Genomic DNA, 72,089 nt, shown 5'->3' with positions numbered 1-72,089 from the left:
GTTATCATATATTGTACTTCGAGCAAATCCTTCTTTTTCAAAATGATTTACAAATTTTTTTTTTTTTTTTTAATATTAGGTTTATTAACAAAAAACATTTTTAGTCGCTTTCGAAAAGATTCTCGTTCAGCTGCATTTAACCTCATTTTAAATAATTGCGTTTCAAATAATAAAGTTTATACTTTATAGAATGTTTATGCCTTCGCATAAAACTGCAAAAACTAATTATTATGCTCAAATAATGAAATTAGGATTTGTCCGATAACTTCCGCATCACCCATTAGTTGCTGGCAGCCTTGTTAAAAGTGAATTTGTTTTTAACAGAAAATTGTTTTATTTTTAAATTATTTTTATTAAAAAAAAAACAATTGCTGAGAAATGGCAACAATCCAGTTTTAGGCTTTAACTAAAAATAACTACTTTAATTGCCAAATAAATCAAAAGGTTAAGATAAAAGCAGGACATATACATTTTTTCTGATTTTATTTTTTAGAATTTACAAAGTGTTCAGTAAATTGGTTTTAATGATTAATATCAAGTACTAAATTTTGTGAAAACTGCACCCCTGAGAAGAAGAGATTCTAGTCTTCTACACCCTTTAGAAAGAATACTAAGTAATTAAAATTTGTGTATCTTCAAGACAGTTAATGTGTGACTGCTTGATTTATTGCAATAGAATAAAAAAATTTAATAGCCGTTTATCAAAAAAAAACTAGCAGAATTTTTATGTTTTCACAAAAGTCATCAAAAGACCAAGTTTGATTCTCATAGCAAACAACTTTTTGATTTGTTTGTTAACTCAAACATTTGTGATATAACCAAAACTAATTTGGAAAAAACTTTTATTATGTTGCAAAGTACTTGAATGTAGAAGTAACTAAGAAGAATTATAATTGAGATGAGTATCAGAGGATTGTCGAATCTGAGAATCAGCCTATTTTCCTAATGTTAGAATAAAGCATTTTGAAAGAATTTCTTGGAATTTATTTTGAAAGAATTTCCTGGAATTTATACTTAAAGACACAGAATCTGAAGTTTTTTGTCTCTTCTGCAAAAGACTCTTTAGTTAAAAGACAAATAGCAATTGATCATTGCAGAAAATTTTTCTGAAATTTATCAAAATTTCAAGTGGATACAGGACAAGTTAAGACTTGAAAGAATGACCATTGTTTTATCACGCAACATAAAACTATATATGTCAATATATAGTTTTAAGTTCAATCTCCTTCATGTTCTCTTCTTTAAATAGATGTAATTTTTGTATATTTTTTTAATGCTCACTTCATAGTTAAATTTTATTTCAGGATTTATAAACTAATTTTTTCATATTTAATACACTTTAAACAGCTAGAACATTAACAGCAAAAAATCTTGAAAATTTGAGCAAATGCAAAATCCTAAGCATACCAAAAACAAAACTTATGTAATTCTATCATCAATTGTTAGCATACATTTAAAATCATGTGTAGCCATGTAAGTATAACATTACACTAACAAATACCAAAGATAAGGTCTTAAAACTTTAACCAACTAAGGTTCTTTTTTAATACTTTATATAGCATTATTTTTAACAAACAACAAAAAAGTAGCCTTCTCTACTGTAGTTGCTCCTTCAGCCTTGTGAAGGTAAATAGCAAAAAAAAAATCCAAGATTAGCATTTCTTTTAATAAAAATTTCTTTAATGAAGTTTTGCGAGCATTTGAAATTACCATACATTATAACAAGTCAAATTAAAGTAAAAATTGTTAAATATTCAGTCATATGCAAATGCTTATTTAGTTCATTATAGTGTTTTCAAAATTTTAATTGCTTATAATGTCTAAAAGAAACAAATGAACTGTAAAATAGGTCAAAGAAAAGTAATAATAAATAAATTTTAAAAAACACTTAACTCTTAATACACTCAATTAATTTTAAACACTTTTTTACTTTTAAACTACAGCTTCACTCTTAAAAAGATATTTTTTATTTCTTAATATTTTTTATATGATTTATATTTTGTAGGTACAAAGTCAATATTCAAAGTTTGATAAAGATGCTAAAGATAAAACAAAAAATATCAAGATCCCCAAAATAACATCTCCAAAGAAACCATATACTATCTCTAATGAAAAAGTTCGTCAAAAAATAAACTTGAGAAACGATGAAGCAGATAGTACTATGAAGCATACAGTCCCTTGGGAAAATATTGATACTAAAGAAATTAGTCCAATGATTTTTCAAAGCAATGCATCTGTTCGTCACTTAATTCCTGATGAAGGTGAAAATTAAATAAAAACTAATTTTTATTTTTTTAACTTATTTAATTAGTAAAAAATTCTTGACAAATATTTTGGGTGTTTGGGTGTGACATGTTAAAACTTTAAAAAAAAAACTGATATTTGAGGAAATGTGGGTCTCAAAAATGATCTTTAATATTAGGGTAAAGCTAGTCTTCTGATTTTCAAGATCATTTGATATTCAATATATATAATATGTGGGTAAATCACACTTTTTTCTCTAACTTTAATATAAAATTGGACATTAATCTATCATACTTTCTCTGAATCCTTTTTCTGCTTTAAAAACACGTTTCCATCTTTTGAAATAAACTAAATCCCTAAAAATGGGAGTATCATCTATCAAAGACAACTTTTTTAACAGTGAAATATGTTAAGATTTTCAAAACATATTAGTACAAATAAAAAATCATAGATCCTGTTAAGACAATAGATTGAAAAGCAAAAAAATCAGATATTAGATATAAAACAAGAAATAAGAAATGAAAAACCCAATATGATATTGATGATAATGATGATAACGATGATGATGATGACGATGACGATGATGATGATGATGATGATGATGATGATGATGATGATGATGATGATGATGATGATGATGATGATGATGATGATGATGATGATGATGATGATGATGATGATGATGATGATGATGATGATGATGAGAAAGAGGAGGGATAGGATCATTATCATCATCATTAACATGACCATAATGGTTATGATTTCTCTTGATTATTTTAGAGTCTCAAGATTTTTGTCATCAACACCAAAATGTTCTTTCAAGGTATAGCACTATTGCAGACAGTTTCTCATCAGCATTCAGTAACATAAACAAAGCTAAAGAGAGCTATATGAATAATAAAAAGTCATATTTAAATGAAATAGAACATTTGAATGATTTGGTTCATTCTGGGCGTAAGTATTTAAAAATTGACGTACTTGAATTGTTATCAATATTTCATTAAGTAACTTCTTTGCTTAATTTTATATTAAAATTGTTTTTTGTTAAAGTCGTTATTACTATTTTGTTCAAACATTTCACTTATCATTAGGGGTGTATCGGAATAGAAATTATGAATTCCAGCCGGAGCTGGATTTCATAATTTAATAAGCCGGATTATAAATATAGCTGGATTGTAAATAAAATAAAAAGCCATAAGCCGGATTGTAAATAAAATTTTATTTATGTAATTTTTTACCTTCAAGATAGTAACTGACAATCTGCACCTCAGCATCGTAGCTATATAATATATACTTATAACCTATATTATATATATACAACTTATTTCATTAATTTGATTATTTTTAACCTATTTAATTAATTTTATTTTTGTTTCATCTTAATCTAATATGTTGTTTTAATTTGTTTCTTTTAATTTTATTTATTGAAAGTTTTAACTTGCATAATATTTATATTTAAAATTATTTCTTTGTTTTTTATTTTTCCATTTAGGTTAAAATTGAAATATTTACTGTATTAAGCATTCTATATTTTTTAATTATTTAAAATATAACATTTAAAATGAGACTATTCTCAGAAACATGTAACATTTTTGATAAAAAAAAATAGCTAATTTGTTGCCTAAAACTGGATAGCAACTCTTTTTGCACCACAATATTCCTAAATTTCCAGAAATCCTTACATAATTTCCTTAACAAATCCTTGAATAATTTGACTATTGCAAATAAAATTACGTTGTGTTTGTTTAGAAATTAGTATTTTTTACCTATGTTTACCTGTAGTTCTTCATTGCCCTGTAGGACAATAGTATTTTGATTTAACTTAAACAGTCTGTGTCACATGTCTTAAAAAAAAGTAAATTCTGGCATTCCGGCCTGAAATGTTTTGTTTCCCGCCGGAAATTTTTTAGCCAGAACGGAATTCCGGTACATCCCTACGTATCATTTTTCTCTTTGCAAATTTATAGTAAACTTTTTTTGATCTTTTGACGATAATAGTTTTCTTTTTCATACAACAATTATTTTTTAAAATACCAATGCTGCTATAAAAACAATTATTTAGCATTAACCAACATGACTTTGGATGAGCAACAGGATATATTGCACTGGAGGGATTACACAGAAGCTCGTAAGTTTCTTAATAAATAAAATAATTTTTTTCAAACAATTAATGACCGTAGATTTAAAATCTTTTTAAATAATACAAACTTTTATTTAATATAGCATATAAAATATCTTTGCATACTTAACCTTGCATGAGTATATATACATTATATTGAATAGCCATCTGTGGGAGAAATACTTTACCTTGAATATATATGGTTAATATGTATCTAAAAATGTAATTTTTTAATTTATTTTGTTTGCTTTTATTCTTAAATTATACATTTTAATTTTTCAGAAAAAGAAGAAAAATGAAGAATAATAAAAAATATATTTGCTACCCCAACCCAAACCTTAGTCAACACGGATGTATGTACTGAATCCCCTGTAGTTACCTTTATCAGTATGATATCATCTCTGTGTATCTAATGCTGCATTCATATATGTGTTTGTATTTATGTATATATATATATATATTTATGTGTATGTATATATATATATATAGAAAATATATATATATATATATATATATTTATTTATATAAAAATATATATATAAAATATATATATAAAAATATATATATATAAATATATATATAAATATATATATATATATATATATATATATATATATATATGTATATATATTTGTACATATACATACATACATACATACATACATATATATATATATATATATATATATATATATATATATATATACATGCATACATACATATATTTATATATATATATATATATATATATATATATATATATATATATATTTATGTGGTGATTTTTTTCACACTTTTGTCATTTAAAAATAAATAACAAAAATGCATGTGTATTTTAAGTGTAATTTTTATAACTTTTTTTTATCAATAATATTTGTTATCCCTTCGTGCATAAGAATCATAAAAAAATTATGTTTATTTGAAATCAGCTGAAATAATACGTTTGCAAACCAAGAGTTTTGGAATTATATTTGTTGAAATCTAAAGTAAACATAGTTATGAATAAAATCATCAAATTTAGTACTAATATTATCAAGAGTCACCAAGTTAAAAATATTTGAAAATTTTTTTTTTTGATTTTTAAGTTTCAATTATTTCAAAATCAGTGAAATTTTAAAATACTATTTCATCAGTCACGTTGGTTGTGAAAAATGTATGCAAACCAATTACAAAAAAACTAATTTAATTGCGCCATACTGAAATAAGTCTGCATATTAAAATTTCAAAATCATGCATATAATTAAAACTTTGAATAAGCGAACTCTGGAAATAATTTAGTTAATTAAGCTAAAGTGTAACATTAGTATATTTAAGAGTCAACTAAATAAATTTTTTTGCTAAAAATAAATTTTGCTTTTTAGTAAATTTTTTTTATCTAAGTTGTCAATTAAAAAAAATTTTAATTTAATTAGGCAATTTTGTTTTATAATTTTTTATGAAATAACATTAGAAAACTAGTTTTCATAATATTTGATGTTAAATTTATGATATTGCGATATGTTATTGCAATGTGCTATTTAAATATTAAATTTGTGATATTGTGATGTGTAATTATAATATGTTACTGCAATGTATTACTTGGATGTTAAATTTATGATATTGTGATGTGTTATTGGTAAATTAAACTTATAATATTGCAATGTTTTGATTAAAATGTATACACCCAGCAAACATTGTTTTAGTGGTTTTTTAGCGGTTCATTGGAGTTCTGCTCATCGGTTACTTAGTGGACCGTTGGTAGCGGTCGTGATTAATGGCAAGCCGATAACTTTCCGACACGTTAATAGTGGCTAGTAATTGGCTAGCTACTTCTGGCAGCTGTCACTAATGGTCCACTAAGTAACCGATTAGCAAAACTGCAGTGGTCGGCTCAAAATGCCTATATATGTACTCTAAAATTCCGCTACAGAATGTTTACTTGTAGACACCTAGTATATGTAGTAGTTTACTTGTAGACATCTAGTATATGTACTCTTTTATTGACTTATAGATAATCTAGCATCAAGAGATTATTATTATTATTAGTTATTGCATGCTTTCTTGCACTCAATTTTTACCTTTAAATATAATTATTTGTCTTTACATATAATTTTTTCTCTTTATATATAATTGTTTGTCTTTTTATATAACCGTTTGTCTTCATATAAAATTGTTTGTCTTTATATATAATTTTATATAATCGTTTGTTTTTATATTTAATCATTTGTATCTTTTGTTTTCTGTTTTATTAATTTTATTTTCTGGATCTTCTTTTAGACATTAAAAGTTACATAGATAAAGCAGCAATTGTTTTCCAGGCAAGAAAACGTGATAGCATAAATCATGTTCGTCATACTATTAATGATGCTGTTGAAAGTGATCGTGGCTTGAAACTGCCTGAGTATATTAAGTATTTGCATTCTCTTGCAGTTAAAGCTGATAAAAAATCACAAATTAACAGAAAAGTATTTAAAGACAGCTCCATTTCTTTTCATCACATTAAAGAGGTTGTTTGTTTTTTGGCTTCTAAATAAATTAAATTATATTAAAAAAGTAAAACATTCATTTTCATGTCATTTTGTTTAACAATATATTGTTGAACAAAATCTATAGATTGTTGATGGAAATAACAATAATAATTAACAAGTTTTGACTTCATGATTACTATTGTAAGGCAGCAAAACTTTTTTAGTGTTGCGAGGTAAATTATAATTTTTGAAAACATTTAAAAAAAAAAAAAGTGAACTTGGGTTTCTTGAATATAAAATTCAAGTTGCTATTTATTATAATTTTCATCAATACTCGTACGCTAACTGAATTCAAGTATGTACTTCATTAAATAAAAGTGTTTTATGAAATTTATTATTACTTTAGATTCTTCTTAACGTTGCTTCTGACGAACATATACCAACATTAGAGCTTGCAAAGAGCATTGATAAAGTTCAAAAGATGCTGTCTGATGTAAAGCGATCAAGTATTCCATGCGCGGCATAATTTTTTAAATATCAAATCGACATTATTTATTACATAGAATATTTGTTACATAGTATATATATTATTTATTTTCATAAATATTTTACTTACAATACAAAAGAGTATTAAATATCTGTTTTAAATGAATGTTGTTGTTTTTTTTGTTGTTTTTATTGTTTTAATATCACTTGTCATTACAATTTTAAGCATACTTATAGTATTCAAAATGGTTTATTTATCTATATTAAATATGAAAATTTAACTCTATATTACAAAATTTTAATTCTATAACAGTACAATTAAAAAGCTTAGTGCTAAAAGCATTTAAGTCACAAATAAATGTTTTGAGAAAATCTATTTGATCAGCCGTTTTAAATCCTCATTTTAAAGTTATTTATCTGATCTAAGTAAATTTTCTTAAAACATTTATTTTTGCGTTTTTGCACATTGAAAGAGAAAGGGCATCATTCGAAGATCCTCTCCAGAATGGCAACAGGATTCCATACAAAGGCGGATTTAAGATTTGTAGAGATAAAGAATAGAATCCGGAGTAAGAAAGTGGCAACCATGATAAAGAGATGCAACAATAGCTTTAGGTTTAACCTTAACCTTAGACTTAAGTACTTTAAGCACTAAGTTCTTCAATTTAAATTTATTTTCATTATAGAACATTTCAAATTTACAATATGCAACGCATTTTCGTTGCCAATAGTTTAATGACTTTGCGATATAACTTAGCAAAAAGCTTTCTATTTATTTAATTTTTTCTTTATCAAGTTAAGCAAGAAAGTTTTCTAGTTTTCTTAGGCTTTTGAGAAAGTAAAGATTGTACTTTTTTTTATTTGATAAAAAAGTCGGGGGGGGGGGGAGATTAAGCTTAATTGTATTTACACTCGATACTAAGTTTTTCAAAAAAAGAAATTTATCAAAAAGGTCTTTTAAGGTGCCGAAGGCGAATCCAATCACCCCCTCCCCCTCCTCCTCATAGAAATTTTGAAAAAAGAAATGTTTTTGTAAATTTTTATATTTAACTCAACATGTTGTTTAAAAGCTCAAGTAAAATAGGTAGGCTTTTAAAATTGATAGGAAATTGGGATATCTATATGACTTAATTTTACATATTTACATAAATTAAAACAGTAATATTCTAAACATTATTATTCTAAAAAAATTACCTAAAATTGTTTTATGAATTGTGGGCTAGCCTGCTCACAAATCATTAAACCTAAAAACTGTTCCCTATTTTATAAATGGTTTAGATTCACCAAATCAAATAACCAAAATATTGCCGCTAAATATATACCTGTTGTAACAATAAAGTGATTAATTTGTTTGCTTCATTTAAGTGTACATTTTTTCATGGTTTGTAAAACATGAGTACTCGAAATGATTTTGCTAATGTACCGTTTGTGAGTGTAAAACATTTGTACCCGCTGATAATTTTTTTTAATACACACATGAAAAATTGATTGATTAAAAGTGTATGCAGCCGAGGTGAGGAGATTAAGTTTTTTTTATTTATGTGACAAGTTTTAGCAATTTATTTTAGATATTTCAAAAAACATTTATTTTAAAGAAATAAAACTCAGGGGTGTCCATTCCTATGACCACTAATGTGTATGTAAATATATATATATACATACACACTAGTGGTCATAGGAATGGACACCCCTGTAATTTTTACCATTTTTCTTAGAAAAGTTGACATATCATGCATTTGGTGGATTTAATTATTTATTTTTATATTTAAACCACGCCATCTATTATTTGGCTAATAGGAAATCGTAAATTTTATTCGTTTATATCAATTTTAAACATAATATTGGATTATTATTGTTAATTGGTGTCAAAAATGAGTCATTGCTCTGCTAATGGGTTTCTCTAGTAAAAGGTGAATGTCTCATTATTTTCGTGTTTTTGTGAAAATTAGTCTATTTATTGTGATGACTAATAGTTAATTACATTATTAATTAACATTTTTATCCATAAATCTTTTAAGCTATATATACAAGATCATTGTTTTCTAGTGATTTAGTTGAGTTTCAACAATTACTGGTAAAAAGTCGATAGTGTTCTTGAAGATTTAGTGTGTTTTTTAAAATTGTCCTTTTGTTTACAATGGCAAAAGGATATTGGTCACCTGCAAAACGATGCAAAGCTGTTACATTACGTGGAGAAGGTTATTCGTTCATGGAAATCGCCAAAAAGTTGGGAAATGGAGCAACAAAATCTGGTGTGAGGAAGGTGTGCAAAAGGTTTAAGGCAACCAACACCTTCAAAAATATGCCAAAAAATAAAAATATTAAGAAGACAACTACCAACGATGACAGGATGATAATAAGGCTTGCACTTAAGAACCGAAGAACAACTTCAGCTGAAATTAAAAATGATTTAGAGGCAGCCGGAATTTCGGTTAGTTCAAGAACAATTCGCCGAACTATATATATATATATATATATGTATATATATATATATATATATATATATATATATATATATATATATATATATATATATATATATATATATATATATATATATATATATATATATATATATATATATATATATATATATATATATATATATATATATATATATATATATATATGTATATGAGGTAGGACTAAATCAGGAATAACCCCTGAGTCCCTTCCTGTTCGCAATTATCATGGACAGACTGGCGGACAAAGTTCAACAGGAGTCCCCTTAGACTATGACGTTTGCTGATGACATTGTGATCTGTAGTGAGAGTAGAGAGCAAGTGGAGGCAAACTTGGAAAGATGGAGGTATGCTTTGGAAAGCAGGGGAATGAAAGTGAGCAGGAGTAAAACAGAGTACATGTGTGTGAATGAGAGGGCAGATGGTCGACAGGTCCAGTTACAAGGAGTTGATTTGGTGAAGGTTGACGAGTTTACCTACTTAGGGTCAAGGGTATTGAGTAATGGAGGAAGTGACCCCTAAACGGGAAATGCCGAAAGAAAAGAAGAAGAAGAAGATATACATATATATATATGTATATATATGTGTGTATATATATATATATATATATATATATATATATATATATATATATATATATATATATACACATATATATGTATACACACAGATATATTTGTACAAATATATCAGCCCCTGGAGTTAGGAAAAAGAGTTTAGCAATAAAATGCCGACCTCAAACTGTTAAAGGTTGGCACTTTATTTTAGGTATTCAATTAGGTCAATATATAAAAATATTTATGATCAATATATATAAATATTTATGATCGATGCATATATATATAAATATATATATACAGTATCGGACAAAACGAGATATATATATATATATTTATATATACACACACACGCACGCACACACATATATGTATTATTATTATTAGTCAATAATGATTTTATATTTAAATTTTATACATATGGGGTGTCTGTACGTGCTGCAGCTGTAATTGCTACAGCAACACTTATTGATGCAGGAATAACATCTGATGATAAAAAGTTAGTCATTGACCATAGAAAAATTTCGAGAGTGCAAGAAAAGTTATCTCTTTTCTAAGTAAGGATTTTGACAAAATAGAAAAAAGTGGAGAAGTGAAGTGTATATTTTTTGATAGGAGAATTGACTATGTATATGTATATATATATATATATATATATATATATATATATATATATATATATATATATATATATATATATATATATATATATATACATATATATATATATATATATATATATATATATATATATATATATATATATATATATAAATATATATATATATACATACATACATATATATATATATATATATATATATATATATATATATATATATATATATATATATATATATATATATATATATATATATATATATATATATATATATATATATACATATATACAGTATCGGACAAAACGAGTGCAACCAAATAATGATAATTTAGTTTCTTTATATAAAAGTGCTTCATTTTTACAACTTTAGAAATAACTATGTAACTGTTTAGAGACAAAGTTATTCAAGTTTTATTCATCACAAAGTTCATTATTTGTACACGAAAATTAATAAATTAATCAAAAGTATTAAAAAAAGTTGATTTTTCTTCCGGACAAAACACGTGCAACTCGACAAAATGTTGACCAAGCTGTATTTCGCTATCAATATTTCCTCGCGAATCCTTTGTTGTCCATCACAGCCTTGCATCTTCGAGGCATAGATTCGATCAGGGGATCAATGAAACTTTGTGGAATCGCTGCCCAGGCCTTTTGGATTTGTTCAAACAGTTGATCCTTATTACAAACACCTTCATGATTAATTCTGCGGTTGACGATCTCCCACAGGTTCTCGATAGGGTTGAGATCCGGAGATTGAGGCGGCCAATCCATCACCGATAGGTGGTTATCTTGAAACCACTGCTTGACTACTTTGCAGTGTGTTTCGGATCGTTGCTGAAAAACCCATTTTATTGGCATATTCCATTCAGCATGAGGTAACATAACATCTTTCAGGATCTCTTTATACATGAAACAATCCATTATTCCATCGTTTCGATGTATTGGACCTAGACCGTTAGCAGAAAAACACCCCCAGACCATTACATTGCCTTCACCATGCTTCACGGTCTTATGGCAGTTACGTAAATCGAGGCGTTTTCCGGCCGGTCGACGTACATGGTAAATGCCATCGCTCCCAATGATGTTGAACTTCGATTCATCACTGAACAGGACAGTTTGCCATTTCTGCACATTCCAGTCAATATGAGATGTAGCAAACAGGAGTCTTTTCTTCTGGTTTTTTAGTGAAATCAGCGGTTTCTTTGCAGGGCGTCGAGAAAACAATCCGGCTTCAACAGCACGTTGTCTGATTGTTCGGTCCGATACAGGCAGCTCTAAATGCTTTTTGTATCTCGACAGATGATATCCAGGGGTCCTTCTTGACGGATCTGATGATTATAGAATCCTCTGTAGAAGTGGTGGAACGCGGTCTTCCACCTTTGTTGCTCTGCTGCCAACTTCCCCGTAGAACGATATTCGGAACATAGTCTTGATACAGTCCATTTTTTCACGCGATATTTATCACAAGTACTTTTTTGTGACGTTCCACAAACGTAATCGCCAATAATTTTGTTTCTTAGTTCCAATCCAAGACTGTCGGGAGCCATTTTTGCACTTGAAGTCATAAAAATAATAAAAATAAATAATCACGCTTCTCAAGGCTTACCGTGTTACATTTACCTTGTGATGATACAATAATGCTCTGTGGAACACAACGTCTTGGTTGGATGTGGACTGTATTGATGTAATGAAACACATGTTGTATTTCACTTCTTGTATTGATGTTTTTCAATAAAACACTTTGATAAAACTCACTTCGATAAACTGTCTTGATAATACTGACTGATTGACTTCCATACACTGACTGAATTACGTGTCGATTTACATGTCTCTTATATAGTAAAATGAACCTGTGTGAACCTGTTCTGGAAGATTCTAGATGCTTCATTTCGATGCGTCTGGATGCTTCTGAATATTTCGGGATATTTCTGGATGCTACTGGATGCTTTCAGATGCTTCTTCTGGAAACTTCTGCAAGCTTCTGCATGCTTCTGGAAACTTCTGGATACTTCCTTTAATTATTAAAAAACTTCCGTGACGTTGACACGTACCAGACTTAAGAAAATAAAACAAACCAAAAAAGTTGCACTTGTTTTGTCCGCTGCAAAATGGCACTTGTCAATGAAATTTTGCCTGTGTGCTGTCACCTGTCAGCTGATTGCTCATGTCATGGCATGCTATGACTCCAGACTCCTGAACTGTTTGCTGTGGTAGTATAGTTCGTTTCGTTTTTAAGACATGTAAAATTAGGAACACTTTTTAGCATTATTCGATGTTGGTTGCAAATGTTTTGTCCAATACTGTATATATATATATATATATATACATACATACACACATACATACATACATAAATACATACATACATACATACATACATACATACATACATACATACATACATACATACATACATACATACATACATACATACATACATACATACATACATACATACATACATACATACTACATACATACATACATACATACATACATACATACATACATACATACATACATACATACATACATACATACATACATACATACATACATACATACATACATACATACATACATACATACATACATACATACATACATACATACATACATACATACATACATACATACATACATACATACATACATACATACATACATACATACATACATACATACATACATACATACATACATACATACATACATACATACATACATACATACATACATAAACAATATGGTTTCAGCGTTTCACAACATGACTTTAGAAGAGCGCCAAGATATTTTATATTGGAGAGATGATGCTGAAAAGTGTAAGTTTTATCATTTTTATTATTATTTTTAATTTAAAAATATATTTCCTTTAAAGTATTTTGTCCTTTTTTTAGATATAAATGGTTATGTAGAAAAAGTTGAGTCTGTTTTTCAAAATCAAAAGCGTAGAATTATTAATATTTTTGGTCAGTAATTTAATGACAAAGTTGAAAAAGAACACGGTATCAAGCTACCTCAATATATCAAATATTTACACTCTTTAGCTGTAGTGTGTACTTAGCTCTTACAGCTAGTTCAGTAAAATGAACAGAAAAAACTCTTTGTTCTATTTTTTCTGCAGATTTCAAGTACTATAGTGCTATCAAGTATTGTGAAGATGTTTTCTCAACTTTCAAGTTGAGAATGATCTAGCTACTCTAGAGTTTCTGAAAAAGTTTTCTGAATTGAGGCAGAGATTATCAAAATAAAAACAAAATGAAATCCAAAATCAACTAAATCAACAAAGCAAAGCTTTTTCCACCAATGGAAAATTTGTGGCTTAAGGTTTCATTAGGAAATAAAAATTTTCAACATAGAATTGTAGTTTAATATTTTTCTGTTATGCCATCAGCGTATTTTGTTTATGATGGTTTTTAACATCAACTGATATCTAAACCCTGTTGTAGTTACCTTTTCTTTTGCTTGTTAATGTTCTAGATTCTGTCATGGTGGAGGAAATAATCCAAGATAAGACAATGTTTTTAAATAATTTTTAGTTAAGTGTATACATAAACATTGTCTCACAGTATAATTATAGCATATTAATATTAATATGTGGCACATAAATAGGATGTCAATTAAGTCAGCATCTAATGAAAATGGTGTCAATAAACTTAACATTGCTGATGGACAATACCCTGGATTTAGAGAAGGACAAAATGGCTGAAAGTGATTATTTATTAACTCATGTTTGAGAACTTTTATTTTACAACAAACAATAAAGATGTTATAAAAATATTGATTTTTGTAGGGGAAAACCCTAACTTCTTATGTCTGGTTTCAGAATTTGGGTTTCTGTTCAAGATGTTAAACCATAGAAAAGCACAGTAAGATAAAAACCTGATGCTAAAAAATGAAATATTTTCAATACTTAAAATAGTAGAATGAAAGGGTAGATAAAACTTTTTAAATACTGGAGCTTAAACGCCTCTTTTTTGAGTTTACAGGTTTCTCTGTTTTGCTGGTTTCATCGTAAAAATTGAGTTGCTAGGCAACAACATGAAGTAAATTGTTTTAATAAAAAGAAAAATAAAGAAATAAACAATAACTATGGGAGCATGTTTATAAACAAAAATATTTATAAAAAAAACTACTTCTTTTGACCTAATATAAATACATAAACCATCAGCTAATGTATGTACTGAAGCTCCGCAGTTAGCGGGGCTTCGGTACAGGATTTAGCATAATTATTTAGTTTGTAATGTTTTTAATTTTACATTTTATACAAGTTGAATTACAAGTATAGATAAATAAAGTGTTGACATATTGTTAAGATATTTTGTAGATATTTTGCTTTTAATGATTCCAAAAGTAAGTTTTGTTTAAAAAAGTAATTTATAGTGGTTTATGTATGTGTATTTCAGAACGCATATATTTGTATCAATGTTAAAATACTGACAAGTGTTAAAAATTGAAAAAATTTTATCTTGTCTGTTTTCCACACTGGAGCTCACGCTGGTTTTCTCACAGCTTTGATAAACATTTACAGGATACATAGAACATGAAGAATATAAAATTACAGATTGAATCATTTCACTCATAAAGATAAATTGAATACAAAAATCACACTACAAAATAAATATTTGTAATTTATTAGTTTTAACAGCTCGCGATTTGCTAGCTTTTTAAACAGGATGATTTGTAATGTTTTTAATTTATTCAATTTAAAGTATTTTGTACTTAATGCATGTAAGATTATTTGACAGATGATTAAAAATAATAGTAATATCAATAAATGAAAAAAATAATACTAATGTATTCTAAGGTGATAAAGTTTTTATCACATTTACATTGTTTTAAATATAAAAACATTTTTTTGTGGAATTGCTGTGAAGCAACAATTTTGCAGTCATTCATTATCATTGTTTTAGTTCTCTTGTTTTTGCAATAAGTTTTGATTTTTGGTTTTTTTATAATTCTTCAATATTTTTTACCTTTTTCTTAGGAGTGAACTGCATTGCGGTTTCTTATAATCTGTTTCTAAATGACGAGTGACACGCATTGCACTTTAACAACTATTTCAAATATTCCAAAACTTCTATTGCAATTGGGGAAAGTTAAAATATATCTCTGAATTGGAATTAATATCTTATTATATAATAAGTTGATGATTCAAACTGTTTGTTTATTGTATTTATAGATCATTCAAAAATCAATTTTAAAAAATGGCTCAAAATAGAATACTAATATAAATGAGATAATACTTTTTCATAATAATAATGGAGATAACAATATTGATCTTAGTGCCTTTTCTTAAAGTATTTTAAAATGCATAACCAAAGCTAAATATTTTTTGACTAGATTATCAATTTTGTTTAATCTTTCTTTTTTTTAATCGTCACTATAAATCTTAATTAATATCAAAAACAATATGTTAATATATTTTTCCTTTTTTTTTTTTACCTAAAATAATCTAAAGAAATTATTTATTTTTGTTTATTTCAACAATTTTTTTTGTTTTTGATTAGACAACCAAGATAATAAAATTTTTTATTTGACATAATTTTTTAATATTTTAAAAGCGTAAAAAAATTATTCGCAAAATTCTGAGTAGTAGTTTTTATTTTATACTCTTTCAATCGATCATGATCTAAACTTTTTATTTTACGAGCAGTCATATAGCTGTTTTTAACTCATTCGTGAAAAGGTTAAGCATCATGTCCTCCTAAAAAAAAGTTACTAAACAGAAACACAATTTTGAAAAAACACAAAATTCAGGTCCGTATAAGGCGATTGCTGTCTTGCTATTATCATTACTAATTTTATTAACATTGTTATTGTCATGATAGATGTATAATTAAACGTAGTTTCTTACAATTTATTATTAACACCACTAACAGTTTTATAAAAGCGTGTACCCGTACAGCAACCGCTTTTATAAAATTATGCTTCAATTCGGGGATTACGAACCTATATATACGTACGTTTTGACGGGTACCCTGAAGATCATCTCAAGGTGTAATAGTAACAACGCGATTGGCTATAACAAATTTTATTGGTTTCAGATTGGCTTATAGTTGTTGTCTATAGGACATTGCTTAAAAAGACTTTATATAATAGCAGTGGCTATAGTAAAAAGAAACTTCTAGCTTCATTTTTTTTATCTTCAATGTTAGAACTAATTAGTAAATGTTAGAACTAGTTCTAAACCGGAAAAAAAAATGTTACTTCGCTAAAGATTACAAAAAGTTTTTTAAATTAATTTGTATATTCTGTTTGAAAAAAAGTAATGATTTAATTTAAACCATTTTTTCTACACGTGGTAAAATATTTCAGACAGATAATGGTTGTCAACAGAGTAGTTTTCTAAAAATAATTTTTGATAAGATTTTCAAAAATTTTTTGTTGCTTTGGACAATCATGATCAGTCTGAAATGTTTATTCTACGTGCAAAAAAGTCTATTGAGTTTAGAGAAGTCATTCAAAGAGTTTTTTGTTCGCTAGATGTAGTTTTATTGTAACTAGATATTTCTATCACATTAAAAGTTTTTATAATAATATATTATTACTAGTAAAAAAGCCCGCGCAATCGCGGAAAGCATCAATTGATGCTTTAAGGTAAATTTAGGTATTTTTTTATTCTTCTTCGAACATAATTACTACATAGCCCGCTAAATAGTTATTATGTAGCCCGCTATATTGCTTACAGGTACTACATAGCCTGCAGGCTACCAGCCTACTTCATAGCTATGATACAACATTCTTTAACACAACCTGTTTTATATCTATTACATCGCATGCTCATAACTACTACACAACCTGTGTCGCAACATGACTACATAAACAACATTACATAGTAACTACATAAGTGTGTAGCCCATTACATATTTATATCGTAGCTATGAAAAAACAAAACAACCCGCTACATGCCTACCAATATTAAATATATACACGGCTGTTTCACTCAATATAAAACGAGCGTGACGTCACGAGTTTATCAAAAAAAAAAGTATTTCCGCATAAAAAGTATAAAAATTCACAAACTTTAAATTAATAGTAACTTTTTTATATAAATGCTTTCATCTTTCAATTAAAAAAATATAAAAGATCTATCTTTCCTTGTTAAATAAATATTTACATTAATTGGTATAAAAATAAATATTCCCAAAATATTTTTAATAATTTAGAACCGCTTTTCTAATTTTCGCATATTTTCCGGAAAACATGAGTTGGGCCAACTAAGATTTCATAACATAGCTTTGTGCTACATATTTGAAATTTGGAACACTTAACCCTAAATGTCCATTCTATCAGATTCCTGCGTCATCCTAGAGAATTTTTTACAAAAAGACTGTTTTTAAAGCATTTATATTTTTTAATTGATCTTTTTTAAATGCAAAACGTAACTTTTTTGATGGATGACGTAAGTTAATGAAATTTCAACCTTTTATGCAAATGAAAATAAAAAAATTACTTTACGTGCCTTCAGCTATGTTATGAAATATGTTTTCAAAAATGTCATGTTTTACAACTAATCTTGTTAGTTTTAGGCGTACATTTGTGTTGACGTTTTTTTGCGATGACGTTATAATAATGACGATAACCTTTATGCGTTACGTCCCAAACTATTTATTAACGAATATTCTCCAAACAACTGTTTCGGCGAGTCAACTTTTGAAGTATAAAAGTAAACGAAGTTACTCGGAATTTTTCTCTTTGGATTATCAAACTAATATCAGATAAGTTGTTAAATCCACTTTTATCTAGTGCATATATTTGTTAATTTATATTATTTTATTTGTTTTTATTATATTTATTAATAAGTCAATATTATTTTGATAACAATGTATAAAAAACGAAGAATTTTTTAAAATGCAACTGTCGCAAGCTCCACCCAAAAAAAAAAAAATCAGCAGATGCAGATGACTTTTTCACTTTAAATAACAGTCAGGAGCTACTGAATTAAATTGATCAATTAACTTCTGAAAATAAAACAAATATGGAGCAAATAGAAAAATTTTAAATGCAAGTTAGGTAGGTGCCCATTCTGTTCCTATCTTCAGAAGTTATTTATACCTATGCAATACCTTCGCTCAGGTTAAAGAATGGAATACTAGTCTTGCATCAAATGTATGTAAAAATCTAGCTTTTATATATTAACTTGTGATCAGAGCAACTGGTATGTTGGTTAAGTATGATCTTGTATGTTTGTGTATTTAATTTAAAAAATGTATTGTCCTTCGTTATATGTAACATTTTTTTATAAATATATTACATATCCATTCGATGTTTATCACCAGAAGTTAGTTCTACCTTTGCAGTACATCTGCTCTACATACCTCCTCGCTGGTTAAAGAATGGAATATAAATCTCATATCAAGTTGGTGTAAAAATTTAGTTCAATAAATTAAGAATTTGTAAACGTTATCAAAATTTTGAGTGGAGCAATTGTTTTTCTGGTTTAGCATGAGTATGAATCTGATATCAATTGGATGTACAAAGATAGTTTACTACTTAAAGAACCTATCAGTAAACCAACTGATTATAAAACAGTTTTTAATGGGAATAAAAACAAATTTTCAAAAGATTTCAATTAGCTATTTGTATATTCAAACACTTTATTTACTGAGAGAAGAGACTATAGATTCAAGTGCTATAAAATAATTCTACTACCAAAAGCGAGGTTAATTCAAAAACTTAAACTCAAATTTGGTCATGAATTATTTTATTAGACTTGGTGAGTGTTTATTTATTAACAACTTAACACCATATTATTAGAACTGTATGCACAGAAAAAAATAAATGCTTAAGCTTTAAATGTTTTGACTAAATATTCTAAAATCGAAATCTGGCTTTATTTTGCAATGCAATGAATTTATTGGCTTAGGAAAATAAGTTTCTAAAACAAGAACTCCTAGGTTTAAAAATGTACTCTTTTAACAGCTAATCCCCCTTTTAACTACATTTTTCATAACTTTGCGAAAAGTGCGGTTTGCTGAAAAGTTCTGTGTGCACCAAATACAATCCTGCATGCGTATTTTTGCTTACTATAAAGTTTTTTTAATTTACTATAATTAGTACTACCCCATACAATATTACAGTAAGAGATAAAACTATGAATAAATAAAAAGTATATTTTTTTCAAGGAAGCAGTGTTAAGATATGGTTTAGTTTTATGTAATGTGGAAATATTTACTGAGATTTTATTTTCTATGTATTTTATAAGTGGTTTTCATGACAAATTTTTATCTAGTATTACTCCTAAAAAATTAACGAATGGTTCCTTTTTAACAAATGTTTTATTGATTAAAAGATAAGGTAATTTTAGAGGAACATCATCACCTTTAATAGATTTGGAGAATAAAATAAATTTAGTTTTTTCTACATATAATGAAACCCTAATACTTGCAAACCACTCGTTTATTTTTAATAGTTCTTTATTAAATATATTAAAGAGATTTTTTATGTTTTTATTAGAATAAAAAAGATTGGAGTCGTCTACAAACAATACAACACTTAAAATATTTGATGTTAAGTACAAATCCTCTATATACAATAAAAATAATAATGGTCCTAAGATTGAACCTTGGGGCACTCCACATGTACTGTGATTTTCTCTTTCAATTTTTTTATAAATAATACATTGTGACCTGTTCGCCAGGTAATCTTCAAACCAAAGTGGCATTTTTGAAAATGGTGCGATTCCTTTGATTAGCAAACCGACAAGAATTACTCATTGATAATATTTTAGCCACTATTGTTTTTAACAAATCCTTAAAAAAGGCATAAATAATAATGACATATCTGATCATTTTCCGATTTTCTTTTCTATAAATATAGTTAATAAATTACTTACTAATGAAAAACGAGTTATCAAAAAGCGCATTTTTATAAATGGAAACCTTGAATATTTAAAGAACAATTATCTTTAATTGATTGGAACATTATTAACACCTCTGATAATACAAACTTAGTTTATTACTTCTTTTTAAATACTTTCTATGATATTTACGACACTAATTTTCCTGATGTTAATTTAAATCTCAAATCTAAAAGTATAAAATCGCCTTGGATTACAAAGGGTTTGCGGAAGTCTTCAAAAATTATACATTAATTACTTAAAATGTAAAGCAAATAAAAATAAAATTATATATAAAAATTACGCTAAACTTTTTGAAAGTCTCAAGAAAAAACAAAAAAAAAATATTTATTTAAATTTACTAGATAAATATAAATTAAATTTTAAACGCACTTGGTTTATAATAAGAGAAATTACTGGCAGCAAAAAATGTACATCTCACTCTTTGCCAAACACTTTTGGTTAAACATAATAATGAATTTTTATATGATAAAAGACAAATTAGGGAAGAATTTAATAAATATTTTGTGTCTGTAGGACCAAATCTTGCAAAAAGAATTCCTAAAGCTAACAGTTTAATGAATGATCTATGTTTGCCTCTAAACTCTTGCTTGAACTCTTTTGAATTATCTTTTGAAGAGTTTGAAATTGCCTCTAAAATTTTAAAATCTAATAAAGCAGTAGGCCCTGATGGTATTAACGGCAACATTATTATAAGTTCATTTGATGTTTTAAAAGATATGCTCTTTAAGATTTTCTCAATATCAATTAAACAGGGAATTTTTTCACAAGCTCTAAAATTAGCAAAAGCCATACCAATATTAAAAGGTGGTGACATTGAGAATATAAGTAACTATCGTCTAATTTCACTACTTTCTGTATTCTCTAAAGTTTTAGAAAGAACTTTGTTTTAGAAAGATGAAGTCTTTTAAATCTAAAGTTTTAGAAAGAATTCTGAACATGCCATTCTACAATTTACAAGAAATATATCTGACTCATTTGAAAATTCTCAATTTACTTTAGGTGTTTTCATTGACTTGGCAAAAGCTTTTGATACTATTGATCGCGAAATTCTTTTTAAAAAGTTGAAGTGGTACGGAATTACTGAAAATATATTAATTTGGCTAAAAGGTTATCTTCTTTGTTTCATTGCCATATTAACTACGCAAGGATTGCTTGGGGTAGCACTTATAAAAGTAAACTTAAACCTCTCTATCGGCAACAGAAGCATGTAGCGCGCCTTATAAATTTCAAGGACCGTTTTGCTCACCCCAAGCCTCTTTTATATGATATGAAAGCAGTCAATATATACGAGTTAAATGTTTTTAATATTCTTTGTTTTATGTATAAATGCAAAACCCACCTATCACCCGTTTCATTTTGTAACTTGTATTTACAAAAAGATAAATAATTATATTTTAAGGAACGATAATTTAATTAGACAACAATTTTCTCAAACTAATTTTGGAAAATTTTTTATTTCATTTCGAGGACTATTTTTATGGAATAGTATAGTGCTAAATACTTCTAAAGATTTTTCTCAAGAATGTAACTTTGATTCTTTTAAACAAAATCTTAAAAAAATCATTTTTTCAACTGAAAATATACTAATCTACTTTTAAGTTTTTGAATATATGTATATATTTAATGTATATTCTTTTCTATTATTTATTTTTTATTTTGTTATCAACAAGCAATTATTTAGCATGTTTAATTTTAGTGAATTATTTAACATATTTTAATTTTTAAGTTTTAGAACTCTTCTATTGTAATATTATATTATTTATTTTTATTTTAATTTAGAATATTATATTATTAATTTTATATACTTTTATTATTAAATTTAATTTTGTAATAAAAAGAAATTGAACAAAATTAAATAAATAACAAGAATAAAAATATTGAAAAAAACAAATAATAATAAAAAAAATATATTAAAAATTTATATATATATATAAAAAAAAAGAAAATATGGCGTATCTGCCAATATATGTATGTAGGCTACGTTTGGAGGTGAACCATCCTTTGGTAGTGGCTTGGCGTTTTGGTATTCAGAAGCGTAAACTTTAATTTATATATTTTGCGGTGGATTGGCGTTTTTTGTTGTCAGAAGCATAAACGGAAATTTGGTAATTTGGCTTAACACACAGAGATAACCATCGTATAGCTATCTAGGTCCTTTTGCACAACCTTTTGAACAATCTGGAAATGTATTATATTCAGTCTGGAAATGAGATTATATTGATTATAGTGAATAATATATAGCGATTAATAAGATTCAGTGATTATTTTCGACAAATTAGATTCAGTGTGCGCAGGAGATTTATCTAGAAAATTATGGACATTATTGTTCGCATAAGTCAGCTGTTTGGAAGACACAGTAATTTGATTGATGCAAGCCGTAACAACCATAACTAAAAGAAAGACCATTAAAAAAATATATATTGTCATTTTTTTAATAGCGGTTTCTCTGTGACAAGACCTGATGGTCTTCTTTGAGCATCTGGGTTCTTTATATTTTTTTTTATTCTTCATTTCTTAACGGTATCTTGACTTGTTAACTTTTCTTTTTTTATATTATTTGTATCTGTATCATAAATATTGTAAAAAAGAACACAAAAAAATTAGTCAAAAAACCGACTACAACTTAAAAATCACCCTTAAGGGGGTAAAACATCCCATTCCTCCAAACACCCACCCTCTAAAACCGTCATTGTATGCAATATGTACGCATAAAAAATCTTTGTTTCTTTAAAACACTCTACGAAAATAATACACAATAAAATTTATTAATCTAACAAAAACTTTATTCATTGTATTTTTTATGAATGTTTTACATTGTAGTTAAGAGAAGTAAAAGCTAGAAATATGTTATACACAAGCTCAAAAGACAAGCTAAAGTGGAAAACATCTACTTTTGTTGTTTTACAAAAGTGATATAAGTAAAAGTAACATATAACAACCAGGCCCAGTTTTAAGCGTAGGCGACGTCGGCGACAGCCGACGGCGGCACTTTTCTAGAGCGGCATTTTCTTAATTTATTTGTGTTTTCCCAAAAAAAAAAAAAAATTTTAATTTTTTTTTTGTAACAAGAAATTATTTTATTTTTTTTAAAAATTTCCAAGTTCTTCTACGTACTCACTCCATTTTTATAATTTAAGGTTATGGATTTTGTAGATTATAACATTTTCTATTTGTCCACAAATTTTTTGCTTAGGCGGCGTTGTATTTTACGGGAACTTTAATATATACTAATTTTTTCAAATAAATAATATAGTAATAAAAGCGTTTGTTTGTATACATGTTTTACATTTGGGATTTGGCGAAGAAGAAACAGTAAAAAAAAGTTTCTTTTTTCTTTTTCAGGGATGGATGTTAGCAAACCGCCAAATATACAAACAAACGAATTCTATTGGTTCATAAAATACGCTGACTAAGCAAATTAAAGTTCCAGAATATTCCTAAGAAACTTTCTTAAAAATTTTATTGAAGTTATCTTTGAGATATCTATTGTAAATTGTTATAAATGTGTATTATTAAACAAACTTTAACTTTGAAAAAAAAAAAAAATTATTATACCCTTTTATAAATTGAATAATATTTGTCTAACAATAATTTTTATAAGTAAGTAGTTAAAGTTTGTTTTTTCGTTTTTTTTTTCATGTATTTGAATAAACTTATTATTATTATTATTAAATATAAAAATTTAGGTATATGTATCAATGCTATATTTTTTTTAAGTTTAAATTCTTTAAACGATACAATATAATGGACCGTGGTAAGAGAGAGCGCTTGTCTGGGTCAAAATACAAGAAAATTAGGCTTCAACGTGAAGCAAATTCTGCCAAACAGAAGAATGCTTTGTTGCACTTTTTGAGCAGGTCATCAAGCAAAAAAGCACTGGCACCTATAGTAGCTTCAACTTCAAACCAAAATGAAGTTGAAATTGAAATCGAAAGCGGTGGAGAAATAGAATATGCGGATAGTGTTAGTGTTAATGAATATAGAAATTCTGGAAATGATATAACTGCTAAAGAACCAGAAAATGTTGATGAAGTGGAATTTATCTCCAGTTTAAGTGAAGTTGTTGTACAGAACGTCGATGATATAGGACAAAATGAAAACAATGAAGATCAAAGTGGTGAAGACCCCAAAACCAATAAAGATTTGCCTCTTAATTTTAATGATCCGGCAAAATGGCCTATAATAGATGGTAAATTTAAAGCATTGCTGATGAAGTATGGTCCAATTCAAAAATTGCCGTCTTTATTTCCCGAAGATGAACAAGGTAGAAAATTTTCAAGCTTTCATTTTTATCGCCGAATGTCTAATGGCGATAAAATTAAACGCACTTGGTTGGTGTACTCCATTACGAAAGACACTGTCTTTTGCTTTTGCTGTAAGATATTTAGTCCGAATAAATTCTCCCTGTCATCGCATGACGGCTGCCGAGATTGGAAAAATATTTCTGTTATTATTAAATGACATGAAACATCAAGTGGCCACACTACTGCATATCTAAATTGGAGAGATCTGGAGGTGAGACTTAAATCAGGGGCTACGATTGATCACATTAATCAGAAAATAATTCAATCTGAAACTCAACATTGGCAACAAGTTCTTGAAAGAATAATAACGTTAATTAGAACTCTTGCTGGACAAAATCTAGCATTAAGAGGAACATGTGAAAAGCTTTTCGAACCGAATAACGGAAATTTTCTTAAATTTATTGAATTCTTAGGAAATTATGATCCTATTATGAGTAAACATATTCAACGAATAACAACAAGTGAAATTCACACCACCTATCTCGGAAAAACTATTCAAAATGAAATCGTTGAATTGCTTGCTAATAAAATCAAAAATCACATCTTAGCAAAACTAGAGCGAGCAAAGTACTACTCACTTATTTTAGACTGTACCCCCGATATAAGCCACATGGAGCAGATGACAGTTGTTTTTAGGTTTGTCAGTGCAACTGAATCATCTTCGGAAAAACCAGCTGAAGTCGTAGTTTCTGAACACTTCGTAACTTTTCTTGAATTACAAGACACAACGGGAGCAAATATGACAAAAGTTGTTATCGATAAGTTGCAGGAATTAGGCGTAAATCTTGATGACATGAGGGGACAAGGGTACGATAATGGAGCCAACATGCGCGGAAAATATAATGGTGTGCAAGCCAGAATTCGTCAACTAAATCCTCGAGCTTTTTTCGTGCCTTGTAGTGCCCACTCGCTCAACTTGGTATTGAACGATGCAGCTAATTGTTGTATGGAGGCTATCGCATTCTTTGATTTAATTCAAGGCATTTATAACTTTTTCTCAGCATCAACTCACCGTTGGAGTATATTATTAAACCACCTAAGCAATCTGACTATAAAACCGTTAAGTGCCACTCGTTCGGAAAGCAGGGTCGATGCCGTACGGGCACTTCGATTTCAGATTAGTGGAGTTTACGATGCACTAATTGAAATCGCAGAAGACAATACATTAACTACTGCACCTAAGTCAAGAGTCGCGCAGAGGCTAAGGGAATAGCCAGAAATATTTCAAATTTGTTTGCTCCTTGGTATTGTGGTATGACATTTTATTCCAAATTAATATTGTCAGCAAAATGCTCCAATCACAGGCTTTAGACTTGTCGCTAGCTCTAGAGCATTTAAACGCTACCAAATCTTTCCTATGCGATTCTCGCTGTGATGAAGCATTTGCCGCAATGGTTGAAAATGCAAAAAAATTGGCAGTTGAACTAGAAATTTTTGAAGGATTTGATGTGGATGATCCCGTACGCGTACGCAGAAAGAGTAGACAATTCCTATACGAAGGTCGTGATGAACCGATAGTATCACCAGAACAAAACTTCAGAGTATCTTTTTTCAATCGAATATTGGACATCGCAATTCAAGCAATAAATGAAAGATTTACGCAATTATCGGAATATAACGAGTTATTTGGGTTTCTTTACAATATCGGCAGCAAACACTTTACGGATGATGAGTTATTGAAACACTGTAAGGACTTGCAGTTAGCGCTTATGTCTGATGGCCAATCTGTTATAACCGGGTCGAACTTTGGTATGAAATTAAAGCTATTGGGAGACGACTAGATACTTCCAATAGCGATCCAAAAAGTGTATTAAAATGTATTTACACATCTAATGTTGTCGAAGTATTCCCAAACCTTTCGATAGCTCTTTGCATACTACTAACGTTACCAGTCACAGTTGCTAGTGCTGAAAGAAGCTTTTCAAAGCTGAAAATAATAAAATCCTATTTCAGATCACTAATGTGTCAAGATCGTTTAGTTGGTCTAGCTACGATTTCCATCGAGTAAGAAATTGCTGATCATTTGGACGTAGAAGATTTGGTTAAAGATTTCGCAGAATTAAAAGCTAGGAAAATTCACTTTTAATTACGATTTGTTTTTTATTTTTTCATGAATGGAATTTGTTTTGTTTTTTATTTTTGCATAAATTCAGTTTTTTTATTTACTTTGTTTTTGTGTAATTTTTCGTAATAAAATAAAAATATATTAAAGTTTGATTTTCAGTGTTTTTCTATTTTCCTTCAAATTGGAAATTATTGCATTTTTAATTTTTGCGGCGGCAAATTTGCATCTCGCCTACACATAGAAAACTGTTAGAACCGGGCCTGATAACAACTTGGGCGTATTATGGTTTTTTATAAAAAGTGCGTGATTCTTAAATTTTAGAAAGAGATGTGCATTTTTTGCTTGTGGGTTTTTATTATTTTATATTTTTTCTTGAAATATTTAAAGAATACTTAAACACAACGATGATAAAACACATATTTTTGAAAATAAAGATATGAATTTTATAAAACTTTATAATAGCAATGAAGTTTATTGCTATAAAAAATTTTTGAAACTTTCCGAAAATTTTCAACCCTAACTTCTGTACTTTGTTAACGAAAATTTATTGCAAAAATGACGTCTTTTAAATCAATGTAGCTGTGCTGTTAATAAACATAAATTCTATTTTATAAATATTATATTTTTATAACATAAAAGTCATTAAAAAATAATAATAATTTTATAATGTTTTGAATTATTAAAATTATGACCGATTTTTTGAGGTTTTGCACCACTGTGCGGAGTGTTAAATCGTTTTACAACATTTCTATATTCATTTAAGAGATTTTTTAAATAAAAATGTTCTTAAGCACTTTACAACTGAAATTATCTCGGAAGTAGTCTTATCCTATTGAAGCAAAACCAATATCATTTATTTTATTAATTACGTTCTTTAAACAAAAAATAAAATAACACTATTTTGATAGCTCCCAGCGGGCGCACAACGTCCGCTGCTCGTCTCGAGAACGTCCTTCGGACTTGTGACGCTTGTGCCCGCTGTTTTTATTTTTTGTAATAACAATTATACATAATCATATATTTAATCAATAATTGCGCTATAATTATATAACACAATTATTGTGCTTCTTTAGACTTGATTATTGTTAACAGCAATTTCTTTGCATTTAAGCATTCTCAAGTAGAGAAAACTTTTGACCCGTTGTGTATATTATACACACTGATCATTTCATAAAAGACTACACGTTTATTGTTCATATTTAAATCTAAAAAAATTAACCAAAATAACTATCATTTTAAAGTTAGGGTTAGTAGTTTGCATTTTTAATCCTCAAATATTGTACTACGCTCGTCAGTTTTAAAATGAAAAAATGTATCCTCTTTTTGTATTTATTTATTTAGTTATTTACACTTTTACCAATGAGAAAAAAATTTACAGTCGTAACTTAAAAATATTTACATGACCGGGGCTGGAAGAAAAAAAATTTAGTCTTATCAACTAGCTCTAAAAAATATAGTTTAGCAGTAATATAATAAAATTTTAATAAAATAAAATATAGTTTAACAATAAAATACAGTTTCAATGTATATCTCTGAATTATTAATGTAAAAGAAAATGTAAATATATCACTTAGCGTTTAAAGTTTATAGTTTTTCAAAGAATAAGATTTAAGAATTGTTTTGTAAAATAAAGGAAACAAAATTTAATAAAATATTAAAATAACATTTAAGAACTGGTTTGAAAAAATAAGAAGATATGATTTTATTTTATTTTTTTGTTTATGCAATTTATTTTATTAGCAATAGTTTAACATCCATTCTAGGGAGAGTCACAATATCTGGTGAATTAGGCATCTTAAAAATATCACCTTTTTTCCGAAGAAAACTAATTGTAACTTCTTCTTTTACAGAGTTTACACCAAATCATCTTCTAGGATTATTAAACCTTTCTCATTTGTAATTGTTAAATGTTCCAATACAGAATCGCCTTTTTTAAGTAATTTTTTGTTAATATTCCGTAAATTTACTTTTAATTCTTTTGTAAGTTTAACTAACTTTTTATTGCAGAGCCTTTTCTCGATCCGATCTCTCTCAGGAGTGTCTGTGGCAATCATAGAGCGACTTTTCTTCCTTTCCTTTCTTTTACTGTTTTTTTCTCCAGATTTAGGAAAACCACTGAATTGTTTTGGGCTGATAAAAAATCTGATGATGTAGACAGATCAACCATTGTATCATTGGTAACTAGTTTGTTTGTATCTATAGTTAGCGGAGATGGCATTATTATTATATCTATAGTAGTAGAGGTTGTGGGATCTGCATTTGATGAAACATGAGCGTTAAAAAAATTATCAGAAGTAATGCTTACGTGATTTTTTATGCCAGTATTGTTGACATCAAAAGTTCTGTTTGTCACAGAGCTGCACATAAAATCGAAATCTGTAAATACGTTCCTGTCATAAGGAAATATACCTGTCTTTTTAAAAGCAGCTACAATGTTAAAAGGTGTTATGGCTTTCAGAAAAGCAAGCCCTACAGATGCAGCCACTTGGTAAATTGTAAATGTCTTTCCAGGATTGTGGAGCATCCATAAATCAATTGCTGCATTATATGCAGTTTTAAATGGCTCCATAATTCCCACATTAAGTGGTTCTAACTTGTGCGTGGAATGAGGCGGTAATGTCAAAATGGTCACTCCATGCTCCTTTGCTAAATTTAACACTGCTATAGATAAGTGCGCTTCGAGAGATCCAGAAAGAGCTCCTGACAACATATGCTCCTTGAAATTCACTCTTGGAAAAATAATTATTGGTAGAAGATATTGTCCAGAATTGTGCAAATGCTGGTAATCTAGCAAAAAGTTCTTTTAATTTATCAAAAAATATATTTTTAAGGGCATTAAATGATGTTGCCCTATAGAGAGAACATTCTTCAGGTGTTTTAAGAGACAAATCTGGATGTCACTTTCTAAAATTATTCATCCAATCAATACCTGCTATTGAGTCTTTATGCCACCTCTGTGGAATACTAATTTTAATAATGGTTTGATGATAACGTAAGTTACAATTCTTGTAAGACGTTCAGTGTCACCCGTCCGGTGTAAAAAAAAGTCGTGAAAACCGAGGTCCGTGTAAAAAAAGTTGAAATAAAATGTTAAAACCGAGGTAAAAGAGTGTCGAATGAAAGTGATGAAAATTTCCCGGTCTCAAAAAAAAAGGTGGCGCATGCGCAAAAAAAAAGATCAGGTGACAAAAAAATTTTTTATTTAAAAAAAACTGTTACAGTTAAAAAATGTTACAATAACGATTTCTTTGCTTCTCTGAAAATAGGATATTTTTCTTTGACAAAGTTTTCAAACGTCATGTTTGGATAATATTGTTTTCCAATGGTGACATAATGATTATAAATGTCGAGTTCTTCAAAAAATGTTTTTTTATATTTTTCTGCAGACAACAAGACAAATACCAATTCTTCACCAGTTAATTGGATTGTGTGTTTAACAGTACAATTGCGATTTCCACACATTGTATTAGTTAGCTAAAAAAAAATTTATTTATAGAAAATTAGTTTTACAAAAAAAAATTACAATAAAAAAAAAAAGATTATAATTTGCGTATAGAAAAATTTTTTTTTATGTATTCGTTTATAGATATTTTTTTTTTAATGTTTATATTTTCCAATTCCAATTCTAAACACTTTTCGAACGACAGTCCTTTTAACGGTCTTTTTAATTTCAATTCAGGTTGTTTAAATTCGTAAGGTGAAGCATCGAGTTCTTCTTCCCAGTTTTCAGTCTCATTATTAATATTCATTTTTTTATTTATAGCTAAAAAAAGAAAAAATGTTAGTATAAAGTAATATAAAAAATAAAAAATAAAAAAGAGCATAAAAAAAACATAAAAAAAAATGCGAAAAAATATATATTCTAAAAATAAAAAATACAAAGGTTATTTATTTAGCACACATGATTGGCATAACCCGCATTTCTTGATGCAAAAGTAACGTTTGTTTAATTGATTTGAATAATCTAACGAATGCTTTTGCATTGTAAAATAGTAGGCATACATGTCTGTAAAAACAAAAAAAAAAAGAATTAATAAAAAATTTTAATGATAAAAATAAATACAGAAAAAAAAATATACTTTTCATTTGTTTTTTCACTTTTTTGTTTGGCTTTCTTTTGCTGTAACCATATTTCATTTTTTTATTAGTTTGTCTATAAATATAAAATGTTATCATTATAATGTACAAAATTATTTTCACGAATATAATAATATTGATCTATTGCCCATTGAATGTATTTTCTAATACAATTATAAAAAAAATCAAGTTGTTCATTTTTAATATAACGATTATTATAGTGCGATCTAAACATTTCGTATAAAGAAGCTAAAATTTTTCTTTGTTTCCAATAAAATAAATTATGATTGAATAAAAAACTAATGTCGTAATCATAAGAAAAGTCACAAATATAAAAAGATTTGTTTTCATCATAATAAAAATATAAATTTCCAAGCTGTTCTTTTAATAATTCAAATTCGATTTTAATTCTTCTATATGCCAATTTTCTTTTACACAAATCTTTTAACGTTTTCAAGTCTACATCCATGTTATTTTTTGTTTCGGATGTAAACCAACTCACAATGTGGATAATGTCGTATTCATAAAAGTGCTTACTTCTTTGCATTTTTTTTATTAGTTAACTAAAAAAATAAAAAAAAATTAAAAATAGTGTTTTACAATTTGAAAATGAATAAAACAAGGTTCAATAGTATAAAAATATTGTTGTTGTGACCAATTTATATATTCCATGATTAAACGATATAATTTTCGTATTAAATGTATTTCCAGTTGTTTATTTGGATCAGCAAAATAGGATATTTCTGTGAAAAGTATATGAAATAATTTGTAAAGATATTCTCTTTGAAGATTAAAAAATAATAAACGATTATTAAAAATATTAAAATAGCAATCAAATTCAAAATCAACGATGGAATGAAAGCTGTAAAATAATAAACGAATATTATCTTTATTTTTCCATTTGCTATGTGGTAGTTTGGTTTTATCAAATGAAGAAATAATTTTCTTTTGCAACTGTTGAAATTCTAAATAAATTCGTCGATAAGCCAAAGTTCTTTTGCACAAATCTTTCAAGCTAAGTTGTGATTGAATTTCACGGGTAAATCTGTTAAAGTGATTCAAACTAAAACTGTCGTAAATAAATTGATAATAAGAAAAATGACGTTCTTCTGGACTAAACCAGATGAGTGTTTGTTGTTCAAAGTTTTTAATATAAGAAAAAATGTTGAATTCTAAATAATGACTAGCTTTTCTTGTTTCTTTGTCTATTTCTATAAACTTTTTTTCTCGTGCCATTTGTTTATGAAGTCTTTGTAAAAAGTGACGAAGTGTAGTTTCTTCTTTATCAAGTATTCTTCTAATATTTCCCCAGTTGCTTCCCATTATTTTTAATTAGTTGTCTAAAAAAAAAAAAAGTTTACAAATTGAGTTAATACAAGTAAAAAAAGTTATACAAGTAAAAAAAGTTAATACAAGTAAAAAAAATTTATAAATTGAGTTATACAAGTAAAAAATTTTTTTTCCTAAAAAAAAAGAGTTAAATGAATTCTTGTGCACATTCAGGTGCTTTAGCTGGTTTTGGATTATATAAATGAAATAGTTCTTGTTGTTTTGCTTCTACAACTGCACTTGGATATGCATATACAGGTGGATTATTAACAACGCATTCTTCGTAACTAGGAAGACGTGGTATTTTATTTTTGTATTTGTTGAAAATATCATTTCGATGAATTGTTTTACATAATACAAGTAGATATTCCAATTTACTTTCTAATGATTCGTAAAGATGGCCATGTTCACTTTGAATAGTATTATCTTTAAAGTATTCTATAATATCCAAACCATTTTTTAAAGTTTGTTTGATTCCTAACGGTATTCTGAGTAAGAATTTGATAGATTGCACGTTGTTGGTTGTTAGTTCCAAACTAATTTCTCTGAATATATCAATTGTATTCATTTTTTTTATTAGTTAATCTAAAAAAAAAAATAAGGGTTAATATTGTAAGATAAAGTACAAAAAAAACATTTAAAAAAAAAGGGTAAATACATTTTTTTAAATAAAATATGTTATTGTATACTAATCGTAATAAATAAATTATTGTTAATAATAAATGGTTTTAGTTCTTCGTGTGAAATAAAATTCTTATAACCAACAGCTACATTATATTCAGTGGTAGGTTTATCAAATGAACTGTCGTCTAAAAGTTGAAGATAATTATTGTTGGTAGTAGTACGAGTAAAAAATTGTTCTTTATTTCTCAAGGTGATATTGACATTTTTGGTAAAAGGCCATTGTAAACCATCGTCCAGATCACCTCTTAACAATTGAAAGTAAATAGCTAGATTGTTGATGACGGTACTTCGTGTATACACTTTTATTCGATAACGGTATCCTTCTGTTGTGTAAATGGGTTCTGAATAAAATGTTTCATCTGATAATAGCCTGAGATTCATTTGATCGAGTTTGATCAATTGCGTGTCTTTAAAAACGTGTTGAATTACCTTGACTTCTTTAGGTTGTTGAATGGAATTTTTTAAAGCTAAGAATTCTGTGCTATTTTCTTCTGCAATATGATAAAGTTTTGTTATTTTTTGTTTGAGATGTTCTGTATCTTGTTGATTTGCTAAAACCAACATGTTGTCATAAAAGAGACTTTTTAATTCTGCCATTTCTTGGTTCGTTTTTGCTAGGGTTTGTTGAAGTTTGTCATTTTCTTCTTTTAGATTTTTAATTTCTTTTTCTTGAAGACTCTTCATTTTAATCATGATTTGATTCATAGAAAGATTTAAATAATTTAAATTTTTCTTTTCGTCTTGAACGACTTGGTTCAAATAACGATTTTGTTGCTCTTTATAATATTGAAAGCAGATGACAGAGTGCTCATAATAATCTTGATCATCGATTTTGGTATTACAAAATAAACATATTTTTTGTATATCTAGAAATTCGTAATCACATTCGTGGTTTAACAAATCTTGTACCTTTTTTTTACAGGTGAAACATTCGTGGGAGTATTGTTCTGTAGAACAATCTGTTTGATGTAGTAAAAGTTCTTTTGAACTAAATTCTTTGTCACAAAAACAGCAAGGATATATGTTGGCTGACATTTTTTTATTAGTTGCTGAAAAAAAACATTTATTTATATAAAAACTATAAAAAAAATATACATGTCTTTTTTAACATAAAAGAATTAATAAATAAACAAAATTGCTTAATAAAACATATAAAAGAATAAAAATATAGAGGTTCGTATCCATATCTTCTTCTTCAAATATATTGTTAAAAGTTATATTTTCTACTTCTTTTTCTTCTTCATTTAAATAATCACCAAACCCAGGAAACATATCTTCAAAATCATCATTATTATTCATTTTTTTAGTTGTCTAAAAAAAAAGAAAAAAATTACAAAGTTTACAAAATAAAAAAGTTTACAAAATAAAAAATTACAAAAATTACAAAAATTACAAAATAAAGTGATTTTATTTTATCACAACAGTTCGTCTTATGCTGCAATATGATGAAAAGTTTACAAAATAAAAAATTACAAAAATTACAAAAATTACAAAATAAAGTGATCTTATTTTATCACAACAGTTCGTCTAATGTTGCAATATGATGAAAGTGACTTGTTGTTCTTGTTGTCGAGTTTATTATTTTTATTAGTTTCCCAGGAAAAAAAGTGTTTGATTACGATGAAAGTGACTATATTCGGCGTATTTTTGCAAAATAATTGGTTTGATTACGATGAAAGTGACTATATTCGGTGTATTTTCTCTCAACTGTTCTTGAAAACCAAAAGAAAATCATCATTATTATTCATTTTTTTTTAGTTGCCTAAAAAAAAGAAAAAAAAGTATATTTATAAATAAAAAATTATAAATAAAGCTCTGGTAAGTTGTCCATTTTATTAATAACGTCTATAACGTATTGTTCCCAATCCATTTCATCTAAGATTTCATGCATTTCTTTTTCTATTTCTTCCACTTCTTTTTCCATTTCTTCTTCCAACATTTGTAATTTAAGTTCTTCAATATCATCTGATTCTTCTTCCATTTCTTGTACTAATTGAACTAAATATTTTTCATAATCTTCCTCTGTTAATTCTTCCATTTCCATAAGTTCTTCCAAATCTTGTTCTTCTTCTTTTGTCAATAACAACTCGTGATAGCAAAGAGTCTCTTCGTTAATATAACCCACATAACTAATAAGAAAAAAAATAAAAAAATATAAAAAAAATTATAAAAAAAACAAAGAAAAAACAAACGATAAAACTTACCATTCACATTTTTTGACGTATTGTTTCATTTTTTTTTTAAATATATTAGTTTGCTAAAAAAAATAAAAAAATTACAAAAAAATTATAAAAAAATTATTGTAATATATAGTTTTGAATTATTTTCATAGTTTCTTTTATATTTTTTAATAGTTCTAAATTATTTTGTTTTGTTGTTATGTCAACTGACCATGTCCATAACGCATCATATAAAGTACGAGCTGCTTCGATTTCGGTTCCTTTTCTTTGATAAATTAAATTTAAAAGTCTCATCATTCTTTCGTTAGTATCACGATAATCAGTTTGTATGCATACGATATCACGGTTTTTGTAGTCCAGATATTCGGCTAACGTTTGCCAATGTGTTTGTAAATGTTGTGCTATTTTTAGTTTTAATCGTATAAAATTCATTATTTTATGCTAAAAAATATAAAAAACATTAATTATTAAATAAAACTAATTTACATTGTAATAAATTAAATAAAAGTTCTTGCTTGTCGGTTTCAATTTCCCATCTTGTTAATACATAATATAAATGATTTAAAGCTCTTTTTTTATCTTTGTGTTGCGTTAAATAAAGAATTAAAATTTTTTTAATTTTGTCAAAGTTTTTTATATAATTTACGTCAATTTTTTTAATAATGTGTCTTTTAAAGTGTAGATCAATCGCTAATTGTTTCCAATGGTGATTTAATTGTTTTGAAATCGTATTTATTATTTGTTTGTACATTTTTTTCTATTGTATTAAAAAAAAGATGTAAAATTCTATTGTATTAAAAAATATTGTATTAAAAAATGTAAAAATTCAAATAAGCAAAAAAATATAAAGAAAAAATTAACACTAAAAAAAGACTATAATTAATTTTAATTAAAATTAACAAAAACGCCAAATGTTTCCATTCATAAAATAGTAATATTAAAATAGTAAATAGTAAATAATAGTAATAATAAAATAGTAATAACAACTAAAAAAAATTTTTTTCTATAAAAAAATATATACAAAAGCTTTATAAAATTTCGCTTTCTGTATATTCTGGATCTGGACTCTCTAAAAAAAAAGGAGATATTAAAAAAAATATTTATACTTTTTAATAAAATAAAAAAAAGATCAAGTTCAACTTACGAGGAGAGTAGTCCCAGTGTGAAGGACCCACTTCCCTATTGGGTTCTGGTGGTGATTGTGGTGGTGAACGTGGTGATAGTGGTGATAGTGGCGATAGTAGTGATGGTGATGGTGGTGAACGTGGATAGGGATTATCTAAAATAACAAAATATTTTTTAAAAAATGAATTTTTTTAATAAGAAAAAATAGTAAAGTTAAAAAAACTTACGACGAGTGCGAGAAAATCTTGTATGATCTACAAAATTTTGTATAACAAAGTTTCTAAACTCTGTTAGTCTTTGCATTTCTTTTTCTAGAAAAAAAATAGTATTTTAAAAAATAATAATTTTTCTTATAAAAATGAAAAAAAAACCCATAAAAACAATTACCTCTTTTTGCGTCGTGTGGAAATACTAGTGCAATGGGTTTTTTTTTTCCATTTTGAATAATGAAAAATTGATCTTTTTCACTATCGCTAAATACTTCATATTTTAAATTATTGATAGTAATATATCTCATTATTAAAACTAAAAAAAATAGGTTTATTTAGAAATAAATACTCTTTATTTTATTGTAATAATTATAAATAGTTATAAATATCATTTTTTTTATAAAATGCCTAAAATAAGGTATACTCCTAGATCATTAAACACTGTCAATATGGCACGTACAAAAACAACAGTTCCTAGAACAAAAAAAGCAGTTCAAACACAAACAAGTAGAAAACAAAGTTCAACATCGACACAGACTGAAAATCAGTATTTACCAAGCAATTGTAAAAGAATATTATCGTGTTTACGAAGAACAAATAACAGATATAAAGATAATAAAACAAATCGTAAACTTGGAAGAGTTGGCAAAAGAATAAAACGCTGGGTTCATACTGCCGAATCCTATGTCGATATTAAACATCAATTAAAAGAAGCAAATATACGACGAAAAAATAAATAATATATTTATAAAAGTATTTACAAATTATATAGATTTCTTTTTATTAAATAATTTAATTTTCTTTTAGCATTGCGACGTTTATACGACTTGCTTTGTTTTTTCTAAAAAATATATATAAAAACCTTGTATGTGTGTAAAAAGAAATAATGAAAAAGTGTAAAAAAGATATATTAAAAACAAACTTTTATTTTGTTGTCTGATTGAATTTCTTGTGTGTTATTATTTATTTCTGACGATAGTAATGGCGCTTCTGTGAATTCCAATGGTGCTTCTTCTGGTGTTTCTTTTGTCGCTTCTATTTTTTTTGACTCGTTATTTTTAATAACAAAATCAATTTTGTCAGTGTTTTGGATATAAATATCGAAATCCAATACAGGATCGTCTTCTATGAGAATAATTTCTGGTTCTTCTTCTTCGCTAACAATTTCGATTTCATTTTCTTTAAAATCAATTTCTTTACCAACGACTTCATCGTTAAATAAATATTTTGTTTTTTTAATACAACGTTTCGTTAATGTTTTTGTCATTTTTGATTTTGTTAACAAAAAACACGCTTTTTATGTATAAAATTTAATCTCTACAGATTAACGCGAAATAATAGCTAAAGTGATGCAACTTTATGCGATGAAAAGAAAATGCTGTGTCATGCTAGTTAAATTTAGAAACTTTTGTTAGCGCTTTTATGAACAAGATTAAAACAGATTAAAAAACGAAGTAAACAACTTTTTAAAAACTCTACGAAGAAAAAAACTCTGTGATAAGTGTTAAAACAACATGTTAAATAAATTCAAAACTTTATGAACCAATACGTCGACGTAGCATAGTGCATTCGCTCGCCGCACTATGTTTCAAACGCCATGCCATTAGACCGTCGTGGGTTCGATTCTCGTTGAGGGTAGTAGAAAGTATAGAAAGTTCAATGTGAAAACACTAACTCGAAAGAATTAGTGAGTGCGTCTAGAAAGTATAGAAAGTTCAATGTGAAAACACTAACTCGAAAGAATTAGTGAGTGCGTCTAGAAAGTATAGAAAGTTCAATGTGAAAACACTAACTCGAAAGAATTAGTGAGTGCGTCTAGAAAGTATAGAAAGTTCAATGTGAAAACACTAACTCGAAAGAATTAGTGAGTGCGTCTAGAAAGTATAGAAAGTTCAATGTGAAAACACTAACTCGAAAGAATTAGTGAGTGCGTCTAGAAAGTATAGAAAGTTCAATGTTAAAACACTAACTCGAAAGAATTAGTGAGTGTGTCGAGTGAAAACACTAACTCGAAAGAATTAGTGATGTGAGAACGAGTGTGTGAGTAAGCAGGTTAAGGATTAAGTCAGGACTAAGTAAGTTAAGTAAGGACTAAGTAAGGTTAAGTAAGTAAGTAAGAAAAAATACGGCCGTATAAAAAAAAATAAAGACTGTAAGAAAAAAACACAAGTAAGTAGGCCTACTAAGATAAAGTAAAGACAGAATAAGTAAGGTTGTGTCAGGGTGACACTATGTTTTTTATATTGTAAAAAAAAAAAGATATAAAAAAAATACAAGTCAAAAAAAGTTAAAGTCAAAAAAAAGTTAAAGTCAAAAAAAAGTTCAAGTCGAAAAAGTTAAAGTTAAAAAAAAGTTAAAGACAAAAATGGCTGCAGATGATATTGATTTTTCCCGTATGATTGTAAGACGGAATTTATTTTCAACACCTTCTTATAAAAGCAATTTGAGACCTAAATATTCATCTAAATTACCCAAATATACAGTAGATGGAAAATGGCCTTTTCATAGGGATGCTTTTTTTGAATTTTTTGATAGGACCTCTTTTGATGAAAACGAGTTAACTGATCCCAATAATACAGAACTAAGAACTCTAAGACGTAGAAGAGTTAAGAAAAATTTAAAAAAAATAAAGCGTCAATATTGTAGAAAAGCACTGATGTGTTATCGAAAAACAAAAAGCAAGTATATAAATAATAAACAAAATCGCGAAATGAATCGAGTAGGAAAACCGATATATCGTTTTGTTTTAACAAAAGTGGATCGCGATAAACACAGAAATATTTATTAAAAAATGAGACATAGAAGTCATAGAGGGCATAGAAATGCTAAAAGATATATTTTTGTTCATCGAAAATCGAAACCTAATCCCAGACCTTATCATTCTTTAATCGGTAAAGGACGAAAGCGTATACTTAGAAAACGCGGTAAAGGTATCCTTGGTAACCTATTAGGAAATATACCCGTACTTGGTGGTGTATTTAAAACTATGTTTTAATCGGATTAAAAAACATGTATAAAAAAGCTCAACTCTGTAAAACGTTCATTTACAAAAAAAAAATGAATTCAATAGTGTGTAAACACGCCAAAAGAAAAAGTCACATTAAAAAATATTGTGACAAATGTTTTGTGCAAAAATTTCGAGTTTATGTTGAAGAAAATATTAAAGAATGTCTTTGGTTATTGAAAGATAATGAAAAACAGAGTCAAAAGCTCAAAAATTTACGTACAGACACAAGTGCTTATGGCGATTATATTCTTACGTACGAATATGAAAACGGTGTTGCTGAAATTATCAGCGGAGATAAAGAAAATGGACACACAAAAACATCTACTTTTTTTGGTGGATTTATATTAGATTTTGATATTATAAATAAAATATATAGCATATCTCATGTATATGACGGTGTTTTTTATATTGGTAATAAAATACCAAAAATATATTGATAAAAAAAATATTTGATAGTGTATTTTCTGTTTTTTTTAAAAAAAAGTACTATAAATTTGTTTGTTTTGAAATAAAAAAAATTCATTTGAAGAAAAAATATTCATTTGAAAATAAACAAAAAAAAAATGGAGTTTAAAACTTGTTTAAACGAATTTTATAACACAGTTATGAATGTAGAAGCTTCCAAGTTTGAAGCTAGCGATATTTTAAAACATGTTGAAGGCGATTTTAAATTAGTATTTCGTTTGGATGCAAGTAAACAAATCAAAGTAACTCGTGATAATAATAAAGCCCATATTGAATTTTTTTATGGTGAAAACATTCGAAATGAATTTTTTATGGTGAAAACATTCGAAATGAATTATAAAGACTTTGTTGATGTAATTAAAGAAACATTTAACGTTTGGCAACTCGAAGAAGCAGACATAAAAGAATGAAACATGTTACTGATTATTTAGAGACTTATTATGGGCAATAATTATTAAAGTAACACGTTTCAACGATGAATTTATTATTGAGTTTATATATGAAGAAGTTCCTTTTGAAACTTTTAAACTTCCTTTGAAACATTTTTTAGTTTGTGTTGAGCATTGTCAACAAAAATGGCTTTTAAGCGAAAAAGATATTTGAGATCAAAAAGACGTAAAAGTCATAGAAAGAGAATACGCAGAAGAGGAAGAGGATTAGCCGATTTTATCACGCCTAAAAATGTAACTAACGCTTTGCAAGTGGGTTCGCTGTTATACAGTATAAAAAAAGCGTGGAAAGGCAAAAAAACAAAAACGCCTCCTGTTCCTGTTGTTACAAAACCTGCCAACCCTTATATGCCTCCGGATAAAGTGTTTGAAGTATATTAAAAAAAAAAGTTGTAAATTATTATATTAATTCATTTAATGAATAAATATGTACATATAAAAAATTGTTTCTTTTTTCTTGTTCTCGTTTCTTTTTGTAACGTTTTATTAGAATAGTTTTTTTTCCTTTGCAAGTTAAACAATTTATTTTATAAAGATGTATTTTTGCAGATCTTTTGGTAACACTATTAAAAATCCATACTTCTTGATTTACAACGTGGATAGTGCAGTTTTTTAACAAATGTTGATTTTTTTTTTCTTTTAAAACTACAAAAAACAGTTCGCCATATCCATTGCACGTGGCGCATTTTTCTTCTACGATTTCTTGTAATAGCGTGTGCGCTGTTCTCTTCATGATTCTGTTTATATTAAATTCAGAGCAATCTGCCTTTTTATTTCTTTTTTAGTCATGACATCATCAATAGGTACATCTAAAAATTGATTGGCGGTCTTTAATCGCGTATAATTGTTTGCATAAATTCTATCCATTTCATTTTGCATCATGTAATAAATGTTTTCCTCGTTCATCACAGCTGGAATGGCTTGAATATCCAATAGGGATAACTTACCCCACGTACCTTCATAATTTGTTCTTAAGAATCCTGCATCTTTTAAAAATCTTTTAGCAGCATTTTGAGCTAATAATTGTTTTTCGTAAATATCATAATGTAAAGGAATTTGTTTTGTTTTCATAGACAAAAGATCACGTTCCAGATTTTCCTGTTTTTTCATATAAAAATACAACTGCATGTCTTTTTCAAACAGTTGTTTAGCAGTGTTATCAAGGTATTGAAAGAGTTCGTGTTTAATAAACTGAAAAAATGAATAAAGATTTATTTGAACTAGTGAAGAGGCATGAAGCGTTGTTACTTCAAAAAAATAATGGTTTAACAGTCTGCACAACGAAGGTAAATATATTTGATCTGTATATAATACATTTTCGCTGCGAAAGATTAGAGCTACAAAATAGGCGGCAAATGCACCACATAAACTACTATCATTCCATTGAAAAGGAAATTTATTGTATGAAAAAAATACATTTTGATTGCCAGTGATTTCGCTATATTTTAAAATAAATTTGGTAAACCAATAAAATTCACGATTTTCTGATGTCCATTCTGTAGGAAAATGATTGGATTGACGTATATAAGAATTAATTTCAATTTCGTTGTAGTTAATGTTAATCGTGTTGATTTGTATATTGCTATTGACTTCTTCTACTGCTTCAAACAAATATTTATTAAATCTTAAATGTATTGGAATTTGTTGCAATACACTTTCTTCACCTAAACTATCAAAACAAAAAAAATGACCCTTGTCTATTTTCATCAACACTCTCCAATGTTGACCTGCCTCTTTTGTAGTTTCATTGTTGTAAATGATAAAGGAACCATTTTTTTTCATTTGTTGAATAATATGAATATGTGTTTTTGTTTGACTTAGTTCGTCAAAAGCATATATTCCTATAAAATAATTTTTAAATTCTGAATTTTTAAAAAAACGAGACAAAGAATCATCAGTAGCCATTTTTTTTTATTCTTCTTTTTCTAAATTAAAAAAACTCGCAATAAATAGTGTTACAACAGCGTGTAATATATTAACAAATAAAGTTTTTTTATCGGCGGTTCCTTCCTTTATAATTCCTTCAATGTTTCTTTTAACAGACTTCTTTTTTAAAGCGCCATCTAGTTTTTCTATCAAAGAAGTAATGGTAGGTATTACTTTTGAAGTAAACGTATCCACAAAACCGTCAGTTTGATCGCCTTCTGTTAGAATCATAGGTGGTTTGATTTTTCTTTCTAGCAGCAAAAGAGTGAGCTTGGTTTTATAGAGTTCTATTACATAAGGTTCGCCATAGGTTTCTTTCAAATCATCAAAGTAGTTGAGATGAATAGAACAAAGTTGAGGATTTTCGAGTAAATTATTAAATTCGCTGTTTTTAAAACATTTTTCAATACTGTAAGAATTTAATGTTATCCTTTTAGATTTGAGTACATTTTGTAAAAATTCATGGGAATTTTTATCTGTAAAATGTTCTTCTTCTACGTAATCCGATGAAGGTGAAGAATTTCCAGACTTGTGTTCGTAATATTTATATCTTTTAGATACTTCATCGAGCGCGCACACTGCGCAATTGTTGTGAATTTTTTTAATGATGCTATCAACGCGATTCATTTTTTTTTAATTAAAAATGTAAAAAAAAATATTTTTAAAAAATTTGATTTTTTATACTTTTTTATTCGTTTTATTAAAAGAATACGCTTCTTTTTTTAATAAAAAAGCATTTTTTTTTCTAGTTGTGGTTGTTAGATTTGGAATTTATAACCAACAGCGATCGACATCAGTGGGGAAAAAATTGTGTTAGAGAATTGTGTTTGCGATCCATCGGTGATAAAACATATTTTCACACTCAAGTCATTCCGTGTGTTAATTATCACAAACTAGATGAAAAATATAAAAAAGTATTTTTTTACTGTCAAAACAACATACATGGGTTAGAGTACTATCCTAGTTTTAAATACACAAGTGAAATCATATTTTGCGCATCTGTGATCGATTATTTAAAAGAAAAATTTTCAAAATATGAACGAAACTTTGTATTTTATAAAGGTGGTTGCATGGAAAAAGATGTGTTAAATGCGATAAAGGAGCTTAAAATACTCTCGTTTGATTTAAATCAGTGGTTCTTTCCAAAAATCTCTCTTTTGCCTATATATGTCAATAACGAAGATAAATGCTTGGAACATTTTTCAAATGTCAAAGATAAAACAAATAGTTGTCATCACTGTCCACGATATGAAACATTGATGTTTTCATTATATTTGGAAGATTTTGTAAACGGATTTACAATAAATGGCAACGTTTATGACCTTGAATACTTTAGTTTTATTAAATTTATAAAAGACAACATTCAATGTATTTACATATTAAAAAAAGACACTTGTGAATGTTTTGAAAATATATTTAAAATAAATAATCTTGTATATCAACTTTTTGATATGGAAAAAAAATAAAAAAATAAAAAAATTGTCTTGTTTATAATCCTTCTTCCGCAGTCACATAATATTTGGTGTAATGATTGTTTGTATGAATAGGTTGTTTCGATACTATTTTGTCGTTTTCATAATTATAAACTTCGTCCTCTTTTCTGTATAAAATCTTTGAAATGTTAAAATTTCTCTTAAAGAAAAAAAACCATTGAGCTGTGGGAAACATTTCTATTAAACTTTTTTCGTGAAAATTGCAACGTTCAAAGGCTTTGTAAATGTACACTTTATCTCCTTCTTGATGTACTTTTTTTTGTATAAAATATTCATAAATAGGAACGGGTGTGTATAGGGTATAATAACCATTATGAAAAACTTTATCGTCAAACGAAAAACAAGGGAGTGGGTCCATGCAAGCTGGAACAACATAATTTAACAGTTTACAATTTTTCTTCAACTGATCATATTCCCATTTGTTAGATAGATAAGGAAACAAAAAATAATACTTTAAAGTGGGTTTAAGTTTGCTTTTCCACGAAGTTTGCTTTTCCATGTTTTTTGATTTGTAATAAAGTTTATATACTTTAAGAAAGTCTTCTAGTTGTTTTTTTAATTCTTCGTGTTGTTTTTCTACACTTGTTTTGATTACATTTAAAAAATCATCGTTTATCAGACGACATACTTCTAGCATGTTCGTTCTCCATGATGGTGCTTGTTCTACAAAATTCATATAACGTCGTGATGGTTTTTCAAACAAATCAACTCTATTTTCATAGTCTTTAGCTATAAAAATATAATATAAATCCTTGAATTTTTCTTCTTCCAAGTTTAATTCCAAGTTAAAATTTTTTAAATATTTAAAGATAATGTCTTGCCATTCTTCATACGTGTTATTTAAATGGTGAAAATCAAACAACATAGGATGTAATTCATTATCTGGATAAAAAAGTTGAACAGCTTTGATAAGACTTTCGTCGAGTTGTTTGCTAGTCATTTTCTCTTTCACAAATGAACTAGCGTTTAATTTTTTTTCACCCTTTATATAGGAAAAGAGAGAGATTAAAAAAAACAAGTTTTTTAATATTAAAACAGGTTTTTTAAATCAAAAAAAAATTACAAAAATTTTTATTTAAAAAAAAATTATTCTTCTTCTTCTGGTACTTTTGGTTCTTCTGGTACTTCTGGTTCGAGTTTGGTTTTTTTTGTTTCAATTTCAGCAAGCTCGAGCGAAGCTCTTTTTAAATTTTGATTTAAATTTCGTGAAACGCCATTTTTAATTAAAGAATTATGAAAAGATGGTTCTATAGCCAACTGTCTTGCATATTCTGTAGTATAAATTTCGTCTTCTTCTTTGGCTAATCGTATACTAAAATTGCTAAAATCGATCGTTTTTAATATGCGAGTTTTAGGGTAAGCTACTTGCCTATAGGCTTTGTTTTGAGCTTCTTCCATAGCCATCATCAAACTTTCCAATACTTTTTTGGTCATTTTGTTATGATTAAATTTAAACACCGCATTATAAGTGAGTTCGCCTTTGTTCATTTTTTAAATGTGTTGTCGTCTTTAGTCAATTTCAATTCGCATCTAAGCAAATAATTTGTTTTGTTGAGTTCGCACATTTCTCTATATCTCCATGGTAACAAGATTTCACAACCCTCATTTTTTTGTTTGTAAATCAATTCTTTTTTATTAAAGTTAAATTGCGCCAACGGTTTAAGAGGAACAGTAGAATATTGTTTTTCTTTCACATTTTTTTCTTCTTTAAATTCAATGAGCCACAAAGTTGCAGCTGCTAGATCTGCAAATTTAACATAGTTGTTATCATTGCAGTAAACAATTTCAAACTCTGTCATTTTTTGATGTTTGTTGTGTTGTGAATGAACTTTGAAATGGAAATGAACTCTTTTTATACTATTTCAGTTGAAAAGAGAGATTAAAAAAAACAAGTACTAAACAAGTTTTTTAGAAAAATGTTAATCCCTTAATCAAGAGTCTAAAGTTCAATGTGTGGTACGATGAACTTTAAACTTTGTACTTTATACTTTTAATTCTGTTTTTAATGTTAGAGATAATGTTGTTATGACTACTATTTTATATAAAAAGAGTGGAAAAACAACTTGAGGTTATCATCTTTTTGGACAAGACAGCGAGATAGATAAAATGGAAAATAAAGAGTTTAAATCACTTGAAATTACAGATATTCATGAATGGTCTTTTTATGAAACAAAAGAAAGCGCTTGTTTTGATTTGAGAAGCTCAAAGGATGTTATACTTCAACCCCATCAACGTGTTTTAGTAAATACTGGAGTGTATATAGATAAAATGGATTCAAATTTAGTAGGACAGATATATTCAAAATCAGGTATTGCTTTTAAACATGGTGTGGTAGTGTTCAATGCTCCAGGCATAATAGATGCCGATTATAAAGACGAAATTAAAGTCTTATTGATGAATCATTCTGAAGAAAATGTTGTGTTTAAACGTGGAGATGCCATCGCTCAAATGGGATTTGTAAAAATGTTTAAAGCTGAAAAAAATGTAATAGAATTTGATGGGTGTTGTTGTGGACAAGTAAAAATGTCAATGATTAAAGATGTAGAAAGAAAGGGTGGTTTTGGTTCCACTGGAAAATAATTTTTTGTAAAATATTTTTGTAAAATTTTTTTATTTTTTAGATTAGTAAAAATTATGTCATTTCTTCTTTTGGACGCTTGGAACGAGATTAGAAAATTAGATGTTGAACAACATACTCGTTTAAAAACCATATCATCGTTTGTAAGATATGGTTGTCAAGCTATTTCATTTGGTGAAGTAGTCGATAGTATGATTAAAATGAAGACGAACTTTTATCAAGCAAATATTTATCAAGCAACTCATTTATCAAATTTATATTTGATTGTTTTTGAAAGTATTTATGAAAATTGTCAATCTATGAAAAACATGATATTATCAATGAATATAAAAGATGACGAAACTTATTTAACAGATTTACAATTTATCGAAAACACTTTTTTAGAATTAATAACATTTATTAATAAACATATTGAATGTAATCAAAATTTAGTATATCAATTTAATCATTTAACTGTATAAATGAAGTGTATCATTTTTTATAATTTTTAATCACGATTTAAATTATGAATTTAAACATTTATCTGTATAATTTTTTTATTTTTTTTTAGATTAACTAATTAAAAAATGAATAATGAAAAATGGTCTGAAGATCGCATCAAATGGATTACCAAATATTACAAACTACATCATTCTGAACGGAAATTGTGGAAGTTTTTGGAAGAATTATCACCTGTTTTTTATTTTCATTTTGTTATTGTTAAAGAATTTTTAACCAATGACGAACATCAAGATGGTATAGTGGGACAACTTGATAAAATAACAGAAATTATAGATAAAAATAATGAGCTTATCAAAAAATATCTCAATATACGTCAATTTTTAATAGAGATGTTTAATTTCATGATTGTCACTTGCAATGCCGCGATTGAAGAAGACGAATTTATTGTAAAAAAAGAAAAGGAAGAATTTGCAAGAAGAGATGAAGCCTTGTTCTCTTATATGAAAGTAAACGTGGACATGAAAATTTTTCATTACATTTCAAAGCACGAAGAAAGATTAATATTAAAAAAAACAATTAAAAATTGTTTTACGCTTCTTCTTATAAATATTTATATCGAGTAACTTGATTTTTTTTATACTTTTAATAACTTTTGTATTTTTTTTAGGTAAACTAATAAAAAATATGGATTTCTTTCGAGATTATAAATGTGGAAAATACATCTCTCATAAATATAGAAAGTTGGATAAACGTAACGCAGATGTTGCTGCTGAATATAAAATAGTAAAATGTTTTGTTGAATATGGTGATGATTTTAAAGATTTTCACGACAACAATGAAGCGGTAAATGAATTGAACCGTTTAATACGAAAAGATGCTGAAAAAGATGGTTTTATAAACAGATTGAGAACTTTGCAACTGTATTATCAAGCCATGTACAAATTATTTACGACAAATCAAAAAAATATTGAATGGCTTAAAATAGAGGTAGAAGAAGATAAAGAAAAACAAAAAGAAAGAGATATGGTTATGTTTGAGTATATTGAAAAAAATGTCCCTGAATTTCGCAAAGAAATAATGAAACATTTTTCTTTTGTCAACAAGACTGAAAAAACAATACGTGTTCGCGAAGAATTACAACTTTCTTTTTTAAAAACAATGGAATATTTGAGTACCTTTTTTGATTAAATTTTTTTTTCTCTTTAGATTACATAATAAAAAAAATGGTAAAAATAATAGTTCGACCAACAAACAGCATTATGGCAACAACACCAACAATTTGTCAATACATAGAATTGTGTCATCATAAAGAATGTCAAAAGACTAAACTTATTTATGCAATGAATGTGGAAAAAAAAATTGTTATCAATAATATCATTTTTAAATAAATTTTACTAAAATTATACTATATTATAAAACTTTTGTAATTATTTTTTATATTTTTTTTTGTAATTTTTAGGTTACATAATAAAAAAATGGTTGTGGTTTGTGAATTTGAAATTGTTAAAAATAAAGATGGAAGCTTTGCTCTTATTGATCACGACAACAATGCTTTTCACAATCTTCTTCTAGAATGTTTGGAAGATTATCATCTTAAAGAATTGTTTCAAGAATGTTTGGAAGATTATCATCTTAAAGAATTGTTTCAAGACAATAGTTTGGAAGATTATCATTTTAAAGAATTGTTTCAAGAAGAAATGACACAAGAAGAAATGACACAAGAAGAATTTGACAATTTTGTAAAAGAAGTACAAAAAATCAAACCTGAAAAAGTGAAAAAATTAAAAAGTGAAGAAATTAAAAAAGAAGTGTTATTAGATAGTTTTGCTCATTTGCTTTTTCAACATTGGTGGATGAATGAAGAGACTTTTAAAAAGTGTAAAAAAGTCTCCAAAAAAATTGGGATTTCAATAGCATTATTAAAAGTGATTTGTAAAAAACGTGATTTTGTTTTTGATGCTTTATGTAAAATTGCTGATTGTGAATGTTCACCTCAATGTGTATTTTGTAATTTAAATGCTTGTTACATTTATGTCGAACTAAGAAATATTTTTGGTTATTATTATTTTGGTAAAATTTTTTAATTATGTATTTTTTTTTAGATTACATAATAAAACATGGAAAAAAATATAAAGTTGGCTTGCAAAAAATTGGTATTGCCTGAAGTGTTGATGAAAAAGAATTTTTGTTATCATAAAGAGGATATTATTAGTTTGGCTTCGTGTGCTTGTGAATCGCATAATATGTGTCGAAAATGTAAAAAGAATGTGTTGGAAGTATTATTTTCAGAAAATAGTGATTATGTGTTGAAATATGAACCACCTTTTTATATAGATAAATATGGATGGATATGGTTTAATAATTAAATTTTGATATTAAATTTTTGTATACATATTTTTTTTGTATTTTTTATATTGAATTTTGTTTAAACTTTGTATATGTGTTTTTTGTATTTTTTATATTTTTATATTGAATTTTTTTTAGATTTATATAAAAAATGGAAAATAAAATATTAGCCAGCAAAAATTATTCTGAAGATATGATAAAAAGAGACCTTTATAACTTAGCTTCGTGCGAATGTACAACAGAAGATGTTCTTCGTTTTTTATATGTCAGAACGATAATGGCAGAAAAAAGACAGAATAAAAATAGAAATCGAGAATAAAACAATAATTATATTTTTTTATGGTATTTTTGTTTAAAACTTTGTAATATTTAATTTTTTATATTAAATTTTTTTAGCATTACATAATAAAAATGGAAAAAAATATAAAATTAGCAAGTATAAAATTGGGATTCAGTGAAGAAATAACGAAAAAAAACTTTCGTTATTATAAACAGGAAATTTATCAGCTAGCTTCGTGTAATTGCAAAAGCGATAATTTGTGTGAGAAATGTCGAACGAATGTGATAGATGTTATAATGGCAGAAAAAAGAGACTCTGCAAGAAGAAAACGAGAGTATCAAGAATTAATTGAATAATGACATTTTGTATATGGAATTTTATTTAAAAACTTTGTAATATTTAATATTTTATTTAATAATTCTTTTCATATTAAATTTTATAGTATTTTGTTTATATTTGTTTTTTATTTAAAAAAAATTTTTTATATTAAATTTTATAGCATTTTGTTTATATTTTTTTTGTTTAAAACTTTGTATACATTTTTTTTGTATTTTTTAGTTTTCATAATAAAAAATGGAAAATTATACATTGAGCTTGTTGGAAAATTATACATTGAGCTTGTCAGAAAAAACAAAGAAAAGTTTGAATTATTTGGCTTTTTGCACTTGTGATATGCACAATATGTGTCAAGAATGCAAACGAATAGGAAACGAATTGGCAATTTTAAATCTTGATTATCCAACAATATATAAACATTTTTTAAATACGATTGTTTAAACAAACTCATTGTTGTTGTATTTAAATAATAAAAATTTTTTTTTATATTTTGTTTAAATTTTGTATATATTATTTTGTTTAAATTTTGTATATTATTTTGTTTATTTTTTTATAACGAATTTTGTATACATTTTTTGTATTTTTTTTTAGATTACATAATAAAATGACATAATAAAAAATGGAACAAGAGGAGATAACGTGGTGTAACTATTCTATTATATTAAAAGCTTCAAAAAAAATGGATTTACCTAAAAAGATAATCTTAAAAGATTATAAAAAACAAAAGAAATTTTTAACCGAATGTCAATGTGACGAATACAAACCATCATTTCTTTGTATGTATTGTTGTTCTTGTGTGGATATAGCTTCAAAAAAAATGGATTTAACTAAAGAACAACTCTTGGAAATTTATAGAAATAAAAAGAAAAAGATTAAATTTTTGGCTGAATGTCAATGTGGAGAATACGATCCTGTGTTTGATTATCGTTTTCTTTGTTTATGTTGTAGTTATTGTGAGGATTCAATAAAAGAATTTTACACTATGATAATAAAAGCTTCTAGTAAACTTGCTTTATCGTCTGATTTATTAAACAAAATTTTTGGTCTTATTAATTATGAAATACGTGATTTAGTTAAATGTAATTGTGTTTTTGAACATTTGTGTGACAATTATGTTTTTGAACATTTGTGTGACAATTGTACTTTTCAAAAAAATTTGGTATATCGATGGTTTTCGTTAAAGTAACTATATTTTTATTAATGTATTTTTTTTCTTTATTTTTTAGATTACATAATAAAAAATGCAACTAACAGAAAATGATTTGGATTTTTTGATGGAAAAAATATACCAATTCAATCGAGCTCACCCAGCTACATTGGAAGAAATTCGAATACATGCGATTAGTTCAAAACAAATTTTATGTAGACGATGTCAATGGTATGGTGAGTACAAGTGGGATGATTTTTTCATTCAAGAAATGAAACGAGTACCTCATATATTGATTTTGATGGTCTTTCAATATATTAAAAAACATTATCATATTTATTTGAATTTAAATTTTGAATGTTTTTATGATTTTTTTAAATTAAAATGTAAAGAAGATGTTTTAAACCATGTAAAAGAAAAATGTGAAGAAATTGAAAATTGTAAACATTATTTAAACGAATGTGAAGAGTGTGATGAGTATAGAGTATCTGATGGTAAAACTTGTTCATTTATATATTGTGAAAAATGTTTTAATTCTGTATATTAATTGACAATTTTTTTTTAGATGAATAAAATAAATGAAAATAACAACTTGTTGGAATTATTAAACAAACATAATGAACAAATAAACGTATTGAACAAAGATGAAATGTCAGCTGTGAAATTTTTATTACTTGTTAATGGGAACAAAAACAATTTTTCAACTAAATTGGAAAAACTGATCAATAGAAACATTATATATATGATGTTTTTTATAAAATATGGTGTAATATTTTTATATTCGAAATAAATTTTTTTTTTTTTTTTTAGATGAATAATATAAATGAAAATAAAAAAATGTTGGAAAAGATTGTAAATATGAATTCTTTGTTGAAAGAAATTCGCGAAACTTTAACTGACGAGGAGAAAGAAAATGGCAAAACTTTAACTGACGAGGAAATGGCATCTTTGAAATTTTTGTTAGACGAAAACGATAGTGACTTTTTATTTAAAATACGAACAAATTTAAATGTTAAACTGATTTTGTTATTCTTTTTTATCAAATATTCTTATATGTATTTTTTTCAGTAAATAAAAAAAATATTTTTTTTTCAGCAAAATAATAAAAAAAAATGTTATCTTTGCAACAACAAAAAGCACTTCAATGGCTTGATGAAGGAAAGAATTTCTTTATTACTGGTGGTGCTGGATGCGGTAAAAGTTATATTGTCAACCAAATTGCTCAAAGCGAACAAATTTATAAAACAATACATATTACAGCGAGTACAGGAAAAGCATCTTATTTAATCAATGGTGTCACCATACATGCTTTTGCTGGTATAGAAACTGGTGTTAAAAGTGTCGATTATTATAAACGACATATGCATCAAGACATTAAAAAAACATGGTTGGAAACTGATGTTTTAATTATTGATGAAATTTCAATGATTAGCGCTTCAACATTTGATTTATTACATTCGATAGCTTGTGAAATTAGACAATGTTACGATGAATTATTTGGTGGTATACAAGTGATTGCTTGTGGTGATTTTTTTCAGTTGCCACCTGTTTCAGGTCAATTTGTTTTTAAATCACAAATATGGCTACACTACATGACAGAAGTGTTGGTTTTAACTCAATGTTTTAGACAAAAAGACGACGAACAATTTTTTGGAGCTTTAAATGAACTACGTGTTGGTCAAGTTTCAGACAAAACTATTGATTATTTTATGACACGTTGTTTTGAAAAAGATGAAAATTTAAACTCTAAATATACAAGATTGTTTTTTAGAAACATCGAAGTGGATGTTTATAACAATCAAAAAATGGAAACTATCAAACAAGAAGGGTATTGGTTTTATGCTAAAGATGTTATTAAAAATCGAAATATTCCATGCTCGTTTCAAATTCCGGCAGCTGTTTATCTTAAAATAGGTGCTATTGTGATGCTTGTAAGAAATATTAATGTGGAAGAAGGTTTGTGTAATGGTACTATTGGTACCGTTATTTTAATAGAAAGTAATGCAGTTTGGGTGATGATGAATAAAAAAGAAGTCAAAATTGAATGTGTCAAAGAAGAAATTTTAGATTGCTCTCATACTGTCGTGGGCTCAAGATTTGGTTTGCCTTTAAAATTAGCATTTTCTTTTACGGTTCATAAAGCACAAGGAAGTACCATGAATAAAGCCGTTGTTCAATTTAATTCAAAGGCTTTTATTAATAGTCTTTATTATGTTTCTTTATCACGAGTTTGCAATATTAACGATATATTTATAATTATTAATAATAAATTTGATTTACGAACACTATTTAAAAGTATTACTGTTGATTCTGATGTTTTGGAATTTTATAAAAAATACATGTAAATTTTTTTTTTTTTTTTAGTTTCTTAAAAAAATGAAATTTGAATATCAAACTGAGGAAACTCGTTTAAGTAATAACAGTATATACACGGAACATTTTTTTTACATTAAAGATGGTTATAAAGATGAAGATATTGTAGAAGAATCACAACTTTATTCTGAAACTCAAAGTCCTGATGAAATTGTTTATCATGTTGAACAAAAAACAATGGAAGGTTTTGAAACACAAATGAAAAACAGTATTCTTTTTGCTGACTTGTTTCAAAATTTCTTGTTGGGTTATAATATTGTTACTTTGTGTTGCAAGTCTATTGAAAATGGTTATTGTAAAATAATGAAACGTTGTTACAATTCACCTGTTTATTTTATTAAACCTTTAGAAGGACCGACAAATTTGCGTTTTATTCAAGATGCCAATGTGCTAGCCGTTTTTAATGTTTTAGAAAACGACAGCGGATGGAAGATAATACGATTATGTAATATTAAAATTAAAACTTTATCCAATTTAACAGAAAGATCCATGATGAAATTACGAGATTTTGAATTGTCTGGTTTTAAAAGAAAAATGCTCATGACAGATGAAGAAATTGAAAAAAAGAAAAAACTCAACAAAACTTATTATGAAAAAAATAAAGAAACACTAAAACAACGAAGAAAAAGTAACCAAAAGAAAAAAAATAAAGAAACACTAAAACAACGAAGAAAAAGTAACCAAAAGAAACGCAATAAAATATATTACGAAAAAAAACAACAAAAGAAGATAGAAATAGACGAATGGTTTGGCGAATGGTATAGACCTCATTCTTTAACACAATGGGAAAAATCACTAAAAAGTACTGTTTATACTATTTTGTCTTATCAACAAAAAAAGAAAATGTTTTTAGATTATAGTATTTTATTTGAACCAGGATTATGTTTTTATTCTGCTTTTCTCGTCTCTTTGTTGATTCGTCAATGGAATGTGAGCACCGTTGAAGAATGGAATAGAAAAGTGTTGGAAAAAAACACTACAGATTTATATTCTGAAGAAAATATTTTACAACTTCTTTTTGAAGATCAAGAAGAGCAAAATGTTCTAGCGTGGAAAGACGTTTTACAACAAATAAAAGAAAAATCTAAAAATATGTCATTTCAAACTTTGATTGATTTTTGTCATTGTTTTGCTTACGAAAGCACTTTTGATCGTATTAACATTAAAATTTTTGCCGTTAACAAAAAAAACACCAAAATTCGTTTGTTGCATTCAAAATTAAAATCACAATATAAAAGTTCTCTTGCAGAATTGTTAAAAGTAGTTTACGAAAGCGCAAACATTACCAAAGACGATCAAGATTCTCAAAGAGTATTTATTAACGACGAAGAAAGAAATAAAGCCAATGAACGGAAAAAAACAATCAACACGATCAAAATTTGTATTTTTCAAAAAAATAATTCTTTTCACGCTATAAGCATGTTGAATGAAAAATTTTCTACAAAGTATTTTTGTTCTAACAACTCGCGTGTTTTGTTTCAATGTTCTGATTGTGGGCAAAAATTTACTAAAAAACACAAATGCGAAGGTTATTATAAACCGGACAAATTTACATACGGTGATTGCATTACTCACTATCGTCCACAGAATTCGTTCATGTGTACGAGTAGAAATTTGTTTCCTTTTTTAATGACTTTTGATTGCGAAACGAGTATTACAAAGTCTGAAGAAAATGCTACTTCCAAAGTGAAACCTTTATCTGAGTTGAATTATTATTGTCATTCCATTGTGATTCAATGCATTCATGAAAAATTAGCAAGAGAATGTTTTGGTTTAGACGAACAAGGTCAAGTCATTACTCAATGGATTTTTTATTATGAAAATACGGTTGAAAGTTTAGAAAGAAATCCTTTAACTTGTCTACCAGACTATTTTCAACCAGGAGTTTCTTTACTTCACAAGACACACAGACGTATCTTGTGGGAAAAGCTAAATTGTGAAAATAATGAAAAATTAAAAATGGAATTGAGAGTTTACGATATCATTGCTTTAGCAGATACTTTGGTTCGATTTACTTATGAAATATGTTTACCGCGTTTTGAAAATTTAAATATATCAAGTGAAGAAAGAGATTTAATATGGCAAGAAGAAAATCCTTGTTGTTCTATTTGTAGAACTCCCGTAGATAAAATACGTCAATCTGATGTTTATAAAAATAAATTTTCTCACATGACTCCTCAAGAAATGGAAAGATTAAATCATAATGAATTTCGCATTTATAACGACAAACGAATTCAAGTTGTAAACATGGTGTTTCAAAGAGTAGGACGATTAGAATTGTTCATGTTACCTTGTCACGTTCAAAATTATTTAATCGACAACGATGCTGAAAAAATAAAACAAGATTTATTTCGAGTCTCCACTTTGTATTACATTTGTTGTAGATGGTGGGAAAAATTTCAACACTTACCTGCCACTAACGGATTATTGAGTGATTATGTGAGAATCACCACTGGTGAACTTGTAGATTATATGAAACAATTGTCTTTGCTTATCATGACCGAACACCAATTTGAAAACTATTTTAATCAAGAAGATATAGAGTTATTAGAAGATCCCTACTTTTTAATCAAAATCTTTCGCAAATGTATTAACGAAACGGGTGAACAATATACAGACAACCTTCATTTTTTGTTTCTCATGAGAAAATTCAAGCAACCCGTCTACGAATTATGGTATCACACCATGTTGGTTGCTTTTAATAAACAATTTGAAACCCAATTTAGTTTAACTGATTTTATTCAAGATGAAAAAAATCGAGAAAAAGTTTTAAATAAATGCCAATTTTTTCTTAACGCTTTTGAAGATTATCTTGTTATTGATCACGATCATTTTTCAGGACAAGTGTACGGATTAGCTCACGATTATTGCAACAAAAATTTAGGTAGATATAGTCAGCATTTATCTTGTCCTATATTTGCTCACAATGCTTCTTTTGATAATCGTATTATGATTGTAGAAGGTTTAAAAAAAATATTGGATATTCCGTTATACGGTCATTTGGCAGAATCTGAAACTACACCTTTTAATGCTTTTATAAAATACAGCAACATGGAAGATGTTTTTGTTATATCTAAAAATGTAAGCAAAGTCAATATTATTTGCATCGGTAAACATATTAAAATTGTAGATAGTTTGAAAATTTTAAACTGTTCCTTAGAACAGGCCAGTAGTATGTTGTCACAAAAAGCACAACATCAAATTGTCAACACTATGTTGCATTATTTACGACCTTTTCATCCCGAAGTAAATGATTTAGCCGACAATTTAGAGTTTAAAAACTGTTTTATTAAAAAAACATTATTTCCTTACTCGCAAATAACAGACGAACTCTTAAATATTGAATATAAAACATTTCCACCGATTGAATTATTTGCTCAAAACGATTTAATGAAGTCTAAAAACTTACAAGAAGAAATTAAAAAATTGAAAGAAGCTTACGAAGGTGTTAAAAAATTGTGGAACTTTTTGAATTTAAAAACTTTAAAATCCTTATTGCATATCTATACTGTGCTCGATACGGTCGTATTAGGTTCTGTTATGATTGACTTTGACGAAAGAACATTTAAATTTACAAAGTTTCATATTCTAAATCATGTTAGCATTTTTAGTTATACCAGCAAACTCAATTCTACCCTTAGTTTAATTCCAATCCAACATCCTGCGACCAACGAACATCAAAAAATGATTGAAAAGAGTATTCGAGGCGGTATGTCCACCAACGGTACGCAAAAGTTTGCCATTGATACAGATTACTTTGAACCTAAAATAAAAGAACTCAAATTAAACAGTGAATTAAGAGGTTGTTTAATTTTTATGGACGAAAACGGACAATACGGAGGAGCTCAATTAAAACCTTTACCTTTTCACATGAAATATTCTTTTGATTTGGAATGTATTACTTTAGACGATGTGATTCGAAAATATCATCGCGTTAATTTAAACGGTTTCTCGACGAGTGCTTTAGTGCATTGTCAAATTACGATGAAACCAGAGTATCAAGATCAAGTAGGAGGTTTTTCACCCATGGTAGAAAAAGAAATTATATCCTTTCAAGATTATTCTCCCACTGAAATTGTATCCAAACGTTATCTCAAAAACAATGGAACCTACGGTATAGAAAAAGACAAAACTATTAAATTGGTCATGAAATTAAGTTCGCATGAGACTTGTGAATTTTTAGACACTTTAATATGGTTGACTACGTGCTGTGGATGCGTTGTTGAAAAAATTTACAAAGTGCTTCCTCTATGGCGTTATCCTTTAGCTCAAAAAATGGTAAAACGAAATATGGAAAAAAGAAAAGAAGCTATTAAAAAGGGTGACAAGGTAGTGGATGCTTCTTGCAAATTGCAAATTAACGGTCATTACGGAACATTGAGTCAACAAATTGCACAAAAACTAAATACTACTTTTATGAACCACGAAGAAAAAGCATTTCAAAATAGTATTGAAAATTTTCAAAACATTCGTCGTGTTTTAATTCAAGAAGGTCAAACCGATGAAAACATTAAAAAGTTATTCCCTTTTCATTTTCAAAATTTGTTATATAACGGATCACAATTCATCGGTGTCGAACCTGATAGATATAAATTGGACGTTTTTGAAAAAAAAGTATGTTTAGATGAATACGAAACGAGTGATTTTAGTTATGATGATTATTTTAAAGAAACTTTGTTTGGTTTAATGACAGATGTTAAAACCAAAAGTATTTTATTTCACGATCAAGACAATCATCATGAAATGAAAGACGCCTTTGAACTTTTAAAATCTAAAGATCATAAAAACGCTCTCATTTTAACAACCAGCGAAAAATGCAAACTCGTAAACACCTCTTTACGTATTGTAGCTTCACAAATTTTATCTTATGCCAAACTCAACGTAGGACGTTTTAGTTGGGAATTGGGACAAGTATTAAGAAATCATGGAGCTGAAAAACATTTAGTAGTAACAGATACTGATTCTGGTTGTTTTTTTATTACGCAAAAGAAACACAAAATGCTTTCTACAACGTTTCGAGAAAAGGTAGAAGAATGGATTTATTTTTCAAACTTTGGCAATCGTTGGATGGATTATTCCAATTATAAAACGACTCATCCTTTTTATTCCACTCTTTACGCCAAAGAAACGGATCATTTTCAAAACGAAATACCTCCTCCTTATTACATTGCACAAGCTTTTGCTATGGGACCTAAATGTTATAGCGTTCATAGCGTCAACGGAGACGAAGAAAAAAATTATTATAAAAATAGAGCTTAAGGAGTGCCCAATTCTAAACTTTTATTTTCAAATTATGTCAACGGATTCGATACCTTTGCTGCCAAAAGATTGTGTAAACAAGTTCCTTTTTCAGTGATAAAAGAAAATCAACCTATCGAACAAAATAGAATGAGTGTCAATTACAAACAAGTGAAAATACAAACGCACACTATTGATTTTTTAAAAAGATTTACACAAAAAAATTATGTTTTTGATGACGGAGTCATGACTGAAATTCGTGATCATTATCTTTTGCAACCGATACGAGAAGCCAATTTAAAAGTGTTACCCGATATAGAAAAATTTTGTAGCGATGAACATATTCAAAATTTACTTGAAATTGAAAAAAATATTATAAAACAATCAGAACGTTATCAAACAATGGCCATGTTTAATCGAAAAGTTTTGATCCCTTTATTATACGATCTTAAAAAGAATATAAATTTGTAAAAAAATTTTTTTATGATTATAAAAAAATGGTGTTTTATTTTTTAGAACAAAAATTGACAGCGCAACAACTTGAAAACAAATTAAAAGAAATTGGTTTTAAAAATTTTTATTTAGTAGAAAATACAGAAAACGAAATTCATTATTTTAAAAATAAAAAAAACGGTTCTTATACTTCGCGTTTGATTCTCATTACTCTGAACGGACGACGATTAATTCATGAAGGATTTTTAAGTTGCTGTCTTGATTGTTTGGTTGAATATTTATGTTTCGCGTGTCACGTGGGATGTTATGTAGAAGATTGTGTTCATTGTGAAGAATACAATAGTATTCATTATAATTGTACTTGTCTTTTAGAAAATAAAAAAGATGAAGATAATTAAAACAATCAGAACGTTAATCGAAAAGTTTTGATCCCTTTATTATACGATCTTAAAAAGAATATAAATTTGTAAAAAATTTTTTATGATTATAAAAAAAAAATGGTGTTTTATTTTTTAGAACAAAAATGGACAGCGCAACAACTTGAAAACAAATTAAAAGAAATTGGTTTTAAAAATTTTTATTTAGTAGAAAATACAGAAAACGAAATTCATTATTTTAAAAAAAACGATTCTTATACTTCGCGTTTGATTCTCATTACTCTAAACGGACGAGATTTAATTCCTGAAGAATTTTTAAGTTGTTGTCTTGATTGTTTGATTGATTATTTACGTTTTGAGTGTCACGTGGGATGTTATAAAGAAGATTGTGTTCATTGTGAAAATTATAATAGAGTTCATTATAATTGTACTTGTCTTTTAGAAAATAAAAAAGATGGATAATATAGTATTAACAGAAGTGGCAAAACGATTAAATCGAGATTGGAAAACGTGTGGAAGATATTTGAAAGTGTGTGAACAAGAACTGGATCTTATTGATGCAGATTACAGATATATCGAAGAAAAAGCTTTTGAAATGTTAAAAATATGGAATCGTAATGGCACTAAAGAACAATTACTTTACGCAATGAACAACATACCAAGAATGGACATTAAAAAAATTATTTTGAACCGTTTTTTGTAAAAATTTTTTTGATAAAAAAAGGATATAAATTAAAAAAAATGTTTTTTTATTCGTAGTTAAAAAAAAAAATGGAAGAAAAAGAAGAAAAACCTCTTGAACAAAAAATAGAGACTGTAGAACAACCTATAGAAAAACCTTTAGAAAAAAAAGATGGTAGATCTATTACCGAAATATTAAACGAAAAAGGATTTCATGATTTCTATTTGAAAGGAACATCAAAAGAAACTGAACTCAAAGACGATGAAACCCATTCGCAAGTAAAATTTAATATTTTTAAACCTACTCAAGATGTCTATCCAGAAAACACAATTATTACAGGTCCTACAAACAGCGGAAAATCAACTATGGCTAGAGATTTATTACATTGTGGAAAATTTCCTGATGCCGAAATGTTATTTGTGATACAAATGAGAGAACCTAGCGAATGTCAACACAAAACATGGAAAAATATTATCGACTCTTCAAAAAATAATTTAGAAGCGTATCAGATTATAACAGTGAACAGTCCAGAAAATTTAGATTCTGTAATACAGAGAGCTATTGGTTTTTCCAAAGATAAATACGGTATTCAAAATAGCGATCATCGTTTATTAAAAACAATACTTTTATTTGATGACATTAGCGCTTTTTGTTTAAAAAGTCAACAATACACGAGCGCATGTTCTAGCGGTTCTCATCACGGAGTAGGTACCATTACCGTTTTTCATTCCGTACCTTCTAAAGCCAGTCAATGTTGGAACAATTTAGTGTCTCATTACAAATGTATCATTTCTTTTGATAACAACAGCGAAATTGAAAAAATATTTAAAAACGATTTTCCTTCGACCGGCAAAATGCATCATCACGTTATCAGCGATTTGTTAAATAAAGAAACTTCTAATCAACACGGACATTTGGCTTTGTTTAAAAGAAACTCTTCCGTTGCACGCTTAAGAACTCAAATTACGAGTAAAGAACAAAAAGTATTTATTCCAGTAGACGCTCAAGGTAAATTGGACTTTGATTATAAAGACATGAGCGTGAACAAAAAAATTGTTAGTTTTCAATCTTTTCCCTACGTAAAAGCGCCTAATTTAAAAAATCATTATTATCTCAAATCGCATCACAACAACTATAATCAAGAGAAGGAGAATAAACCCAGCGAAGAAGATAAAATGGATATAAATAAGGAAAAAGAAAATACGATAAAAAAAAGAAAATGGAGTGAAAGCGAGAGAGCAACACAACTACTCGAAGAAATTAAAAGACAAAAACGATATGGATTGTGCGAATCTTCAGACGAATCTACAGACGAATCTTCAGACAGTGGACACGCCTCTGATTCTACATGATTGGGAAAGTGAAGAATTTTTACGAATTTTACAAAACGATTACGAATGTTGCAATCCTTCTAACAAAGCGAGTAAACGACAAGCCATGAGACAAAAGTTGGCTGTTCGAGGACAAATATTTATTCCCAAAATGAATAGAAGAAAAGACATTGACGAAAACGAAATTAAAATATGGATGAAAGAAATTTTGACGCGTTTTAACGCTGTAAAAATGTTAAAATGCGAACTTTTATCGGATCACGAACGACAACAAATAAAAAACGCTTTTCAAGAATACGTTTGTATAGAAATTAAACTTTTTGTCAAAGAATATTTGTATCCGTATCCAAAATTTAACGAAAACGGAAAAGTCATTATGAAAAAAGAAAAAATGAAAGATAAAAATCAAGCTATATCAGACTTTGTTTATCACAATTACGACGTTTTAAAAGAATATTTCAACTCTACTCGTTTTAAACTTTATCACGAAATTATAAATTATTACGCTAATAAATTAATCTCATTCGACACTATACAACCTACAAAAACTGTAATCGATTTATTAAGACAACAATTTGACGTTGATTATTGTCAAAAAGAATTGTATTTTCAAAATAATTTGTATTTTTATGAAACATGAATAGATATAGACCTTATCACGAGTCTCGTTTATTAACTTATCATGAGTCTCCTTTATTAACCTTACGTAAGGTATTAGCCAAAAATGCCTACAACATGGATGTTTTTAACAAAAAATTGTTACAAATCGACGAACAAGAAAACGAACAAAGTAACCTAGAATCTGGAGAAACAAACACATCCAATCTCTCTGAGCTTATCCAGAGATACGATTTGCCTTCTTCTCTCAATTATGCCGATCCCATCAATCTCGACAATCAAATTGCTGGCGAAGTGAGCTTTCAACAAAGTTTAAATGCTTTGTTACCTCTAGACACTATGCTCGATAGTGATATAGCTACAAGTTTAATCAGCGATCAAGAAAAATGGAAAACCTATCTCAACGTAGGAGGTGATGCTTACGCTTTTAAATCCATTTTAAATCTGAATAAACAAAGCGATTTTAATGATCAAATCGATCAAAGAAATATAAGCGAATCTTTAAGAAGCATGAGAAATTTAAAAAGATTTCCTATTCAAGACAACACTCTTACCGCTACACCACCCACCTCTATTCAATCTACATTAAACACTTTACCGCGTTCTACTACTTTGAACACTATTCCATCGGCTAATAAAAAAATTTACACTTTGACACCTCTTAATAAATTTTTAATTTTTCACGAAACAGCCAATGCAAGTGAAATTCTAGAACAGCTTTATCGAAGCGAATCTGTAAAAAAAATTCCCAACTTGGCTAAACAGCTGATAGACATGTGTAAAAATCAAGTCAATTATCGATTTGGCTCGCATCAAATTTCTTTACGCGTTTACAAACCGAGAAACGAAAAAGCTACTTTAAACAATTTAAAAATTTATATTTTATATCTAGCCAACGTTGTAGATGTAGAAGAATCTATAGCTAGTATTATTAACAATGTCACCAACTTTGCCTTTGAAAAAATAAACGATCCAAAACAATATTCCTATTATGCTAACGAATTTTTAACTTTACTCACTTCTTCTCATTCTGTAACAAACATGAGAATAGTAGCCGACTATTATCAAATAAGACAACTCACTTTTGCCAAATTATGGAGTTTTATTAGAAAATACAACATACCTTTCCGAAACGAAACTAAATTAACCTCCGAAGGTGTATATGCTAGTGCTCTAGCTCGAGATCCTTACACTGTTATGACTTCTAGTTTTATAGAAAGCGAATCTCTCAGCGATAAAAGTTTTGGTGGAAGTAGAGCTTTTGAAATATTAACACAAACAAAAGACATTATTCAACAAAGATGTATACACTATGGCGAAATGTTTCGAGGTGATAAATTTGAAATATTGAGAGAATACATTCAAGCCAACAGTTATTTATTACCTAATAAAGATATATTTGTTCAAATGTTAAACAACTATAACGAAAACGCATTAGCTAGCAGAGCCATCGGAGAAACAATGGTCTATTTGACATTCAAAACTTTTTTCAACACTGTGCCTTCTTTACCTTTTAGAGATGTAACAGATGTTGTCCTATTAAAAGAAGAAGTAGAACAAACTTGTGCAAAAGGAGGCATGTTGGGATTATTGCAACATATTAAATCCAATTCGAATCAATTTTACAGTACAGAAAATACGATCAAAGAAAAAAGTTTGCTCGAAATGTTAATGATAATGGGTGCAATGTATAATTCTCATCTTGTTCGTTTAAATTCGCTTTTAATGTCTTATAAAAAATGTTTTGAAATGGATTCTAATAATATTGTAAATTTTGCTAACGCTTTAAAACATGTTACCCATTTTAAAAAAAGAAATTTATTCACTCATCCTTTAACAAAGTCTTCCTTATTAGAAATTCCTACACCCAAAATAGAACCACAAACACGAGCATCCGATCCTTATTTAGGTCCAATAGAAACTAAAAAAGAAGAAGAACCTGTTGAAACAACTACAACTACTGAACCTGAAACTGATCCCACATTATTAGGAGCTACTGCTTTACCTGAAACAACAGAAAGTGAACCAACAGCTGCTAGTGCTAGTACTGAAACTCCAATGTTAACTAGAAGTGGACGTTTAGGATTAAGAACAAAAAAACCACCTACTAGATCATCGTCTACAAATATAGACGAAAGAAAAAGAAAAACTCCGATATCAAAATATACCGACTTTTAAAAAAAAAATGGACAATGTCTTGAGAGATGCTATTGATAATCTTGTAGAAGATCAACTGACCAAATTATCGAGTCGTTTGTTTGCTTTGACTGACGTACCCAAAATTAAAAAAGTTTTATTACAATTGGACACTTTAAAAAAAAATCCAACCGATTTGAAATTTTATGATCAACTCAAAGCGCTTTTAGAAAATTCCATCTATGCCAAATGGAACGGACTCATCACCGCTTGGTCACACGTTACTTTGCTTTTTAAAAAAACAACCGATGTCAACGCTAAAAAACAAGCTCCTCGCAAACCTTATGTTTACGAAACACATCAATATTCGTACGATAGACCTCGACAATATTTTCAAGCTGATTTGGCCGACATGAACAGTTTTAATTTAAATTTTGCTTCTCATCGACCCGAATTTTGTTTAGTTGTGGTAGATGGAGTATCTAAAAAAGTCTATTTGAGAGTCACCAGTAAAAAAACAGCAGACAAAGTGCTGAGCAGTTTTAAACATATTTTTGAAGACATTAAAAGAGACGATAAAACGTTTATCTACTTGCAAACGGATCAAGGTGGTGAATTTTTTAACAACAAAATGGAAGAATGGTGTTATAAACAAAACATTGTTCATTTTAGTTCTAAAAATTATGGAAAAGCTTACTTGGCCGAATCCACCATAGGACGATTAAAACAACTTTATCAAAAATTAAAAAAACAAGGCGAACTTCAAAAAAAGAATTGGAGTTTTTATATCGAGGACATGGAACAAAAACTCAACGAAAAAGAACGAGTCACGAGTGGAATCGCTCCTGATGAATTGGATGCTGACGACGCCAAAGGTAAAGCTCTTCGTTTAGTCGATCAATACCGAGACGACAAAAGACGAGGACATCATTTTTCTTCCAACATGTTACATCGAGTAGAAAAAGAATACAAAAACGAAAAATTAAAAATATACAAACCTCTCTCCGTTGGAACCGAATGTTATTTGAAAAAATATAAAATAGATCCCAAAGACACTTTTAGCAAATCGACTACTCGCGATCAACCGTATTGGGACACGAGCAAAAAAGTTATTATTATCAAAGTCTCTCAGCGCACTAACCCTTCAGTCGAAGGTTATTTACCCGTTTATATTTATAAAGTGGGAATAGTAGGCAATTTAAATAAGACATTTAAAGTAAAACGAGAAGATTTGTTACCTGTTAACGAAGAAGACAAAGACATTTATTATAAAAACTTTAACGAATATGTTAATACATTTTTAAAACCTTTGAAGAAAAAACTGCAAGAAAAAAAGAAAAAATGAACAATTTAACGTTTGACGATGTTTTAGATGTAAATAAATATGATTGTAGCACGTATTATTTTAGCGAAATTAAAAATAAAAATCAAGCTAGCGTACATTATAATGTTTTGAACGATTTTAGTTTACCCTTGACACCTAACGATATTGACAAACCCACATTTAAAAATAACACCATTTTACATTTAGCCAGTATGGACGTACCTACAAATTTAACTCGAGTAGACGAAAGTTTATCTTTTTCTGAAAACGCTTACGGTTTAAGAATGGAATCCAAACCAGCTATAAAAAAAATGTTATCCGATATTCAAAGCGACATGATTGCTAATCCTACAAGACCCATAAAATATTTTTATCTTGTTACAAAAAGTGTTGTCTTGTACGCTAATCATATCCCTTTACCAGGTGACACGTTTCCTTGCTATGACATATTAGATATGGAAAACATGAGTAGCGATCATTTGAGTTTTATGTGGTCCTTTTATGCAACAAGTGGAGGTAAACTTTTTGGTGTTATGACACCCAATAGCGGACAAGATGATTTTTTTGTTAGAAACTTGGAACTTTATAATTCTAGATTAAATAGAGTGCTCTATTTTTCAGACTTTTTTTCAACTTATTATAATAAAGATGCTAAAATTTCATCAACAAAATATTTTAATCCAAAATTATTATTTGATCCTGACACTGAACTTAGATACAAAACAGCTGTAGTCAATATGCCCATGATCAAGTTTAGTTTAGATGCAAACAACAATGTACAACAAAATTTATTCAACGTCAATACCGCCCCATTTGCTAACAGAACCAACTACAACTTATTGTGGTATTATAAAAAAAGTAACGAATATGCAAGCAACCCTTCTTTTTTACAACCTATTCGATCTAATTCGACTTCAACCGTACAAGAAAAAGGTTTGTCTTATTTTGGTTTTTTTTCAAACAGAACATCTGCAACTGCCTACGTTGTAGAAGATTTTACCAAATTACTACAATATAATTATATTAGTACTAGATCTCTATACGACAACATATACAATTTATCCTTAAACACTCACACTAGTAAAAATTTTGTAATATATGCAAAACATCCGCTTTTAACCGCAACAGAAATAGCAGCTGTTTCACCCGAAAGACAGATTATTCTAAACGGTGTAGAAGATACTTTTGTTCGCCCGTTTATTCACATCATGCTGACACCCAATTATAAAAACCCCTCATTATCTTCGGGAAGCTTACTTTCGGATACCAGACCGTTAACTGCCGATGATAATATTCTTAGTGTTGATTTAGATATTTATATTCATAACATATTACCTATTGCAGAAAGCACAAGGTCAAAAATGAAACACTTTGTACCGTGGCAAATTGCATTTTTTTTATTAAAAATATTAACCAACACCAACACAACAGCCTATCTAGGCAACGTTTTTAATATAGAAACTGATCTTAGTGGATACACTCCACGTGTGTTCACCGACGCCGTTCGCATTCATTCTCTATGGAAAATATGGAATGAATATGTTGATACTAAAAACCCTGCTATACCCGGAGTTTATACCAGTGAAAAAATAGTACTACCACAGTTTACAGATATTATTAAAGCTGCTTTTGCAAGTATTCGCGCACAAACGGCGACCAGATTACTCTATGTCACATCATCCGAGTTGGGAGCTGAACCTGTAGAATTATTAACAAGTTTTTATCAAATTTTTTTTAAATATACAAACCTAAGACATTATTATCGTTACAGTTTGAAAAATATACCTTTAGCTTCTTTACCATTACCTTTTTTTAACTCACATCAAGTCATATGGCCTGAAAGAGAATTAAAAATGATGGATGTTTTTACCGAAAGTTTAAACGTAACAAACAATTTACTCAATCTCAATTTAAACAACTTGACCTTTGCCGATCATACTTATGCAGGACCTGATTTTAACATGTTTAGTAAATATCTTACCAATATACCCAAAGGTATACCTTCCTGTATTCCCAATGATGGAACTTCAAATTATTATACTTTTTTTTCTTTACCCTCCTTCCAAAGAAAATTATTGTCACCCATTAAATTGAGCACTTACCTTATGAGAGGTATGTTGGATGTTAAAATGAGTCATAACTCCTATTCAGATTATGATATAAGTTATGTTTCCTCAACCGGAATTATTGGCGAACCCGAAATAAAAGGCGCTCCCTTTCAAGTGTTACCTTCCAACTTACCTGATGACATTGTCAAAATATGGACAGGCGATAACGCTTTAATTGCTAAATATAACGCAGAAACTTTTATTGATGTTTTAATCTATTGCGAGCAAAGCAAACCTCTATTTTCAAATAGCATCAAAGTACCTCTTGTCACTACAACTAGTTTTGAAAGAGCGACAACACCGACTCATAAAACATGGTTAAATAGTGTCAAAGCTATATTACAAGGAAATAATTTAACAGAATTGGTATTTTATTGCACTTCGCTCACCGGTCAATTTATTTATCAAAAAAAGAGCGACGGTACGATTATACAAAGTTGGACAGACAGTTTGCCTTTAAAAAATATCATTTTAAAAATGTATCAGCCAGTTGGAAACAATCCTGTACCTTATACTTTACTTTTACAAAGAGATCAATACAGTTTAACTCAACAAATCAACCCCTTTGTTATGCAAGTCGATCAAAATATGACCAACGCCATGTCGGTAGATTTTAAAATTCAAAAAAAAAGACTCGCTTTCTTAAGATGCGCTCTAGTTCAAATTAGTAATTTTAATAACACTGTTTCCAACTTTCCTTCGACTACGGACACTTATATTTTTATCAAATGCGATCAAGCTATAAATTGTGGAATGTATATGAACAAAATTTATGTTCCCGGTATTGTTGCTTTTTTCAATTTATCAGACTACACCAATTCGACTCAAGTGACCACCAATATTGATTTTACAAAAAATCGTAATCCTTCTATTCAAGGACAATTATCCACCTTTGATATCAACGATGTAGACGATTGGAAACAATCAAGATGGTCGTTTCTTAATTCAAAATCTGAACCGCTTACCTTTAATAATCTTAGTTCTACCGTTTTTTTTAATCCTACGTTAAAGATTCAAATGGTTCCGTTTTACAATTAACTAGTTTGATTAGTATAAAATAATGTCTTTTATTTTTTATTATGATTAAGAAAATATAAAAAGAAAAAAAAAGTTGTTATTTATTTTTCTCTTACCTATTTACATAAAAAATGAGTCTCTTGTGCGCCAAAGGAAGATATCATAAAAATTTAGTCAATTTAGAAGAAAAAATGATGCAAGAATCAAAAGTTAATCCTAAAGAACAATTCACTCAAATTAAAAATCACATGCAACAATTACAAAATCAACTGACTCAATATTCCACCAAATCCGAATTGCAAAACATGAAATCTGAATTGGATGAAATTAAAAAAATCAAAAATAAAAAAGAAGAAATACCAGAAGAAAAACCTCCCAAGAATAGGAAAAAAAAGGAACAAATCAAATCCAAACCTAAAAAACGAAAATATTCAGAATCTGAAACCGAAAGTTCAGAAGAAGAAGAATTTGTTGAAAAAAAACCTAAAACCAAATCTAGTCCTTTACACATTTGTTCGCAATGTTTTCAAGAAGTCAATGCTGTTGACAAGATAAACGGTTTATGTAGAAACTGTATTATTCAACAAAGAGCCATATTATCAAGTCCACTCATGCAGAATAACAACGACAAAAAGAAAAAAAAATTGAATAAAAAAAGTCTAATTGAACTTGGTTACACTCGTGCTTTAAAAGACGTTAAAAATAAAAAAATACCATTTAAAAAAACTACTTCAGAATCAGAAGATGAATAAATAGGAAAAAAATGTTTTATTTCTTTTTTTTCAAAAAAAAATGGGTTCGTTAGCTAAATATGTGAGAGACGGTGACGGCAATCGTTATACACCCAATACAAACGGTCATATTACTATTGAAGATGTTTTGGCACAAGCAGATCACGAAAATCGTTTATTGCAAGAAGCAACAAGTGGTAATATTAGTGCTGAATATAAAGCGATATTAAATGAAAAATATCCTGGATTTCAAACAGCTCAAGCTCAAGATGAAGTCATTGCTGTTAATAATCAAAAATTTTCTTACGATCTTACTTCTGACATGGCTAATTTAATTTCTTTTACCACTATACTCAACGAATGGACATATCTACCCGATTATTATATAGATTTTGATTTATTTCTTTATAAAAATGTCAACACGCAAACAAGATTTACACATACAACAGACGATGAATTAGTCAACAAAGTCTGTCTTTGCTACAACTTTATTCAAGCCTTATTTAAATGTTTTAAATTTTATCCCAACTATCAAATAAATAATACTACTTGTTCGAACAACGCTATCATTAATCGTTCTTATGATCGATTTAAAACAATGCTAGTTAAAAAAAGTTATACAAAAGCGTTTAGAGAGTCGTGGATTAATCCTAGTTTAGGTTTAACAGAAGAAACTGAAAATACAAACCCTATTACTTTTGCTGAAACCAAAACGCTTATACAAGCTGCAGACCCTAATGGTCTCATTAGACCTCTTACTGGAACACCAGCTCCAGTAGCTCCTGGTTATCAAACAGCGCTAAGAGATAGATATAATGCTTTTATGACTGCAGAAAAAGGTTGTAAATTTAGAGTACCTTTGAGTTTAATATGTGAAATTTTTCAAATGAAAGAATATTTTGGAAAAAATAAACAAGTAAGATTTGAGTTTTATATTGAAAACGATATGAATCAACTATTAGAATGGGTAAGACCTATTACAGACGCACAAGTAACAGCTCTTGCTAATGTAGGAGTAGCTATAAAAAACCCAATGATTTATTGCAATACCTATAGACTCAAACCTAGTTTACCCTTGGAAAAATCTTTATATCTCAACAGTAAAAAAGACGAAATGTATACTTTACTACGTATCGCTCACTACGAACAAGTTGTCACCAATGTAGAAAATGTGGCGGAAGTCACTGTTAATTTGGGAAGTATAAAGACAGCTGATCTTGTACCTCACAGCATTATATTTTCTGTTACTTCAAAAAAAGAAAGCGATCATTTAAGCAAAAGTTGTTTTACACCCGTTGAAATGGCTTGCAACATGATTAAAAAAATCACCCTTTATAATTACAGAAGAACATATGTTAATTCAGCAGGTGATACTACTGAATACGATTTGACAAAGCAAGACGATCAATTGTTCCTTTGGAAAAGTTATGTTTCCTTGTTTAAAGGAAATACACCCTCTACTTATAATATTAACAATATTGCAGATTTTTATACTGCAGACGATGATAGCTTTTTAAGAACTCCTAAACTCTATTTTAGTACTACTAACACTACAGAACCTTTAGTCATCGATAGCACTAGCGATTTTAATTTTATCAACGATAAACCTCCTGCTACTATTGCTGGAAATAATTCGTTTCAAATCAATGTGCAATTTACAGATCAATTTAAAGGTGTACTTGTTATATTTATGCAATATCAAGCTCAAGTTATAGAACAAGGTTCAGGAAACGACACTCAAGTCACCTATATTCCTACCAAATTTAAATCGTCTTAATTTGTTATAAAAACATTTGTCATTTTATTAAACAAACCCTATTTGTATTTATTATTTTATAAGTAAACGGCTATTTATTTCTAAAAAAATTTTCTTAAATCTAGTTGTTTTTTTTATTTGTTGCGTTCATGGCTCGCAGACGTACAAGAGGTCACCGTCGTCGACATTATAAAACTCGTAGAGGGAAAGGAAAATTTCTTACCAAAGTGAAAAACTTTGCTAATCGTCTTTTGAAATCAAGCGTAGGAGGTTACGCTTTGGATTATCTTCAAAAGCAACGCAATGCGTAAAATAGGGTGTTGCACCGCTTGTAAAATAAAAAAAAAAAAAAAATCATATAAAAAAAGAGGAAGAGGGAGAGTTTATTTACCTCCTTTAAAAGGCGCTGGTAGAAAGCGATTTAAAAGACAAAGAAAATACAAGACACTTTAAGAAAATTAAAAATTTACCCTTGGTATGAGGCTTAAAAAAACAAATGCAAAAAACTAAATTTGATCATGTTAAAAAAACAAGACTTTACAATATATATTTACTTTAACCGTCCTCAAACATGTCGTAATGCATAGAAAAAGAGGAAGAGGAAGAGTTTATTTACCTCCGTTAAAAGGCGCAGGTAGAAAACGATTAAGAAGACATTTAAGAAAACGCATGCGTGGTCGATTTCTTCCATTGTTAGGTGCA

General features: G+C 27.9%; 4 protein-coding genes across 5 annotated transcripts in view; all 4 read left to right on the top strand.

Moving 5' to 3' along the window:
• Positions 1–7,462, top strand: part of LOC136072068 (uncharacterized) — a 143,843-nt gene extending 136,381 nt beyond the window's left edge. For both annotated transcript variants that reach the window (XM_065820191.1, XM_065820192.1), the window contains exons 24-28: positions 2,006–2,261; positions 3,025–3,198; positions 4,307–4,372; positions 6,620–6,849; positions 7,217–7,462. In XM_065820191.1, coding sequence (XP_065676263.1) covers positions 2,006–2,261; positions 3,025–3,198; positions 4,307–4,372; positions 6,620–6,849; positions 7,217–7,336 — 846 coding nt within the window. In that variant the 3' untranslated portion in view covers positions 7,337–7,462. The remainder of the gene's footprint in view (positions 1–2,005; positions 2,262–3,024; positions 3,199–4,306; positions 4,373–6,619; positions 6,850–7,216) is intronic.
• Positions 7,463–26,395: 18,933 nt separating this feature from the next.
• On the top strand, positions 26,396–26,887 carry LOC136091797 (uncharacterized). The gene has a single exon (XM_065819509.1). The coding sequence runs from the start codon at positions 26,396–26,398 to the stop codon at positions 26,885–26,887; it is 492 nt and encodes a 163-aa protein (XP_065675581.1).
• Positions 26,888–46,221: 19,334 nt separating this feature from the next.
• LOC136091796 (deoxyuridine 5'-triphosphate nucleotidohydrolase-like) lies at positions 46,222–46,695 on the top strand. Its single transcript, XM_065819508.1, has one exon. The coding sequence runs from the start codon at positions 46,222–46,224 to the stop codon at positions 46,693–46,695; it is 474 nt and encodes a 157-aa protein (XP_065675580.1).
• Positions 46,696–52,355: 5,660 nt separating this feature from the next.
• Positions 52,356–53,588, top strand: LOC136091795 (ATP-dependent DNA helicase PIF1-like). Its single transcript, XM_065819507.1, has one exon. It carries the CDS (start codon positions 52,356–52,358, stop codon positions 53,586–53,588), a length of 1,233 nt encoding a protein of 410 aa, XP_065675579.1.
• The last annotated feature ends 18,501 nt before the right edge of the window (positions 53,589–72,089 follow it).

This window comes from Hydra vulgaris, chromosome 15, assembly GCF_038396675.1.
Source record: "Hydra vulgaris chromosome 15, alternate assembly HydraT2T_AEP".
Taxonomy (NCBI): Eukaryota; Metazoa; Cnidaria; class Hydrozoa; order Anthoathecata; family Hydridae; genus Hydra; species Hydra vulgaris.
Note: the sequence above shows the minus strand (reverse complement) of the source record. Positions and strands in the feature narration are given on the sequence as shown.

What these genes read in the sequence shown, in the direction of transcription:
- LOC136091797 (XM_065819509.1), top strand. Translation starts at nt 26,396, where the DNA reads ATGCTCCAATCACAGGCTTTAGACTTGTCGCTAGCTCTAGAGCATTTA.
- LOC136091796 (XM_065819508.1), top strand. Translation starts at nt 46,222, where the DNA reads ATGGAAAATAAAGAGTTTAAATCACTTGAAATTACAGATATTCATGAA.
- LOC136091795 (XM_065819507.1), top strand. Translation starts at nt 52,356, where the DNA reads ATGTTATCTTTGCAACAACAAAAAGCACTTCAATGGCTTGATGAAGGA.